This window comes from Peromyscus californicus, unplaced genomic scaffold (genome assembly GCF_007827085.1).
Source record: "Peromyscus californicus insignis strain IS unplaced genomic scaffold, ASM782708v3 Scaffold_46__1_contigs__length_323970, whole genome shotgun sequence".
In the NCBI taxonomy this organism is placed as follows: domain Eukaryota; kingdom Metazoa; phylum Chordata; class Mammalia; order Rodentia; family Cricetidae; genus Peromyscus; species Peromyscus californicus.
In genome coordinates this window covers 30,151-102,239 of record NW_026294558.1, presented here as the reverse complement: position 1 = coordinate 102,239, position 72,089 = coordinate 30,151, and the positions used below count along the sequence as shown (strand labels likewise).

The following is a 72,089-nucleotide window of genomic DNA, read 5'->3' as shown; positions in this document are numbered from 1 at the left end:
GAAATCAGATAAATAAAATAACAATTTTCATCATAGAAATGTCGAAAAATATACATATTGAACACAAGATATCACTAATCAATTAAAAATTCTCACCTGATAAAGGTGCAATATTCAAAATATACATATCGAACATAACTAGCTAAATAAAAAAATTTCTCACCTGATAAATGTCTTATATTGAAAATATACATTAAGTTCAATATAGATATTGAACTTAATTAGATAAATAACACCAAAAAATCACATCTGATAAAGGTCTACATCCAAAATATACATATGGAATGCAAGAAATAAAACAATAATTGTCACCTGATAAAGGTCTAATATCCAAAACATACATATTGAACTGAAGAAACCCCGATCAATAAAACAAAATCTTTCATCAGATAAAGGTCTAATATCCAAAATATACATGTTGAATACAAGATATCAGACTAATATAACAAAAATTAGCATCAGACAAATGTCTAATATCCAATGTATATATATATAGAATGCAGTATACCATATAAATAAAACAAAAATTCTCACCTGATAAAGTATTAATATCAAAAATATGCATGCTGAACACAAGAAATCAAATATATAAAACAAAAATTCTCATCTGATAAAGGTCTAATATCCAAAATATACATATTGAACTTAATTAGATAAATAAAACAAAAATTATCATCTGTTAAGCATTTAATGTCCAAAATATAGATACTTAACACAAGAAATAAAATAAAACAAAAATTCTGATCTGATAAAGGTCTAATATAAAAAATGTACATAGTGAACACAAGAAATCAGATGAATAAAGCAAAAACCTCATCTGTTAAAGGTCTAATATCCAAAATATACATATACAAAAAAATCCAACAAAACAAATGAAAATTCTAAATTCATAAAGGTCTAATATCAAAAAATGCATATTGCACACAAGAAATTAGATAAATAAAACAAAAATTCTCATCTGATAAGTGTCTAATATCCAAAATATATATACTGAACACAAGAAATTAAATAAAACAAAAAATTCTCGTCTGAAAAAGGTCTAATAACCAAAATATACATATTGAATATAATAAGAAAAATAAAATAAAAATTCTCATCTGCTAATGGTATAATGTCCAAAATATACATACTAAACACAAGAAATTAAATAAAACAAAATTTCTCATCTGATAAAGGCCTAATATCTAAAATATACATATTGAATAAAAGAAATCATACAAATAAAACAAAATACTCCTCTGAAATCGGTCTTATATCCAAAATATAATTAGATAAATAAAAAAAATTCACATCTGATAAAGGTCTAATATAAAAAATATACATAGTGAACAGAAGAAATCAGTAAATAAGAGGAAAGTTCTCATTTGATAGAGGTCTAATATCCAAAATACATATATTGAACACAGGAAATCAGATAAATAAAATGAAAATTATCCTGTGATAAAGGTCTAATATCAAAATATACATACTGAACACAAGAAATTAAATAAAAAAAATTCTCAACTGAAGAAAACTAATAACCAAATTTATATACTGAAACAGGATATCAAATATATAAAACAAAATAATCTCACTTTATAAAGGTCTAATATGCAAAATATACCTATTGAATATAATTAGAAAATTAAAACAAATTTTCATTTGAAGGAAGTCTAATATCCAAAATATACACACGAAACACAAGAAATTAAATAAAGCAAAATTATCACCTGATAATTGTCATTATCCAAAATATACAAAATTGAAAACTAGAAATCAGGTAAATAAAAGAAAATTCTCATTTGATAAAAGGCTAATATCAAAATTATACTTATTGAACACAAGAAATTAAACAAAGCAAATATTCTCACATGACAGAGAACTGTTATCTAAAATAAACATATTTAACACAAGAAATCACATAAATAAAATGAAAATTCTCATCTTATAAAAGTCTATTATACAAAATATACATATTGAACAGAAGACAACAGATAAACGAAACAAATACTCTCATCTGATAAAGGTCTAATGAAAAAATATACATACTGAACACAAGAAATCAGATAAATAAAGCAAAACTTCAAATCTTACAAAGATCTAATACCAGAAGTGTACATATTGAACATAATTAAATTAATAAAACAAAAATTTTCTCATGATAAAAGTCTAATATTCAAAACGTACATATTTAATACAAGAAATCAAATTAACAAAACAAAAATTCTCATCTCATAAAGGTCAAATACCCTAAATATACATATTGAACACAAGAAATCAGAAAAGCAAAACATAATTCCCATGTGATAAAGGTAAAATATCAAAAATATTCTTATTGAACACAAGAAATAAATAAAACAAAACTTCTCACCTGATAAAGGTCTAATATCAAAAATACACATATTGAACATAATTAGATAAATAAAACAAAAATTGTCATCTGATAAATGTCTAATATTCCACAATATATATTGAACACAAGAGATCAGATAAATAAAACAAAAATTGTCATCTGATAAATGTTTTATATACATAATATACATATTTAACCCAAGAAATCAAATAAATAAAACAAAAGTTGTCATCTGATGTTCATCTAACATCAAAAACGTACTTATTGTACTCAAGAAATTAAATAAAAGCAAAATTATCATCTGATAATGTCTAATATCCCAAACATACCTGTTGAATACAAAAAATGTCTAATATCAATAATACACATATTGAACACAAGAAATTAGATAATTAAAACGGAAATTCTCATCTGATTATGGTCTATTATCAAAAACACACATATTGAGCACAAGAATTCAGATAAATAAAAAAATTCTCATCTGATAAATATATAATATCCAAAATATAAATTGAACACAATAAATAAGAAAAAAATTATCAGCAGTAAGTCTAATATCCAAAATATACATATTGAACACAAGAAAACAGATAAATAAAACATCTCATCTGATAAAGGTCTAATATCCAAAACAGACATAATGAACATAATTGGATAAATAAAAGAAAAATTCTCATCTTATTAAGGTGTAATATCAAAAATATACGTACAGAACACAAGAAATCAGATAATTTAAATGAAAATTCTCCTCTAATAAAGGTGTAATATCCAAAATTATGCATACTGAACACAAGAATCAAATATGTAAAACAAAATTTCTCGTTTGAGAGATGTCTAATATCCAATATGTACATATTGAACATAATTAGATTAATAAAACAAAAATTCTGATCTGATAAAAGTCTAATATCCACAATATATATACTGAACACAATAAATTAAATAAAACAGTAGTTCTCATCTGAGAAAGAACTAATATCCAAAATATTCATACTGACCACAAGAAATCAAATATATTAAAGAAAAATTCTCATTTGATAGAGGTCTAATATCCAAATATACAGTTTGAACAAAGGAAATCACATAAATAAAAAAAATTCTCATGTGATAAAATTTTAATATCCAAAATACACATGTTGAACAAAATAAATGAGAAAAAACAATTATTAGAGGTAGGTCTAATATTCAAAATATACATATTGAAAATATTTAGATAAATGAAAACAAAAATTCTCATTGGATAAAAGTCTAATATCCAAAACATAGATATTGAAAACAGGATACCAGATAAATAAAACAAAATTTCTCATCTGATCAAGATCTAATGACAAGTATATATACTGAACACAAGAAATCAGATAAATAAAACAAAAATTCTCATCTGATAAAGGTCTAATATCAAAATATATATATTAAACACAAGAGATTAAATAAAACAAAAATTCTCACCTGAGAAAGAACTAATATCCAAAATATGCATACTGAACACATGGTATCAGATAAATAAATCAAGAAATCTAACCTGATAAAGGTCTAATATTCAAAATATACAAAAAACACAAGAAATCAGAAAAACAAAACAAAATCCTCATGTGATAAAGGTTTAACATGAAAAATGTATTTATTGAACACAAGAAATTAGACAAAAGAAGACTTCTGATCTGATACTGGTCTAATATAAAAAATATACCTACTGAACACAAGAAATCAGACAAAAGAAGAATTCGCATGTGAAAAAGGTATCTTTATAGGCATTTCCTTCTTTAGGTTAGGAAAGTTTTCTTCTATGATTTTGTTGAATATATTTTCTGTGCCTTTGAGTTGGTATTCTTTTCATTCTTCTATCCCTATTATTCTTAGGTTTGGTCTTTTCATGGTGTCCCAAATTTCTTGGACATTTTGGGTCATGACTTTGTTGGCTTTAGTGTTTTCTTTGACTGATGAATCTATTTCCTCTACCGTATCTTCAACACCAGAGATCCGCTCTCTTTCATCTCTTGCACTCTGTTGGTTATGATTGCATCTGTAATTCCTGTTCATTTATTCAGATTTACACTTCCAGCATTTCCTCACTTTGTGTCTTCTTTATTGTCTCCATTTCAGTCAGGCAGCAGACCTCCTGCAGACAGGTCTACCACCATCCCCCATGAGACCCTGTAACCAAGCCCCACCTCCCCCAAATCCCACCCATCCTTCGAGACTGCAACTGTTCCCTGACCAGGACCCGATTGGACTAAGAGGTGAGTCTTTATCCTCAATCCTGAATACCCTAGCCCCTAGGCTTTGGGTCCAGGGGCACAACCCTGCATCCCTACACCACTACCCATTGCAGTCCCAGTTTCGGGCCAGTTGGCAGGCAGACCTACTGCAGGCAGTTCAGGCTATCACCATCCCCCACCAGACCTTGGAACTCACAAGTCCCACCCCTCCCGACCCACCTGTGTGCCAAGATTACAACTACTCCCTGAGACAGAGCCCACAAGGGCCAATTGGACTAAGAGCTTCTCCCTGAGACAAACAGTCTATCAGAACCCATTAGATCAAGAGCTCCCACTGGACCAAGAGTATTGATCTGACTGAGAGAGCCTCCCTCAGACACAGACACCGCTTGCACCAAGTGGAAAAAGAGATGGGTAGACGCCAGTGCAAGACTACAGTCAACAACAAAAAACCCACAATGGCTCCATCAGAGCCTACATCAGCAAGACCTGAACATCCCAACACAAAGGAAACAAAAGAAATCGACCTTTAAAATGACCTTAAGATGATAAAGATCTTTAAAGAGGAAATGAAAAATTCCCTTAAAGAATTAGAGAAAAAGTCAAACAAAAAATGGGAAGCCATCAGGAAATTAAATAAATGAGGGAAACAGCTCAAGATTTAAAATCAGACTTCTCGTTTTCCATATGTATATTTTTGCATGTAGACATTTATTAGGTGAGAATTTTTGTTTTATTTAATTTCTTGCGTTCATTATGTATATTTTGGATATTAGACCTTTATCAGAAGAGAATTTTTGGGTTATGTATGTGATTTCTTGTGTTTAATATATATATATATATATATATATATATATATATATATATAGGATACAAGATCTTCATTAGATTAAAATTTTTGTTTTGTTTAATTTTTTGAGTACAATATGTAATTTTCGACATTAGAAGTTTATCAGATTAGAATTTTTGTGTAATTTATCTACTTATGTTCAATATGTGTACTTTGGATATTAGACATTTATCAGATGAGGATTTCTGTTTTATTTATCTGATTTCTAGTGTTCAGTATTTATATTTTGGATATTAGAACTTTATCAGATGTGAATTTTTGTTTTATTTATCTCACATCTTGTGTACATTATGTATATTTCTGATATTAGAACTTTATTAGATAAGAATTTTTTATTTATCTAATTATATTCAATGTGTATATTTGGGATATTAGATCTTTATCATATGAGAATTTTTGTTTCATTTATCTGATTTCTTATGTTCAATATGTATATTTTGGATATTAGACCCTTATTTAATGAGAATTTTTGTTTTATTTATCTGTTTTTTTGGGTTCAATATGTAATTTTGGATATTACACATTTATCAGATGAGAATATTTGTTTTATTTTTCTGATTCTTTTGATAAATGTGGATATTTGTGATATTCGACCTTTATCAGTTGAGAATTTTTGTTCATCTGAACAAAATTTTGAATATCTGTGTTCAAAATGTATATTATGGATAGTAGACATTTATCAGATGAGAATTTTCATTTTATTTATCTTATTTATTGTGTTCAATATGTATATTTTGGATATAGACCTTTATGACATGACAATTTTTTTTTTTTTTTTTTTTTTTTTTGGATTTTTCGAGACAGGGTTTCTCTGTGTAGCTTTGCGCCTTTCCTGGAACTCACTTGGTAGTCCAGGCTGGCCTCGAACTCATAGAGATCCTCCTGGCTCTGCCTCCCGAGTGCTGGGATTAAAGGCGTGCGCCACCACCGCCCGGCAACATGACAATTTTTTAAATTTAATTTCTTGTGTTCAATATGTGTATTTTTGATATTAGACCTTTATCAGATGAAATTTTTTGTTTTATTTTCTGAATTCCAGTCTAGTATTTTTGATACTAGACCTTCATCAGATGAGGATTTTTGTTTTGTTTAATTTCATGTGTTCTTTATGTATATTTTGGATACTAGATATTTATCATATGAGAATTTTTTGTTTTATTTATCTTATCATGTTCAATGTGTATACTTTGGATATTAGAACATTATCAAATGATAATTTTTTATTTATCTGATTTCTTAGGATCAATGTGTATATTTTTGATATTAGACCTTTAAAAGATGAGAATTTTTGTTTTATTTAATTTCTTGTGTTAAATGAAAATATTTTGGATATTAGACCTTTATCAGATGAGAATTTTGTTTTATTTCTCTGATTTCTTGTTTTCACTATGTATATTATGGTATTAGACCTTGATCTGATGATAATTTTTGTTTTATTTTTCTTATTTCTGGTGTTCAATATGTATTTTGGATATTAGACCTTTATGAGATGAGAATTTTTCTTTTATTTAATATCTTGTGTTCAATATGTATATTTTGGATATTAAAGTTTTATAAGATGAGAATTTTTGTTTTATTTACCTGATTTCTTGGATTCAACATGTATATTTTGGATATTAGTCCTTTTCAGATGAGAATTTTTGTTTATTTATCTGACTTCTTGTGTTCAATATGTGTAATTTGGATATTAGACCTTTATCCTATGACAATTTTTCTTTCTTTATTTGATTTCTTGTGTTCAATATGTAATTTTGGATATTAGACCTTGATCAGATGAGAATTTTTGTTTTATTTAATTTTTTGTGTTCAATAAGTATATTTGTGATATTAGACTTTTATCAAATGAGGATTTTTTGCTTTATTTATCCAAGTATTTTCAATATGTATATTTTGGGTACTCGACCTTTGTCAGATGATAATTATTGCTTTGTTTTTCTGATTTTTTTCAATATGTATATTTTGTATATTATACCTTTATCAGGTGACAATTTTTATTTTATTTATCTAATTTCTTGTGTTCAATATGTATAATTTGGATATTAAAACTCTACTGGTGAGAATTTTTGTTCTATCTAATTTCTTGTTTTCAATAAGTATATTTTGGATATTAGACCTTCATCTGGTGAGAACTTTGTTTTATTTTTCTGATTTATTCTGTTCAATATGTATATTTTGTATATTAGACCTACCAGTGAGAATTTTGTTGTTTCTAATTTCTTGATTTCAACATATATATTTTGGATATTAGAACTTTATCAGATGAGAATTTCTGTTTTATTTAATTTCTTGTGTTCAATATGTAATTTTTTGGTTTTAGACCTTTATCAAATGAGAATTTTTGTATTTTTATGTGATTTCTTGTGTTGAGTATGTATATTTTTCATATTAGATCTTTATCAGATGAGAATTTTTATTTCTTTGATTTCTTGAATTTGATTATGAATATTTTGGAAATTAGTACTTTATCAGATGAGAGTTTTTGTTTTCTTTACCTGATTTCTTGTGTTCAGTATGTATATTTTTGATATGAGACCTTTATCAGAAGAGAATTTTTGTTTTATTTTATTTCTTGTGTTCTTTAATTATGTTTTTGATATTTGAGCTTTATCACATGAAATTTTTTTTTCTTTTTCTGATTTCTTCTGTTTTATATGTATATTTTGGATATTAGACAATTATCAGATGATAATTTTTGTTTTACTTATCTAATTATATTTGGTATGTATATTTTGGAAATTAGACCCTAATCAGGTGAGAATTTTTTATTTATTTATCTGATTTCTTTGGTTCAATGTGTATATTTAGGATTTTAGACCTTTATCAGATATGAATTTTTGTTTGATTTTTCTGATTTCTTGTGTTCAACATGTATATTTTGGATATAAAACCTATATCAGATGAGAATTATATATATATATGTATTATATATATATATAATATATATATGATGTCTTGTGTTCAATATGTGTAGTTTAGGTATTAGACATTTATCACATAAGAATTTTTGTTTTATTTAACTAATTATGTTCAATATATATTTTAGATATTAGACTATTATCAGATGAGAAATTTTATTTTTCTGATTTCTTGTGTTCAATAAGTATATTTTTGATAGTAGAACTTTACCGGTGAGAATGTTTGTTTTATCTAATTTCTTGTGTTCCATATGTATATTTCTTTTCTTTATTAAGAAATTTTCTACTCACTCTATATACCACCCACAGTCCCATCTCCTCCCTCCTCCCATCTCCCAGACCTCCCTCCCAAGCCACTCCATATCCGCACATCCCTCAAATCAAGGTCTCCCATGGGGATTCAGCAGAGCCCTGCACACTGAGCCTAGACAGGTCCAAGCCCTTTCCCACTGTACCAAGGCTGCACAGGGCACCACACTACAGGCACCAGATACCTAAAGCCCTGCCCATGCAGCAGGAATGGATTCTGATCCCCCTGGCTGGGTGTTCCCCAAACAGTTTGAGCCAAACAACCGTCTTCCATATCCAGAGGGCCTAGTCCAGTCCCATTGGGGCTCCACAGCCACCACTCCACACAGTCCACATTTGAAGGGCTTCCACTATTGTGGCTGATCATCTCCCATCATGATCTCAATATCCCTCATCTGCAGTATCTCTCCTATCTCTCATTGATTGGATTCCCGGAGCTCAACCTGGTGCCTGGCCATGAATCTGTGTATCTGCCTCTATCAGTCACTGGACAAAGGCTCTATGATGACAGCTAGGTTATTCACTAGACTGGTCACCAGAGTAGACTGGTCCAGGCACCCTCTGGACCACTGCCAGCAGACCAAGGTGGGGTCAACCTTGTGGATTCCTGAAAGCCTCCCCAGCACCCTGCCTTTTCCTATTCCCATGATGTCCTCATCTATCATATCTTCCTCCCTGCACTCCCACTCTGTCCCTGTTCCAACTTGACCCTCCCTTTTCCCTATGTTCTCATCCCCCACTCCTCACCCTCTGCCACCCCCCAACAACCAGTCCACTCATGTAGATCTCAACCACTTCTCCTTCACAGGATCATCCATGTGTCCCTCCTAGGGTCTTTTCCTGTTAGCTAGCCTCTCTGGAGTTGTGGGTTGCAGTCTGGCCATCCTTTCTCTTACATTTGGTATCTACTTAGGAGTGAGTACATACTATGTTTGTCCTTCTGAGTCTGGGTTACTTCACTCAGGATGATATTTTCTAGTTCCATCCATTTGCCTGCAAATTTCATGATATCATTGTTTTTTACTGCTGTATATATTATTTACTGTGGTATATATTATTTACCATTATATTTACCATTGTATGTAGGTGCCACATTTTCTTCATCCATTCGTCAGTTGAGGGGCCTACCACTGATAATTTTTCTTATTTTCTAAAAATACTATTCAATATGTATATTTTAGATATTAGACTTTTTTCAGAAAGGAATTTTTTTATTTATCTGATTTCTTGTATTTAATATGTATATTTTTTATATTAGACATTTATCAAGTGAGAATTTTTGCTTATTTATCTAGTATCTTGTGTTTAAAATGCAGATTTTTGGTATGAGACCTTTATCAGATGAGAATTTTCATTTTATTTATCTGATTTCCAGTGTTCAATATGTATATTTTGGATATTAGATCTTTAACAGATGAGAATATTTGCTTTATTTATCAGATTTCTTGTTTCAATATGAATGTTTTGGATATTAGAACTTGATCAGATGAGAATTTTTGTTTTATGTATTTGATTTCTTGTATTCAGCATGCATATTTTCAATATTAGTTCACATGAGAATTTTTGTTTTATTTGTTTCTTGTGTTCATTATGTATATATCTGATATTGGACCTCTATCAGATGACAATCTTTATTTTATTTATCGAATTTCTTGTGTTGGATATACATATTTTTGATATTAGACCTCTATCAGATGAGAATTTTTGTTTTATTTATCTGGTATGCTGTGTTTACTATGTATATTTTGGATGTTAGACTTTAATCAGGTGAGAATTTTTGTTTTACTTATCTAACTATGTTCAATAAGTATATTTTGGATATTAGACACTTATCAGGTGAGAATTTTTGTTTTATATATATATATATATTGATTTCTTATGTTCAGTATGCATATTTTTTATATTAGTTCGTTATAAGATCAAAATTTTTGTTTTGTTTAATTTCTTGTGTTCAGTAAGTATATTTTGAATATTAAACTTTTATTAGATGAGATTTTTTGTTTTATATATTTGATTTCTTGTGTTCATATGTGTATTTTGGATATTACTTCTTTATCAGGTGAGAATTTTTTTAATTTCTTCTGTGCAATATGTATATTTTTGATATTAGACCTTTATGAGATGAGAATTTTCTTATTGTTTATCTGATTTCCTGTGTTCTGTATGTATATTTTGGTAATGGGACCTTTAAAAGATGAGAATTTTTCTTTTATTGAGTTATGTTCAATATGTTTTTTGGATATTAGACTTGTATCAGAAGAGAATTATGGTTTTATTTATCTGATTTCTTCTATTCAATATTCATATTTTGGATATTAGACCTGCCGCTGATAATTTTTTTAATTTCATCCAATATGTATATTTTGGATATTACACTTTTATCAGAGGAGAATTTTTTTGTTTATCTGATTTCTTGTGTTCAATATGTATATTTTGGTTATTAGACTTTTATCAGATGAGAATTTTTATTTTATTTATGTGATTTCTTATGTTCAATATGTATATTGTTGATATTAGACCTACTGCCAATATATTTTTTCTTATTTATTGTGTTCAATATATATATTGTGGATATTATACTTTTATCATATGACAATTTGTTTTATTTATTCGATTTCTTGTGTTCAATATGTATATTTTTGATATTAGATCTTTATCAGTTGAGAATTTTTGTTTTACTTATCTATTTTCTTGTGTTCAATGTGTATATTTTTGATATTAGTCCTTTATCAGATGTGAATTATTTTATTTATCTGGTATCCTGCATTTAATATATATATTTTTGATATTGAGCTTTATCAGAAGAGTATTTTAGTTTTATTTATCTGATTTCTTATGTTCAGTTATGTATATTTTGTTATTGGACATTTATCAGATGGAATTTCCCTTTTCTATATCTGGTGTCTTGAGTTGAATATCTATATTTTGGACATTAGACCTTCATTAAATATGAATTTTTGTATTTTAAAGCTATTATCTTGTGTTCCTTATGTCTATTTTGGATATTAGACCTTTATCAGATCAGAAATTTTGTTTTCTTTATCTGATTTCTGGTGTACAATAAGTATATTTTTGATATTAGATCTTTAGCAGATGAGAATTTTTTATTATTTGTCTGATTTCTTGTGTTCAGTATGTATACTTTGGATATTAAACTTTTATCAGATGAGAATTTTTGTTTTATTAATATAATTATGTGCAATATGTATATTTTGGATATTAGACCTTCATCAAATGAGAATTTTTTTTACATGTTTCATTTCTTGTGTTCAATATGCATATTTTTTATATCATTACTTTATAAGGTGAAAGTTTTTCTTTAATTTCTTGTGTTCAATATGCATACTGTGGTATTAGACATTCATGAGATGAAAATTTTTGTTTCATTTATTCAGTTATGTTCAATATGTATATACTTGATATTAGACATGCATCAGATCAGAATTTTTGTATTATTTATCTGATTTCTAGTTTCAATATGTATATTTTGGATAATGACTTTAATCAGTTGATAATTTTGTTTTATTTAATTTCCAGTGTTCAATATGAATATGTTTGATGTTAGACTTTTATCAGATGAGAATATTTATTGTATTTATCTGTTATCCTGTGTTCAATATTTATATTTTGAACATTAGATCTTTATCAGATGAGAATTTTTGTTTATTTATTTAAATCTTGTGTTTGATATGCATTTTTTTTATATTAAACCTTTATCAGATGAGAATTTTCATTTTATTTATCTGATTTCTTGTGTTCAATATGTATATTTTGGATATTACACCTTTAACGAGTGAGAACTTTTCTTTTATTTATCTGATTTCTAGTTTTCAATACATATATTTTGGATAGTTACTTTTATGAGATGAGAATTTTTGTTTTGTTTAATTTCTTGTGTTCAATATGTATGTATTGGATATTAGACATTCATCATATGAGAATTTTTGTTTTATTTAATTTCATTTATCTGATTTTTAGTCTTCAATATGTATATTTTGGATAATGACATTTATCTGGTTAGAATTTTTAATTTCTTTAATTTTTTGTGTTCAATATATACATTTTGGTATTAGAACTATATGGTCAGAATTTATGTTTTAATTATCTGATTTCTTGTGTTCAATTTGTATATTGTGGATATTAGATATACCACTGATAAATTCTGTTTTTTTCTATATTATTGTGTTCAATATGTATATTTTGGATCTTAGAGGTTTATCAGATGAGAATTTTCATTTTATACACCTGATTTCTTGTGTTCAAAATTTATATTTAGGAAAATAGATATTTATTTCAAATCAGAATTTTTGTTTAATTTCTTGTTTTCAATATGTATATTTTTATATTAGTACTTTATCACATGAAAATTTTATTTTGTTTTTCTGAATTCTTCTGTTCTATATGTATATTTTGAATATTAGACCTTTATCAGATGAGAGTCTTTGTTTATATATCTAATTTCTCGTGTTCAGTTTGTATATTTTGGATATTAGATCTTTATCAGATGAGAATTTTTGTTTTATTTATCAAATTATGTTCAATATGTCTGTTTTAGATATTAGACATTTATCAGATCACAATTTTGTTGTATTTATCTGATTTCTTGTGTTCAATATATATATTGTCGATTTTAGACCAATAGGTGAGATTTTTTTTTTCTTATTTATTGGGGTCAGTATGTATATTTGGATATTATACATTTATCAAATGACAGTTTTTTATCTGATTTCTCATTTTTAATATGTATACTATTGATATTAGATTTATATCAGATAAGAATTTTTATTTTATTTTCTAATTTCTTGTGTTCTACATGCATATTTTTGGTATTAGACCTGCATCAGATGAGATTTTTCATTTTATTTCACTGATATCCTGTTTTTAATATGTATATTTTGCATATTAGACATTTATGAGATGAGAATTTTTGCTTTACTTATCTAATTTTTTGTGTTTATATGTATATTTTGCATATTATATCTTTATCTGGAGCGAATTTTTGTTTTATGTATTTAATTATGTTCATTGTGTATATTTGGGGTATTAGATATTTATCAGAGAATTTTTCTTTTACTTAAATAATTATGTTCAATATGTCTGTTTTGAATATTAGACCTTTATCAGATCAGAATTTTTGTTTTATTTATCTGATTTCATGTGTTCAATATGTATATTTTGGATATTAGACCTACAGCTTATAATTTTTGTTTTTTTCTTATTTATTGTGTTCAACATGTATATTTTGGATATTATACATTTACCGGATGAGAATTTATTTTATTTATCTGATTTCTTGTGTTCAATATTTATATTTTGGATATTAGATCTTTATTAGATGAGAATTTTTTTTTATTTTTCTGATTTCTTGTGTTCAATATGTATATTTTGGACATTTTGATTTTTATCACCTGATAATTTCTGTTTTATTTATCAATATGAATATTTTTCTTATTAGTTCTTCAATGCATTAGAATTTTGTTTTGCTTTTTTTGATTTCTTGTGTTCTATCTGTATATTTTGAATGTTAGACCTTTCTCAGGTGAGAATTTTTGTTTTATTTATGTGAAGTCATGTGTTCAATATGCATATTTTTGATATTAAACCATTCTCTGATGTCAATTTTGTTTTATTTAATTTCTTGTGTTCAATATATATATATATATATATATATATATATATATATATTTGATATTAGACCTTCATCAGATGAGAATTTTTGCTTTATTTATCTCATATCCTGTCTTTAATATGTATATTTTGGATATTAGACCTTTATCAGATGAGAATTTTCATTTTATTTATCTAATTATGTTCAATATGTCCTTTTGCAATATTAGACCATTATCAGATCAGAATGTTTTCGTATTTATCTGATTTCTTATGGTCAATATACATATTTTGGGTATTATAGCTCAGTTAATAATTTTTGTTTTTTTCTAAATTATTGTGATCAATATGTATATTTTGGATATTAGACCTTAATCAGTGAGAATTTTTTGTTTATCTGATTTCTTGTGTTTTATATATACATTTTGAATATTAGACCTTTATAAGGTAAGAAATTTAGTTATATTTATCCGATTTCTTGTGTTCAACATGTATAGTTTTGATATTAGATCTTTATCAGATAAGAATATTTGTTTTATTTGTCTTAATTCTTGTGTTCAATATGTGTATTTTGGATATTAAACTTTTATCAGGTGAGAATTTTTGTTTTATTCATATAATTATGTTTATTATGTCTGTTTTGGATATTAGATCTTTATTAGGTGAGAATTTTTCTTTTATTTGATTTCTTGTGTACAATATGTATATTCTGGATATTAGACCTAGGGCTGACAATTTTGGTTTTTTTATATATTGTTTTCAATATGTATATTTTGTATATTAGGCATTTATCAGATAAGAATTTTTATTTATCTAATTTCTTGTGTTCAACATATATACTTTGGATATTATATCTTTATCAGATGACAATTTTTGTTTCATTTCTATGATTTTGTGTATTCAATATGTATATTTTGGTTATCAGATCTTTATTAGAGAATTTTCATTTTACTTATCTGATTTCCTGTGTTCAATATGTATATTTTTGAGATTAGACCTTTATCAGATGAGAATTTTTATTTTATTTATCTGATTTCTTGTGTTGTATATGTATATTTTAGATATTAGATATTTATCAGGTGAGAATTTTTGTTTTATTTATTTATTTTGAATATGTCTGTTTTGGATATTCAACGTTTTTCAGCTCAGAATTTTTGTTTTATTTATCTGATTTCTTGTGTTCAATATGTTTATTTTTGATATTAGATCTACCACTAACAATTTTTTTTAGTAATTGTATTCAATATTTATATTTTGGATATTAGACCATTATCAGATGAGAATTTTGTTTTCTTTTTCGAATTTCATGTGTTCCATATGTATATTTTTAACATTAGACCTTTATCTGGTGAGAACTTTGGTTTATTTATCTGATTTATTGTGTTCAATATGTATGTTTTGTATATTCGTCCTTGATCAGGTGAGAATTTTTGTTTTATATATTTGATTTCTTGTGTTCATATGTGTATTTTGGATATCAATTCTTTCTCAGGTGAGAATTTTTGTTTTATTTAATTTCTGTGTTCAATATGTATATTTTTGACAATACACCTTTATCAGATGAGAAACTCATTTTATTTATCTGATTTCTTGTGTCCTGTATGTTTATTTTGGATATTGAACCTTTATTAGATGAGAATTTTTCTTTAATTTAGCTACTTATGTTCAATACGTCTGTTTTGGATAATACACCTTTATCTGATGTGAATATTCATTTTCTTTATCAATTTCTTTTATTCAATATTTATATTTTCCATATTAGATCTACATCAGATGAGATTTTTTGTTTTATTTATCTGATTTCTTGTGTTCAATATGTATATTTTGGATACTAGATATTTATCAGGTGACAACTTTTTTTATTTATCTAATTATCTTCAGTATGTCTGATTTGGATATTTGACATTTATCAGATCAGAATTTATGTTTTATTTTTCTGATTTCTTGAGTTCAATATGTATGTTGTGGATATTAGAACTATCACTGATAATTTCTGTTTTTTTTAATTATTGTATTCAATATGTATATTTTAGATATTAGACTTTTATCAGATGGGAATTTTTCTATTTATCTGATTTCTTGTGTTCAATATATATATTTTTGATATTAGACTGTTATCAAATGAGAATTTTTTGTTTCTTTTTTAATATTGTATCCTGTGTTTAATATGTATATTTTGGATATTAGACATTTATCAGATGAGAATTTTTGTTTTTTTTATCCAGTTTCTTATATTCCGTATGCATATTTTTGATATTAGACCACTATTGGATGAGAATTTTCATTTTATTTTTCTGATTTCCTGTATTCAATATGTATATTTTGAATATTAGATCTTTATCAGATGGGAATTTTTGTTTTATTTGTCTAATTTCTTGTGTTCAATAGGTGTATTTTTTATATTAGAACATTATCAGATGAGAATTTTTGTTTAATTTAATTTCTGGTGTTTCATAGTAATGTTTTTGTAATTTGACCTTTGATACATGATGAGTTTTTGTTTTTTTTAAATCTTGTGTTCAATATGTATATTTTCGATATTAGACCTTTATCAGATGAGAATTTTTTATTTATCTGATTTCATGTGATCAATATGTATATTTTTGATATTAGATCTTTATCAGATGAGCATTTTTCTTTTATTTGTCTGATTTCTTGTGTTCAATATGTATATTTTGGATAATAGACCTTTATCAGGTGAGAATTTCTGTTTTATTTAATTTCTTGTGTTCAGTGTGAATAATTTAGATGTTACTTTTATCAGACAAATTATGTTTTATTTATCTAATTATGTTCAATATGTGCATATTTGATATAAGACCATTCTCAGTTCAGAATTTTAGTTGTATTCATCTGATTTCTTTTGTTCAATTTTTATATTTTTAATATTAAACTTACCACTAATAATTTTCTTTTCTAGTTTATTGCGTTCAATATGTAGATTTTGGATATTAGATGTTTACGAGATGAGAATTTTTGTTTTATTTATCTGACCTCTTGTGGTCAATATGAATATTTTTGGTATTAGACCTTTATCAGATCAGAATTTTTGTTTTATTTATCTAAATTCTTGTGTTCAATGTGTATATTTTGGGTATTAGACATTTATCAGATGAGAATTTCTGTTTTATTTAATTTCTTGTGTTCAGTACATATATTTTGGATATTAGACCTTTATCAGATGAGAATTTTTATTTTATTTATCTAATTATGTTAAATGCGTCCATTTTTTGATATTACACCTTTATAAGATGAGTATTTTTATTTTATATATTTGATTTCTTGTGTACAGTATGCATATTTTGGATATTAGTTCGTTATCAGGTGGATTTTTGTTTTATTTAATTTCTCATGTTCAGTGTGTATATTTTGGATATTAGACCTTCATGAGATGAAAATTTTTGTTTTATTTATCTAGTAATGTTCAGTATGTCTGTTTTGGATTTAGGACCTTTATCAAATCAGAATATTTGTTTTATTTATCTGATTTCTAATTTTCAATATATATATATATATATATATATATATATATATATATATATATATTTCTAAGTCATCAGAGCTACATTTCCCACATTCCATTTTCTACCTTCTCAGGACTACATTTCCCACAGAGACTTTACCTGTATGTTCACAAAATCATTGCCCACATTTCCTTTCTCTTTTTCATCAGAACTACATTTCCCTAAGTTCCATTCTCTATGTCATCAGAACTACATTTCCCAAGTTTTATTCTCTAACTTCACAGGACTACATTTCCCACCATGCCTTTCTCTGGGTAATCAGAGCTACATTTCCCAAAGTTCGTTTCTGTACATCATCAAAACTCCATTTCACACCATGCTTTTCTCTGTGTCTTCAGAGCTACATCTTCCACAGTTCCATTCTGTGTCATCAGAACTACATTTCCCACAGTGCCTTTCTCTATATCATCTGAACTTCATTTCCAACAGTTTCATTCTCTACATATCAAAACTACATTTCCAACAGGTCCATTTTCTATGTCATCAGGAATACATTTCCCACAATCTTTCTCTGTGACATCAGAACTATATTTGCCAAATTACCATTCTCTACATGAGAACTATATTTCCCACAGTGCCTTTTTCTGTGTCATCAGAACTACATTTCGAAAACATCCTTTCTCTACATTATTAGAACAAAATTTCCTTCAGCGCCTTTCTCTCTGTCATCAGAATTACATTTTTTGATAGTTCCATTCTCTATGTCATCAGAAGTACATTTCCCAAGTTCCATTCTCTAACTTCACAAGACTACATTTCCCACCGAGCCTTTATCTGGGTCATCAGAACTACATTTACCAAAGTTCCTTTCCCTACATCATCAAAACTCCATTTCCCACAATGCAATTCTCTACATCATCAGAACTACATTTCCCACAGTTACATTCTAAACATTGTCAAGACTACATTTCCCACAGTGCCATTCTCTCTGTCATCAGAACTACATTTTCCACAATTCCATTCTCTACACTGTCAAGACTACAATTCCCACAGTTCAATACTCTGTCATCAGAACTACATTTCCCACAGTTCCATTCACTACATTGTCAAGACTACATTTCATACAATTCCATTGTCTATGTCATCAGAACTACATTTCCCACAGTGCCATTTACTATGTCATCAGAACTACATTTCCCACAGTGCCATTCTCTATATCATGAGAAATACATTTTCTCACAACTGTGTTCTCTGTGTCATCAGAACTACATTTCCCACAGTACCATTCTCTACATGTCAGAACTACATTTCCCAGGGTTTCATTCTCTGAGTCATCAGAACTACATTTCCCACAATTCCATTCACTATGTCATCAAAACTACATTTCCCACAATTCCATGCTCTAACTTCTCATGACTCCATTTCCCACAGTGCCTATCCCTGTGTATTCAGAACTACATTTCTCATGGTCCCTTTCTCTCTTTCATCAGAACTACATCTCCCACTGTTCCATTGTCTATGTCATGAGAACTACATTTCCCAAAGGTCGTTTCCCTACATTTAAGAACTACATTTCCCACCATACTTTCCTGTGTGTCTTCAGAACTACATTTACTAGAGTTCCATTCTCTGTGTCATCAGAACTACATTTCCCAAAGTTCCATTCTCTACCTTGTCATGACTACATTTCCCAGGGTGCCTTTCTCTGGGCCATCAGAGCTGTATTTCCAAAAGTTCCTTTCCCTACCTCATCAAAACTCCATTTTCCACCGCGCTTTTATCTGTGTCTTCAGAACTACATTTCCCACAGTGCTTTCTCTATATCATCAAAACTTCATTTCCCACAGTGCCTATCTTCATGTTTTCAGAACTACATTTTCCACCGTGCCTTTCTCTGTATCATCAAAACTACATTTCCCATAGTGCATTTTGGAACATCATCTGAACTACATTTTCCCACAGTACCATTCTCTATATCATCAGAACTACATTTCCAAAAGTTCCATTCTCCACATAGTCAGGGCTACATTTCTCACAGTTCCATTCTCTCCTTTGTCAGGAATATATTTACTAGAGTTCCATTCTCTATGTCATCTGAACTACATTTCCCAAAGTTCCAGCCACTATGTCATCTAAACGTCATTTCACTCAGTTCCATTCACTATGTCATAAGAACTGCATTTCCCACAGTCCCTTTCTCTTTGACATGAAAACTGCATTTTCCATAGTTCCATTCTCTAGACTATCAGGACTACATTTCCCAGAGTGTCTTTCTCTAACTCATCACAACTACATTTCCTACAGTTCCATTCACTATGTTATCAAAACTACATTTCCCACAGTTCCATTCTCTACCTCCTCAGTACTACATTTCTCACAGTGCCTTACTCTACATCATCAGAACTACATTTCCCACAATTCCTTTCTATATTTCATCAGATCTATATTTCCCACATTTCCTTTCTCTTTCATCAGAACTACATTTTCAAGACTTCAATTCTCTATGTCATAAGAACTACATTTCCCACACTTGCATTTTCTACATTCTCAGGTCTACATTTCACAGTGCCATCAGAACTACATTTTCCACAGTACCTTTCTCTGGGTCATCCGAACTACATTTCTCAATTTCCATTTACTATGTCATCAGAACTACATTTCCCAGAGTGCCTTATTCTACATCATCATAACTACATACCCAAGAGTTTCATTCTCTCCTTTTTGATGAGTACATTTCCCAAAGTTCCATTCTCTTTTTTCTCGGGAATTCATTTCCCACGGTGCATTTCCCTGTGTCCTCAGAACTACAATTCCCCAAATTCCTATTCCTACCTCATCAAAACTACATTTTCCACCATGCCTTTCTCTGTGTCTTCAGAAATACATTTACCGCACTGCATTTGTCTCTGTAATCAGAACTACATTTCCCAGAGTTCCTTTCTGTCATTCATCAGAACTACATTTTCACAGTTCCATTCACTGTGTCATTAGAACTACATTTCCCACAGTTCCGTTCACTATGTCATCAGTACTGCAATTCCCATAAGACCATTCTCTAAATTTCCAGGACTACATATCCCTCAGTGCCTTTCTCTACGTATTCAGAACTACAATTTTTCACAGTTCAATTCTCTATGTCATCAGAACTACATTTCTGAAAGTTCCTTTCCCTACGTCATGAAAACTAATCTACCTCATGAAAACTAATCTACCCACTGTGCTTTTCTCTGTGTCCTCAGAACTACATTTACCACAGTTCCATTCTCTACATTGTCAAGACTACATTTCCCACACTTCCATTCACTGTGTCATCAAAACTACATTTCCCAAAGTTCCAATCTCTAAATTCTAGGGCTACATTTTCCACAGTGACTTATTGTGTGACATCAGAACTACATTTCTCACTCTGCCTTTCACCATCTCATAAGAACTACTTTTTCCTCAGTGCCTTTCTCTACGTCATCAGAACTAATTTTTCACTGTTCCATTCTATATTTCATCAGAACTACATTTACCACAATTCCATTCCTACATTGTCAAGACATCATTTCCCAGATTCCATTATCTATGTCATCAGAACTACATTTCCCAAAGTTCCTTTCCCTAACTCATCAAAACTCCATTTCCCAACCTGCTTTCCTCTGTGTCTTCAGAACTACATTTACCTCAGTGCCATTCTATGTGTCATCAGAACTTCATTTCCCACAGTGCCTTTCTTTGTGTCTTAAGAACTACATTTTCCTCTGCGCCTTTCTCCGTGTCCTCAGAACTACGTTTCCCAATCTTCCATTCTCTACCTCCTCAGGACTACATTTTCCACAATTCCTCTCTCTGTGTCATCAGAACTACATTTCTTACAGTTCCATTCTCGATATTGTCAACACTACATTTCGCACAGTTCCGTTTTCTATGTCATCAAAACTCTATTTCCCACCATGCTTTTCTCTGTGATTAAGAACTACATTTCCCACAGTTCCTTTCTCTACCTCATCAGAACTACATTTCCCAGAGTTCCATTCTCTACATATCACGACTACATTTCCCACAGTTCCAATCTCTGTGTCATCACAACTTCATTTCCCACGTGCCTTTCTTCATGTATTCAGAACTCCATTTCCCTCTGTGCCTTTCTCTCTGTCATCAGAACTACATTTCCCTCAGTGCCTTTCTGTATGTCATCAGAACTACATTTCCCACAATGCCTTTTTCCATCTCTTCAGAACTGCATTTCCCTCAGTGTCTTTCTCTATGTCATTAGAACTACATTTCTTCACAGTTCCATTCTATATGTTATCAGAACTTCATTTCCCAAGGTCCATTCTCTACATTGTCAAGACTTTATTTCCCATAGTTCCATTCTCTAGGTCATCAGAACTACATTTCCCACAATTCCATTCTCTACATTGTGAAGACATAATTTCCCATATTTCCACCCTGTATGTTATCAGAATTACATTTCCAACAGTTCCTTTCTCTCTTTCCTCAGAACTAAATTTCCCAGAGTTCCATGCTTTATGTCATCTTAACTACATTTCCCACCATTCCATTCTCTACAGTGTGAGGATTACATTTCCTACAGTTCATGATCAACACTATATTTTTTCACAGTTAAATTTTTTATGTCATCAGAACTATATTTCCCACAGTTCTGTTCACTACATTGTCAAGACTACATATCCCACAGTTCCTTGCTCTATGTCATCAGAACTATATTTCCCACAGTTCCATTCTCTCTGTCTTCAGAATTACATTTTCCCAAAGTATCATTCTCTATGTCATCAGAACTATATTTCCCACAGTTTCATTCTCTGTGTTTTCTGAACTACATTTCCCATAGTTGCATTTGATATGTCACCAGAACTACATTTCAAACAGTTCCATTCACTACGTTGTCATGACTACATTTCCCAGAGGGTCTATCCAAGGTCACAGAACTACATTTTCCCACATTTTTATTCTCTATGTCATCAGAACTACATTTCCCACAGTTCCATTCACTATATCATCCAATAACATTTCCCACAGTTCCATTATCTACCTTCTCAGGACTACATTTCCCACAGTGCCTTTCCGTGTAAAATCAGAACTATATTTTCTATATTTCCATTCTCTCTTTCATCAGAACGACATTTCCCACAGTTCCATTCTCTATATCATCATAACTACATTCCCCACAGTTCCATTCTCTACCTTGTAATGACTAGATTTCTCAGAGTGTCTTTCCCTAGTTCATCAAAACTACATTTCCCAACTTCCATTCACTATGTCATAAGAACTACATTTCCTAAAGTTCCATTATCTAATTTCACAGGACTACATTTTCCACAGTGCCTTTCTCTGGGTCATCACAGCTACATTTCCCAAAGTTCCTTTCCCTACCTCATCAAAACTCATTTTCCCACCGTGTGTCTTCAGAAATACATCTACACATTTCCATTCTCTGTGTCATCAGAACTACCTTTCCCACTGTTCTATTCATTGTGTCATCAAACTACATTTCGCAATGTTCCAATCTCAAACTTCTCAGAACTACGTTTCCCACAGTGCCTTTCTTGTGTCATCAGAACTGCATTTCCCTAAATGACTTTCTCTACATCATCAGAACTACAGTTTTTCACATTTCCATTCTCTGTGTCATCAGAACTATATTTCCCACAGTTCAATTCTCTGCATTGTCAGGACTATAATTTCCCACAATTCCACTCACTGCATCATTAAAACTACATTTCCCAAAGTTCCAATCTCTAACTTGTCAGAACTATGTGTCACACAGTGCCTTTCTCTATGTCATCAGAAATAAATTCTCACAGTGCCTTTCTCTGTGTCATCAGAAATACATTTCCCAAATATACTTTCTCTACATTATCAGAACATTTCCCACAGTTCCTTTCTCTACAATTCAGAACTACATTTCCCACAGCTCCATTCTCTATGTCATAAGAATTACTATTCCCAAAGTTTCATTCCCTATGACATCAGAACTACATTTCTCACAGTGCCTTGCTCTACATCATCAGAATTGCATTTCTCACAGTACCATTCTCTCTTTCATCAGAACAACATTTCCCACAGTTTCATTCTCTATGTCATCAGAACTATATTTCAAAGAGTTCCATTCACTACATTGTCATGACTACATTTCCCACATGTCTTTGTCTAGGTCATCAGAAGTACATTTCAAAGAGTTCCATTAACTACAGTGTCCTGACTACATTTCCCAGAGTGTCTTTCTGTATGTCATCACAAGTTCATTTTCCTCAATTCCATTCACTATGTTATCAGAACTGCAATTCCCAAAGTTCCATTCTCTACCTCCTAAGGACTACATATCCCACAGTGCCTTTTTCTGTGTCATCAAAACTAGATTTTCCTCATTGCCTTTCTCTACATAATCAGACCTACATTTTTTTACAGTTCCATTCTATATACCATCAGAACTACATTTACCACAGTTCCATCCTCTACATTATCAATACTACATTTCCTACAGTTCCATTTTCTATGTCATCAGAACTACATTTCACAAAGTTACATTCTCTAAATTCTCAGGACAACATTTTCCACAGTGCCTTTCTCTGGGTCATCAGAATGACATTTCCCAAAGTTCCTACCCCTACCTCATCAAAACTCCATTTCCCATTGTGCTTTTCTCCGTGTTTTCAGAACTACATTTCCCTATAATTCCATTATCTACATTGTCAAGATGACAATTCCAACAGTTCCATTCTCTATGTTATCAGAACTACATTTCCCACAGTTTCGTTCACTAAATCATCAGAACTTCATTTCCCACAGTTCCTTTCTCTACAATGTCAGGAAACCATTTCCCAGTGTGTCTTTCTCTAAGTCATCAAACTACATTTCCCACAGTTCCATTCTCTACAATGTCAAGACTTCATTTCCTAGGGTGTCTTTCTATAACTCATGCGAACTACATTTAGCACATTTCCATTCACTGTGTCATTAAAACCACATTTCCCAAAGTTCCATTCTCAGGACTATATTTCACACAGTGTTGCCCTGTGTAATTCGAACTACATTTCCCACAGTTCCTTTCTTTCTTTCATCAGAACTACTTTTTCTACCATGGTTTCCTGTGTGTTTTCAGAACTATATTTAACAGAGTTCTTTTCTCTTTTTCATCAGAACTACATTTCCCACAGTGCCATTCACTATGTCATCAGAATTACATTTCCCAGAGCACCTTTCTCCATGATATCCGATATATATCCCAGAGTACCTTTCTCTCCATCATCAGATCTGCATTTCCTCCAGTGACTTTTGATGTGTAATCAGAAATAAATTTCCCACAGTGGCTTTCTCTACATCATCAGAACTACATTTCCCACTATTCCATCTCTACCTTCTCAGGACTACATTGCCAACAGTGCCTCTCTGGGTCTCATCAGAACTATATTTCCCACATTTGCTTTCTCTCTTTCATCAGAACTACATTTCCCACTGTTCCATTCTCTATGTCATCAGAACTTCATTTCCTAAATTTCCATTCTCTACAATGTCAGGACTACATTTCCCAAGGTGCCTTTCTTTGGGTCATCAGAGCTATATTTCCCAAAGATCCTTTTCCTATCTCATCATAATTCCATTTCACACTGTGCTTTTCTCTGTGTCTTCAGAACTACATTTCCCTCTGTGCCTCTCTCCATGTCATCAGAACTTCATTTCCCAAAATTCCATTCATTTTGTCATCAGATCTACATTTCCCACAGTACCTTTCTGTGTCTCATCAGAACTACATTTCCCTGAGTGTCTTTCTTTACAATCAAAAGAACTACATTTTTGACAGTTCAGTTCTATACGTTATCAGAACTACATTTCCCACAGTTCCATTCCCTATATCATCAGCATTACATTTGCCACAGTTCCATTCTCTCTTTCACCAGAACTACATTTTCCATAGTTCCATTCTCTCTATGTCATCAGAATTGTATTTCCCACAGATCCATTCTCTAATATGTAAGGACAACATTATCCACAGTGTCTTTATCTAAGACATCACAATTACATTTCCCACAGTTCCATTCTCTATGTCCTCAAAATTACACTTTCCACAGTTCCATTCTCTACCTCTTCAGGACTTCATCTCCCACAGTTCCATTCTCAAAGTCATCACAACTACATTTCGCACAGTTCTTTTCTCTTTGTCATCAAAAATACATCTCACACTGTTCCATTCTCTACCTCCAAAGGACTACATTTCACACAAGGCTTTCCTCTACATCATCAGAACTACATTTCCCAGAGTTTCTTTCTCTATGTCATCAGAACTACATTTCCCAGAGTTCCAATCACTACACTGTCATAACTTCATTTTCCAGAGTGTCTTTCGCTATGTCATCAGAAATGCATTTCCCACACTTCCATTTACTGTGTCATCAGAACTACATTTTAAAAAGGTCCATTCTCTACCTCCACATAATGTTTTTTCCCACAGAGCCTTTCTCTGTGTCATCAGAACTACGTTTCCCACAGTTCCTGTCCCTACATTGTCAAGACTACATTTCCCACAGTTCCATTCACTATGTCTTCAGAACTACATTTCCCACAGTGTCTTGCTCTACCTCAAATAAATTCCATTTCTCACCTTACCTTTCTCTCATTCATCAGAACTACATTTCCCAGAGTGTCCTTCTCTAAGTCATCACAACTACATTTCCCACAGTTCCATTCTATACATCATCAGACTTACGTTTCCCACAGTTCCATTTTCTACATTCTCAGGACTACATATCCCACAGTGCCTTGCTCTACATCATCAGAATTACATTTCCCACTGTACCTTTCTACCCTTCATCAGATCTAAATTTCCCAGAGTATCTTTCTCTAAGTCATCAGAACTACCTTTCTCACAGTCCATTCACTATATCATCAAAACTACATTTCCCAAAGTTCCAATCTCTCACTTCTCAGGACTACATTTCCCACAGTGCCATTCTGTGTGTCCCTAGAACTACATTTCCCAAACTACCATTCTCTAAATTTTCAGGACTACATTTGCACAGTGCCTTTCTCTGTCTCTTCAGAAGTACATTTCCCTCAGGATCTTTCTGAACGTCATCAGAACTACATTTTTTTTCACAGTTCCATTCTCTATGTCATCCAAACTACATTTCCCACAGTTCCATTCTCTACAATGTCAGGGATACATTGCTCAGGTTGTCTTTTTCTATGTCATCAGAACTACATTTCACACTATTCCATTCACAATGTCATCGAGACTACATTTCCCACATTCCATTTTCTACAATCTCAGGACTACATTTCCCACAGAGACTTTACCAGTGTGTTCACAAAATCACTGCCCACAATTCCTTTCTCTCTTTCATCAGAACTACATTTCCCACAGTTACATTCTCTATCTCATCAGAACTACATTTCCCACAGTTACATTCTCTATGTCATCAGAACTACATTTCCCAAGTTCTATTCTCTAACTTCATAAGACTACATTTCCCACCATTCCTTTCCTGGGACATCAGAGCTCCATTTCCCAAAGTTCCTTTCCCTACATCATCAAAACTCTATATCCCACCGTGCTTTTCTCTGTGTCTTCAGAACTACATCTACCACAGTTCCATTCTCTGTGTCATCAGAACTACATTTCCCTCAGTGCCTTTCTCCATGTCATCAAACCTACATTTCCCACAGTTCCATTCTCTACATATCAAAACTACGTTTCCCACATGTCCATTTTCTATGTCATCAGATCTACATATCTACAGTTCCATTCACTATGTCATCAGAACTACATTTCCCACAATGTCTTTCTCTGTGACATCAGAAATATATTTGCCAAAGTACCATTCTCTACATGAGAACTACATTTCCCACAGTGCCTTTTTCTGTGTCATCAGAACTACATTTTTGACAGTTTCATTCTATATGTCATCAGAAGTTCATTTCCCACAGTTCCATTCTCTAATATCTCAGGACTACATTTCCCACAGTGCCTTTCTATGGATCATCAGAAATACATTTCACAAAGTTCCTTTCCCTACCTCATCAAAACTCCATTTCCCACAGTGCCTTTCTTTGTGTTTCAGACTTACATTCCCCTTGTGCCTTTCTTCATGTCATCAGAACTACATTTCCCACAGTATCATTCACTATGTCATTAAAACTACATTTCCCTAAGTTCCATTCTATAACTTCTCAGAACATGATTTCCCTGAGTGCCATTCTGTACAGTTTCCGAACTACATTTTCCAAAGTTCCTTTCTCCATGTCATCAGAACTTCATTTCCCACAGTGCCTTTCTCTAAATCATCACAACTACATTTTCCTCAGTACCTTTCACTATGTCATCAGAACTATACCTTTTGACAGTTCCATCCTATATGTCATCAGAACTACATTTCCCACAGTTACATTCTAAACATTGTCAAGACTACATTTCCCACAGTGCCATTATCTCTGTCATCAGAACTACATTTCCCACAGTTCCATTCTCTACATTGTCAAGACTTTATTTCCCACAGTTCCTTTCTGTAAGTCATCAGAACTACATTTCCCACAGTTCCATTCACTATGTCATCAGAACATTTGCTACAGTGCCTTTCTCTACATCATCAGAAATACATTTTCCCACAACTGTATTCTTTGTGTCATCAAAACTACATTTCCCATACTACCATTCTCTAGATGTCAGGACTACATTTCCCAGGGTATCTTTCTCTGAGTCATCAGAATTACATTTCCCACCATTCCATTCACTATGTCATCAAAACTACATTTCCCACAGATCCAATCACTACCTCACTACCTTTCAGGACTACGTTTCCCCCAGTGCCTTTCTCTCTGTCATCAGAAATACATTTCCCTCAGTGCCTTTCTCTACGTCTTCAGAACTACATTTTTGACAGTTCCAGTTCATATGTCATCACAACTACATTTCCCACAGTTCCATTCTCTATGTCATCAGAAGACATTTTCCCACAATTCCATTCTCTATGTCATCAGACCTACATTTACCAACTTTCCATTCTCTGTGTCATCAGAACTTCTTTTCCCACAGTGCTTTCTCTATAGCATCAGAACTCCATTTCCCACAGTGCCTGTCTTTGTGTCTTCAGAACTACATTTCCCTCTGTGCATTTCTCTACATCATCTGAACTACATTTTTTCAAAATTCCATTTTCTATGTCCTCAGAACTCTATTTCCCACAGTTTCATCCTCTACATTGTCAAGACTATATTACCCACAGTTCCATTCTCTATGTCTTCAGAAATACATAACGCTAAGGTCCATTTACTATGTCATCAGAACTACATTTCCCACAGTGCCTTCCTCTATATCATCAGATCTATATTTCCCAAGTTCCTTTCTCTTTTTCATCAAGACTGCATTTCCCACTGTTCCATTCTCTATGTCATCAAAGTTACATTTCCCACAGTTCCATTCTCTACCTGCTCAGAGCTACATTTCCCATAGTGCCTTTCTCTGTGTCATCAGAACTATGATTCCCAGAGTTAACTTCCCTATGTCTTTAAAACTACATTTCCCACAGTGCCTTTCTCTTTCTCATCACAACTATATATTCCTCATTGTCTTTCTCTACATCATCAGAACTACATTTTTGACAGTTCCTTTCTATACGCCATCAGAACTTCATTTCCAACAGCACCATTCTCTATATTATTAAGACTCATTTCCCAGAGTTCCATTCCTATTTCAACAGAACTACATTTCCTAAAGTTCCATTCTCTAACTTCTCAGGATTACATTTCTCACAGTGCCTTTCTCTGTGTCATCAGAGCGACATTTCCCATAGTTCCTCTCCTTACCTCATTAAAACTCCATTTCCCACCCTGCTTTCCTCTGTGTTATCAGAACTACATTTCCCACAGTTCTTTCTCTATGTCATCAGAACTTCATTTCCCAGGGTGCCTTTCTTCACGTCTTCAGAACTACATTTCCCAATGCACCTTTATCCAAGCCATCAGAACTACATTTCCCACTGTTCCACTCTCTAACTTCTCAGGACTACATTTTCCACAGTGCCTTTCTGTGTGTCATCAGAACTACATTTCCTACAGTGCCTTTCTCTGTCTCATAAGAACTGCATTTTCCTCAGTGTTTCTGCATGCCCTCAGAACTACATTTATCACAGTTCCATTCTACATGTCAACAGAACTACATTTCCCATAGTTCCATTCCCTATGTCGTGAGAACTACATTTCCCAAAGTTCCAATCTCTACCTTATGAAAAGGACATTTCCCACAATGCCTTTTTGTGTCTCATCAAAACTGCATTTCCCTTAGTGCCCTTCTCTACTTCATCAGAACTACATTTTTTCACAGTTGCATTCTCTATGTCATCAGAACTACATTTCCCACAGTTCCATTCTCTTCATTGTCAAGACTACATTTCCCACTCTTCCATTCTCTATGTCATCAGAACTACATTTCCCAATGTTCCATTCTCTAACTTCTCAGGACAACATTTCCCACAGTGCCTTTCTCTGTGTCATCAGAACTACATTTCCCAAATTCCTTTCCCTACGTCATCAAGACTACATTTCTCACTGTCCTTTTCTCTGTGTCTTAAGAACTTCATTTTCGTCTTTGCCTTTCTCCAAGTCATCAGAAGGACATTTCTCACAGTTGCATTCATTATGTCATCAGAACTACATTTCCCAAAGTTCTGTTCTCTGCCTCCTCAGGACTACATTTCCCACAGTGCCTTTCTATGTCACCACAACTACATTTCCTAAGGTACCTATATCTACATCATCAGAACTTCATTTCCCACATTGCCTTTCTCTACATCATCAGACCTTCATTTCCCTCAGTTCCTTTCTGTGTGTCATCAGAAATGATTTTTCACAGTGCCTTTCTCTGTGTCATCACAGCTACATTTCCCACAGTGCCTTTCTATACATCATTAGAACTACATTTCCCCCAGGGCCTTTTTCTACATCATATACACTATATTTCCAAAAGAGCCTTTCTCTGTTTCATTAGAACTACATTACCCAAAGAGCCTTTCTCTACACCATCATAGTGACATTTCCCACTGTGCCTTTCTCGACATCATCAGAACTGCATTTCCCACAGTTCCATTCACTACATAGTCATGACTACATTTCCCAGAGTGCCTTTCTCTATGTCATCAGAACTACATTTCCCACAGTGCCTTTCTCTACCTCATCATAACTATATTTTCCCACACTTTTATTCTGTTTATTAGAACTACTTTTAAATCTCTGCCATATTCTGTGTCATCAGAACTTTATTTCTGACAGTTCCATTCTCTATATCATCAGAACTATATTTCCCAAATTTCCATTCTTTGCTTCCTCATATACATTTCCCACATTGCCTTTCTTTGTGTCATCAGAACGGCATTACCCAAAGAACCTTTCTGTGTGCCATTAGAAATAAATTTCCCACAGTGTCTTTCTCCATGAAATCAGAACTAAATTTCACATTGTACCTTTCTCTTCACCATCAGTACTGCATTTCCCACAGTGCCTTTCTCTGGGTCATTAGAAATAAATTTTCCACAGTACCTTTCTCTGTGTCATCATAACTGTATTTCCCAAAGAGCCTTTCTCTCTGTCACCAGAACAACATTTTTCCAATTCCTTTATCTACATCATCACAACTACATTTCCCACAGTGCCTTTCTCTCTTTCTCATAAGTATATGTCCCACAGTTCCCTTCTCTATGTCATTAGAACTACATTTCCCACAGTTTTATTCTCTATATTGTCATGACTACAGTTTTCAGGTTGTCTTTCCCTAAGTCATCAAAACTACATTTCCCAAGTTCCATTCACAATGTCATCAGAACTACATTTTCCAAAGTTCATTCTCCAACTTCAAAGAACTACATTTCCCAAAGTTCCTTTCTATGGGTCAACAGAACTGCAGATCCCAAAATTCCATTCCCTATGTCATCAAAACTCCATTTCCCACCGGACTTTTCTCTGTCTCTTTAGAATTAGATTTAGCACAGTACCATTCTCTGTGTCCTGAGAACTCCATTTCACACAGTGCATTCCCTATATCATCAGAACTTCATTTTCCACAGTTTCTTTCTTTGTTTTGAGAACTACATTTCCCTAGATGCCTTTCTCCATGTCATCAGAATGACATTTCCCCCGTGCCTTTCTCTAAAACATCAGAAGTACATTTCCCACAGTTTCATTCTCTACATTGTCAAGACTACATTCCCACAGTCCCATTTGCTATGTCATCAGAACTACATTTCCCACAGTTCCATATCCTATGTCATGAGAACTACATTTCCCAAAGTTACAGTCTCTACTACTTCTGCTCTACATATCCCACAGTGCCTTTCTCTGTGTCATCAGACTTACATTTTCCACAGTGCCTTTCTCTGTGTCATCAGACCTACATTTCCCACAGTGCTTTTATCTATCTCATTAGAACTACATTTCCCTCAGTGCCTTTCTCTCCATTGTCAAGTCTACATTTCCCACAGTTCCATTCTGTATGTCATCAGAACTATATTTCCCAAGGTTCCATTCTCTACTTTCTCAGGACTACATTTACTACAGTGCCTATCTCTGGGTCATAAAAACTACATTTCCCAAAGTTCCTTTCACTACCATATCAAAACTCCATTTCCCACTGTGCTATTTTCTGTGTCTTCAGAACTCCATTTCCCACAGTGCCATTCTCTGTGTCATGAAGACTACATTTCCCATATTGCGTTCTCTATATCATCAGAACTTCATTTCACACAGTGCCTTTATTCATTTCTTAAAAGCTCCATTTTACTCTGTGCCTTTCTCCATGTCATCAGAATGACATATCCCACAGTTCCCTTCACTGGGTCATTGGAAATACATTTCCCAAAAATCCATTCTCTGCAGCCTCAGGACTATATTTCCCTCAGTGCTTTTCTCAACATCCTCAGAACTACATTTTCCACAATGCATTTTCTGTGTTATCAGAACTATCTTTCCCAAGGTACCTTTCTCTACATCATCAGAACTTCATTTCCCACAGTGCCTTTTTTTGTGTCATCAGAAATAAATTCCCCACACTTCCTTTCTCTGTGACATCAGAACAACTTTTACCAAACAGCCTTTCTCAACATCATCAGAAGTACATTTTCCACAGTGCCTTTCTCTGTGTCATCAGATACACATTTCCCACAGTGCCTTGCTCTATATCATCAGATCTATATTCCCCAAGTTCCTTTCTCTTTTTCACCAGGACTGCATTTCCCACTGTTCCATTCTCTATGTCATCAAAATTACATTTCCCACAGTTCTATTCTCTACCTGCTCAGAGCTACATTTACCACAATTCCATTCTCTACTTGCTCAGAGCTACATTTCCCATAGTGCCTTTCTCTTTGTCATCAGAACTACAATTCCCAGAGTTAACTTCCATATGTTATCAAAACTACATTTCCCACATTGCCTTTCTCTTTCTCATTACCACTATATTTTCCTCAGTTCCTTTCTCTACGTCATCAGAACTAGATTTTTTAACAGTTCCATTCTGTCTGCCATTAAAACTTCATTTCCCAAATCTCCATTCTCTATATTGTCAATACTCATTTCCCAGAGTTCCATTCCTATTTCAACAGAACTACATTTCCCAAAGATCCATTCTCTAACTTTTCAGGACTACATGTCTCACAGTGCCTTTCTCTGGGTCATCAGAGCTACATTTCCCAAAGTTCCTCTCCTTACCTCATTAAAACTCCATTTCCCAACGTGTTCTCCTCTGTGTTCAGAACTACATTTACCTCAATGCCATTCCCTGTTTCATCCGAACTTCTTTTCCCACAGTGTTTTCTCTATATCATCAAAATTTCATTTCCCACAGTGCCTTTCTTCGTGTCTTCAGAACTACACTTTCCAATGTGCCTTTATCCATGTCATCAGAAACATATTTTCAAACAGTTCCATTGTCTATGTCATCAGAACTACATTTCCCAAAGTTTTGTACACTAAGTCATCAAAACGCCATTTCCCACCCTACTTTCCTCTGAGTTATCAGAACTACATTTCCCTCAGTTCTTTCTCTATATCGTCAGAACTTCATTTCCCAGTGTGCCATTCTTCGTGTCTTCAGAACTACATTTCGGCCGGGCGGTGGTGGCGCACGCCTTTAATCCCAGCACTCGGGAGGCAGAGCCAGGTGGATCTCTGTGAGTTCGAGGCCAACCTGGGCTACCAAGGGAGTCCCAGGAAAGGCGCAAAGCTACACAGAGAAACCCTGTCTCGAAAAATGAAAAAAAAAAAAAAACAGAACTACATTTCCAAAAGATCCATCACTATGTCATTAAAACTATATTTCCCAAAGTCCCCCTCTCTACCTTCTCAGGACTACATTTTCCACACTGCCTTTCTGTGTGTCATCAGAAGTACATTTCCCACAGTGTCTTTCTCTGTCTCATAAGAACTACATTTCCCTCAGTGTGTTTCTGTATGTCATAAAAACTACATTTTATCACAGTTCCATACTCTATGTCATCAGAACTACATTTCCCACAGTTCCATTTTCTATGTCAACAGAACTACATTTCCCATAGTTCCATTCCCTATGTCGTGAGAACTACATTTCCCAAAGTTCCAATCTCTACCTCATCAAACGTACATTTCCCACAGTGCCTTTTTGTGTCTCATCAGAACTGCATTTCCCTTAGTGCCCTTCTCTACGTCATCAGAACTCCATTTTTTCACAGTTGCATTCTATATGTCATCAGAGCTACCCTTCCCACACTTCCATTCTCTTCGTTGTCAAAACTACATTCCCACAGTTCCATTCTCTATGTCATCAGAACTACATTTCCCAATGTTCCATTCTCTAACTTCTCAGGACAACATTTCCCACAGTGCCTTTCTCTGCTTCATCAAAACTACATTTCTCAAATTCCTTTATCTATGTCATCAAGACTATATTTCTCACTGTGCTTTTCTCTGTGTCTTTAGAACTACATTTTCGTCTGTGCCTTTCTCCAAGTCATCAGAAGGACATTTCTCACAGTTGCATTCATTATGTCATCAGAACTACATTTCCCAAAGTTCTGTTCTCTGCCCCCTCAGGACTACATTTCCCATAGTGCCTTTCTATGTCACCACAACTACATTTCCTAAGGTACCTTTATCTACATCATCAGAACTTCATTTGCCACAGTGCCATTTTGTGTGTCATCAGAAATGATTTTCCACAGTGCCTTTCTACATCATCAGAACTACATTTCCCCCAGGGCCTTTCTCTACATCATAGAAACTATATTTGCAAAAGTGCCTTTCTCTGTGTCATTAGAACTGCATTACCCAAAGAGCCTTTCTCTATGTCATCATAGTGACATTTCCCTCAGTGCCTTTCTCTACATCATCAGAACTACATTTCCCACAGTGCTTTTCTTGACATCATCAGAATTGCATTTTCCACAGTTCCATTCTCTACATTGTCATGACTTCATTTCTCAGAGTGTCTTTCTCTAGGTCATCAGAACTACATTTCCCACAGCTTCATACACTATGTCACCAGAATTACTTTTCCTAATGTTCCATTCCCTATCTCCTCAAGACTACATTTCCCAAAGTGTCTTTCTCTGTGTCATCAGAAGGAAATTTCCACAGTGCCTTTCTCAGTGTCATCAGAACTACATTTCCCACAGTTCCATTCTCTATGTCATCAGAACTACATTTCCTATAGTGACATTCACTACATCATCACAACTACATTTCCCACAGTGCCTTACTCTACATCATAAGAACTACATTTCCCTCAGTACCTTTCTGTGTGTCATCAGAACTACCTTTCCCACAGTGCCTTTCAATACATCATCAGAACTACACTTCCCACTGTGACTTTCTCTGTGTCATCAGAACTACTAGTCCCACAGTGCCTTTCTGTGTGTCATTAGAACTACATTTTCTACATTGCTTTTCTCTATTATATAAGAATTCCATTTTGCAAAGTACCTTTTTGTGTGTCATCAAAACTACATTTCCCAGAGGGCCTTTTTCTCTGTAATCAGCACTACATTTTCCACAGTTCTGTTCGCTGTGTCATCAGAACTACATTTCCCACAGTTCCATTCTCTACATCACCAGAACTTCATTTCCCACAGTTTCATTCTCTACATTGTCAGAACTACATATCCCAGAGTGCCTTTCTCTACATCATCAGTACTACATTTCCCACAGTGCCTTTCTCTATGTCATCAAAACTACATTTCACACAGTTCCATTCTCTACATCATCAGTACTTCATTTCCCACAGTTTGTTTCTCTACATTGTCAGTACTACATTTCCCAGAGTGCCTGTCTCTACGTCATCAGAACTACATTTCCCAGAGTTCCTTTCCCTATGTCATCAGAATGACATTTCCCACAGAATTTTATTTTATTTGTCTGGATTCTTGGGTTCAATAAGGATATTTTGCTTAGTAGACCTTTGTCAGGGGAGAATTTTGTTTTATTTGTCCTGTTTCTTGGGTTTGATAAGGACATTTTGGATAGTAGACCTTAGTCAGAGGAGAATTTTCTTTTATTTTTCTGGATTCTTGGGTTCAATAAGGACATTGTGGATAGTAGACCTTTGTAGGGGGAGAATTTTGTTTTTTTGTCTGTATTTGTGATTTCAATAAGGACAATTGGGTAGTAGACCTTTGTCAGGGGATAATTTTATTTTCTTTGTCTGGAATCTTTGGTTCGATAATGACATTTTGAGTATTAGACTTTTGTCAGGGGAGAATTTTGTTTTATTTGTCCTGATTCTTGCGTTCAATATTGATATTTTGGATAGTAGTCCTTTGTCAGGGGAGAATTCTGTTTTATTTATCTGGATTCTTGGGTTCAATGTGTACATTCTTGATAGTAGATCTTTGTTAGGGGATAATTTTCTTTTATTTTTTTGGATTCTTGAGTTCAATAAAGACATTTTGAATAGTAGACCTTTGTCAGAGGGGAATTTTGTTTTTCTTTGTCTCCATTCTTGGGTTCAGTGTGTACATTTTGGATAATAGACCTTTGTCAGGGGAGAATTTTTTTAATAGTCTGCATTCCTGGGTTCAATGTGTACATTTTGATAGCAGACATTTTCACGGAAGAATTTTGTTTTATTTGTTTGTTGTCATAGGTTCAGTATGTACACTGTTATAGTAGACCTTTGCCAGGGGAGAAGTTGGTTTTATTAGTCCGGATTCTTGGGTTCAATAAGAACATTTAGGAAGAAGACTTTTGTCAGGGGAGATTTTGTTTTATTTGTCTGGATTCTGGGGTTCAATAAGGACATTTTGGATATTAGACAGTTGTCACGGGAGAATTTTATTTGTTTGGATTCTTAGGTTCAGTAACATTTTTGATAGTAGTCATTTGTAAGTGCAAAATTTTGTTTTATTTGACTAGATTCATGGATTCAGTGTGTACATTTTGATAGTAGACCTTTCTCAGGAGAGAATTTTGTTTATTTGTCTGGATTTGTGGGTTCAATAAGGACATTTTGAATAGCAAAACTTTGTCAGAGTATAATTTTTTTATTGGTCTAGATTCTTGAGTACAAAAAGGAAATTGTAGATCTTTGATGGGGGCAGAATTTTGTTTTATTTTTCTGGATTCCTGGTTACAATAAGGACAATTTGGATAGTAAACCTTTGTCATGGGAGAATTTTGTTTTATTTATCTGGATTGTTGGGTTCAATAAGGATATTTTGGATAGTAGATTTTTTTCAGGTGAGAATTTTATTATATTTTCTGTATTCTTGGTTTCAGTGTGTACATTTTGGATAGTAGATCTTTTCACGAAAGAAATTTGTTTTCTTTGTCTGGATTCTAGTGTTAAGTGTGTACATTATGGATGGTAAACCTTTGTCAGAGGAGAATTTTGTTTTATTTTCTGGTATGGTGATATTTTCTTTGTATTAAAAATTTGTATTAAAATGTTATTTGTATGTTAATAAATAAAGTTGCCTGGGGGTCAGAGCTATTAGCAAGCCATAAGAAAGCAGGGCAGTGGTGGCATATGCTTGTAATCCCAGCACTTGGTAGGCAGAACTGGGTAAGTCTCTGTGTGTTCAGGGATACAGCCATTATTGGATACACATGCCTTTAATCTCAATACCAATCATGGAAAACCTGGAGGCCTATACAGACAGGCTGTGAGGTGGTCATATGGTTGGGTTTACAACCAATGAGAAGGCAGAACAGAAACTCTATATAAAGAATTTAACACAAGGTTGGTAGCTCTGATTTGGAGAGGTATGACCACTGCAGGAGGAAGGGTAAGGTTTTAGCTCTTAGCTCTGACCTCTTGGCTTTCTTCTTTGCATTGGTTCTGTGTTTCTTATTTAATAAGAAGGTTGGTTACATCTATATTTGGTGCCCAACGTGACAATTATCCATTAAAAACTGCTTGGCTTGGCTTGGCGGCAGGTGCGGTTTCAGGCCTGGGTGGCCCGGCTCTCTAGCTCGGTCCCAGAACGGATTGACCCTCAGCTGGAGCTACTTGCAACTGCTACAAACAACTCAGCCCTGCCCTGCTGAACAGGGCCCCTGTAAAGCCAAGGTTTGACTCGGTTCAAGCGGCTACACTTTCTCTCTCTCTCTCTCTCTCTCCCCTCTCTCTCTCTCTCTCTCTCTCTCTCTCTCTCTCTCTCTCTCTCTCTCTGGATTCACACCTTGAACAACAGGTGGCTGTTTTGAAATTCCCTCGGATTCTGCTGTTCTACCCAGAATTGGTAAGTCAATTAACATATCTATTTAAAAGAGAATTTTTTTCTACATTAAAAAAAAATGGGCTTTATGTGTACATTGGAAGAAATTTGGGCTTTGTTTGAAATTTTAGGCACTCTGACAATGGAACAACTATATGAGAAGGTTAATATTGATCGAATTATTCAGTTTATTACTTTTCTTATACTCATTTTACTATTTAAAAAGATAGTCAATTTACGTACCAGGATAACAGTCTTAGAAAAACTTGTTAAACCGGTAAAAATGAATTATAGAGAAATTCAAATTCAGACAGAAGAAATAAACAGTGAAGTTGTTTCAAAATTGGATCATAAGGTTACAAAAAGAAAGCCAGTTTTTACACAATCACCCTTAATTTATCCGGTAGCCATACAGCAGCTACCTGATGAAGAGAATGAACAAAATACTTGGATTCCAGTTAAAATGTTAGACTTACGAAGATTTAAGGAGGCAATAGCATCTTATGGCATGCACTCCCCATATGTAAAGCAAATGTTAAACACCTGGTCAACTTGTAATAGGATTCTACCAAAGGACTGGCGGGAATTGGCACAGGCTGTTCTTGAACCCAGACAAAATCTACAGTGGAAAATGTGGTTCAATAATGAGGCTAAAAATATAGAAAAACAATGGATGGATAACGGAATACAAGTCTGCCAGGATCAGCTTATTGGAGAAGGCCAATATGCTTCAGTACAAACACAATGTTCATATGATGTCCAAACCCTAGTTCTATGTCGAAAAGCAGCTTTGAATGCATGGGACAGAGTTGAAGAACCAGGAAAAAAACCTGAGTCATTTACAATGGTTATACAGGGCCCAAAAGAATCTTTCACAGATTTCTTACAAAGATTGACTTCAGCAGTACAGAAAATGGTCCCGAATTCAGAGGCTAGTCAGATAATAATTGAATCTTTGGCCTTTGAGAATGCAAATGCAGCATGCAAAAGAATAATCAGGCCGTTAAAGGCGAGATCTGCACCTTTGGAAGATTGGATTAGAGATACAGTTAACGTTGAGGCTCATGACCATGATGATATGTGGGTAGGAGAAGCAATTTCAAAAAGGTTTGAGAAATGTTAGATGTTTTGGATGTGGAAAACAAGGACATTTGAAGAGGGACTGTAGACAGGTCATTCCTAGAAACAATGTTGCTTCAAGGAACAATGGCAACAGAATGCCACTTCCTTCTGGAGTTTGCAGAAGGTGTGGTAAGGGAAAACACTGGACCAATGAATGTAAATCAACAAGGGACAGGCAAGGTAATCCTTTCTTCAGGCTTTGGGAAACTCCCAGAGGGGCCTCAGGCAGGTCCCCATAGAAAATACACTTCAAACCTCTCCTGCAGTTGTAGAGGAAACACCTACTCAGAGCAATTAAATAACCAAATGTCTATTGGAATAAATCATGCTGGTAGGGATGATGAAACAGAGAGAATAGAAAATTCTGGAAATAACATAAAGAAAAATTTTTGGCAAACTTCTATTAATGAACAAAGACCAAAACTAACAATAAAAATAAATGGTGTTTTGTTGTCTGGTCTAGTTGACACAGGTGAGAACATTACCATAATTGCACCAGAATTTTGGCATCCAACTTGGACTCTTCAGGAGGTAAATGATCAAATGTTAGGAATTGGGACATTATCTCAGGTGAAACAGAGTGCAAGATGGCTTGAATGCATAGGTCCAGAAGGACAGAGAGCAAAATTAAAACCATATGTGGCTAACATAGCTATGAACCTGTGGGGTCGAGACTTGTTACAGCAATGGAATACTCAGATTAACATCCCTCCAATCTCAGAAACAAATCATAAACTAGCACATGTTTCTGAAAGAAATATTAGAAGGCATTATTCTGAGTGGTCACCAGCCATCCATATTATACAAGAACAGGGCACAACAACTGATGATCTTCCAAAGACATCAACAGCTCTACCTTTAAAATGGTTAACAGACAAGCCTGTATGGGTCCAGCAATGGCCTTTAACAACAGAGAAACTCCAGGCTTTAGAAGAGCTGGTAGAAGAACAGTTAAATGCTCAGCATATTGAAGAATCAACCAGCCCTTGGAATTCTCCTGTATTTGTTATTAAGAAGAAATCTGGTAAATGGAGAATGGTAACAGACCTTAGAGCAATTAACAAAGTAATTCAGCCAATGGGCTCTCTACAATCTGGAATTCCTTTGCCTACTCTGTTACCAAAAGGATGGCCTCTCATAGTTATTGATTTAAAAGACTGTTTCTTTTCAATACCCTTACAAGAAAAAGACAGAGAAAGATTTGCTTTCACAGTACCTACTTACAATAATTCTCAACCGGTTAAAAGATTTCAATGGAGAGTCCTCCCACAAGGAATGTTGAATAGCCCAACTCTGTGCCAATATTTTGTACAACAGCCATTGGAAGTGATACGTAAAAAATTTCCTAAATCTAAAATTTATCATTATATGGATGATATTTTACTAGCTGACTCAAATGCAGATACTTTAGAAAGAAGGTTTGAAGAAGTAAAGAAAATTTTGCCTTGCTGGGGATTACAAATTGCTCCTGAAAAGATACAAAGAGGAGATTCTATTAATTACTTAGGATATAAAATAGAGCTACAATAAATTAGACCCCAAAAGGTGCAAATTAGGAGAGATCGACTACAGACTCTTAATGACTTTCAAAGATTATTTGGAGACATTTCTCATCTAAGAACTATTGTTGGGGTAAAAAAATGATGAACTGCATAATTTGTTCAAAACCTTAGAAGGTGACAAGGACTTAAATAGTCCAAGAGAATTATCACCTGAAGCTGAGAAAGAATTGGCCTTGGTAGAAAAGAAAGTACATGAAGGACACGTGGATCGTATTGATCCAAAGCTGGATTGCATTTTGGTTATTTTACCTTCTAGACATTCTCCTACAGGAATATTAATGCAGAGGGAAGATATTATATTAGAATGGATATTTTTACCAAATAAGCCAAATAAAAAATTAAAATCTTATGTGGAAAAAAATCTCTGACTTGATTTGGCAAGGAAAATTGAGACTTCGTCAATTAGCAGGAATAGACCCAGCAGAAATTGTCGTACCTTTAACTAAGGAGGATATTGAAAAATTATGGACAGAAAGTGAACCTTGGCAAAGAGCTTGCAGTAATTTTTTGGGAGAAATTAACAGCAAATATCCCAAAAGCAATAGAATTGATCTTATAAAGAGAGCTGATTGGATCTTGCCTCGAATTGTACGGGAAAAACCCATATCTGGAGTTCGTACATTTTATACAGATGCCAACAAACAAGGAAAGGCAGGTTACAAATCAGAAAATTTAAGTAAAGTGGTTCAAAGTCCTTATAATTCAGTTCAAAAATCAGAATTATATGCTATTCTGTTGGTATTAATGGATTTTTCAGAACCTCTCAACATAGTAACTGACTCTCAGTATGCTGAAAGAGTAGTATTACATATTGAAACTGCAGAATTTATCCTTGATGCTTCAGAATTAACTTCACTATTTATTCAATTACAAGATACAATCAGGAAAAGGAGTCATCCTTTATATATAACTCACATCCGATCCCATACTGGTCTGCCAGGCCCTCTAGCACAAGGCAATGATGAGATTGATAAATTATTGATAGGAAATGTGCTGGAGGCCTCAGAATTTCATAAAAAACATCCTGTCAATAGTAAAGGTTTAAAAAAGGATTTTTCCATAACCTGGCAACAAGCCAAAGAAATAGTAAAGAAATGTCCTACTTGTTCCTTCTACAATCAAACGCCATTACCAGCTGGATGTAACCCAAAAGGTACTCAAAGGAATGAAATCTGGCAGATGGACGTGTTTCACTTTGGAGAATTTGGAAAACTGAAATATGTACATCACACTATCGATACTTGTTCAGGATTTCAGTGGGCAACTGCTTTAAGTTCTGAAAAAGCTGATTCTGTAATCACTCATTTGCTAGAAGTTATGGCCATCATGGGTATACCTGCACAAATCAAAACTGATAATGCTCCATCATATGTCTCTATTAAAATGAAACAGTTTTTTGCTTATTACAATATAAAGCATATTACAGGCATACCACATAATCCTACAGGTCAAGCAATTGTAGAAAGATCAAACAGAACTCTAAAGGATATGCTAAATAAACAGATAGGGGTAACAAAAACCCCCAGAAACAGACTGCATAATGCTCTATTAACTTTGAATTTTCTTAATGCCAATGAGAAAGGAACACCAGCTGCAGAAAGACATTGGATAATAGAAAAAACTACAGAATTAAATCAGCCTATATACTTTAAGGATGTGCTGACCTCAGAATGGAAACCAGGGTATGTGTTACGTTGGGGACGAGGTTTTGCTTTTGTTTCTACAGGAGAAGACAAGTTGTGGGTACCATCAAAATTGATAAAGGTTCGATTTGAACAAGAGAAACCTCTTAATTAGAGGAGGTGATAGTTCTTCAACAAGCATGAACATCCAATTTAAACTAACTTATACCAGTAACACATGTCTTTTTATTTAATCAGATAATAACTTGCCAAAAAGGAACATCCCCAAAATTAGTCTTGGGGAAAGGTTTTTGTTTTTGTCTTTTAGGAGAATGAAGGTTAAGGAATCTGAAGAACACTGGACAAATGAGACAACTGAGAAAAGGGACAAATCATCTATCCCAGGAAACAGAGTGAAACGGCGCATGGGTATATATTATCTAAAAAATTTTATGTCTTCCTAAATGTTTGTTTCTGCCTTTCTCTAAAAATTTAACACTATTGGTCTTCTAATAGTCCCAGTTCAATTAAAATTTAAAGCTGACTTTGGAGTTGGAGAATGGCTCTCTCCTTCTTTAAACTCAAGCATGTTGTTAAAAGGAAAATGCAAACCCCCTGTATCATGCCAGAATAAAAGAGCCATCTTCTGTTATGGGACAGGAGAAAAGCCAAATTAACTAAGGGACTATTCTATTACTGATCTCAACTCTTTGATTCTATTCTGATTCTTTAAAACTTTTCTTAAAGTATAAATTTTATATCAAAATTTACAAGATTAATATATAGATATATAGATATATATACATTTTAACCTTTGTTAAGATATGAATGGTCATATAGAGTATTAATTAATTCTAGAAAAAAGGCTTCAATTAGCTGCATATATATGTCTTTGTGTTCGAGTCTCTTATCAGTTTTCTGCAGGAAATCACGGCCAGGTCTAATATCAACTGAAGTCTCCAGGAAGAAGTTGGGGCCCCACAACAACAACAATTCCACGTGGACAATAATAACATCATTAAGCTGACAAACATCATCTACAGATCAGCTTTGAACTACAAGGTGCTCATAGCAATTTTGAGATGACTAGCTGAGATGATCCAGTCTCAAAGACTACTTGAATAAAGACTTGAGATAAACCCTGAACTTTGGCATTATACACAGACTGGATAATGAAGGATATGTTTACCTTTCCTAGAATTTGACAATTAACCTAAAATTTTTCTTTCAGGATAAAGATAACTTCGCCCATACCCAGCAGGAAGCAATTTTAAGAATACGACGCCCACATTCCCAAAGAGGTGGTGTGGGGTGGGTGGTTTTTTGGTCTTTTTAATGGGTTTTGGGTCTGGGATAATTTTCATTGTTTAGGGGAGTTGGTTACAAGTTGTTGTCAAGGGTTAGGAAAAAGGCTAAGCAACAGAGATTAGATTTAAGGTTCTTGTTTAAAAAAAAAAGAGAAAGAAAGAAGAAGAAAAAGACAATTACTAGTTTTAAATACTTTACATTGGATTGGATTGTTTTATATTGTATACAAATTATATATATTGAAATTGATATTGTTAGAAAATGCTATATGTATATCTCTAATTGTACTTATACCATTCATTTAACAATGCAATTTTCTGATCCTTGAATGTTATTATTACCAACTATTAGGATATATAGAAATGAAAGTTAGTAGTTAGACATTACAATAGAACTTGTAGTCATATTAGATATGTTTTAAAAATTGAGCAGATATATTTTAGACAGGTCATCTTCAAACCCTTCAGAGATCTACAGAATATGGCATTTAAAATGTTTTAATAACTTAGAAAATTTTTCTTTTTTGTTATGATTATGAGACATGTCGGCTCCTGGCAGTACCAATCTACTTCAGGGAAAATATGGGCATTGAAGAAACTGTGTATGGAGTTAACTTTCATTGTGGCAAAAGTTAGCCACTGGACAACAAAGTATCCTTGAATCAACTGCTGACAAAATGGACAGACAGGACATGAAACAAAGGACTACTGATTCTTGCCAAAACAAGTGTGGTTATGGCTTTATCAAAAGGCATCATCTGAGGCCAGGACAATATGGCACCATCCCTGAAGTGGCCTTCGCAATTCGGAAAAGGTACAGTGCCCTTTTCTTCGAAGGCAGCTGAACAGGCAGTGGGCCGATGACTTCTGATGTGCAATGGAACAGCAGCTGAAACAGTTATTCTTGAAGAATAACTAAGCTCACGCCTCGCAATAGTAAACTGGCATTTGACAGAGGGATGTGGAGAAGAACGGGATGCTAAGATGAAGCCATATATACACAGCCAAAAAGAATGGACAGTTGAATTAAAAAACCATCAACAATTTCCAGAATTTAAAATCCTGAATCATGACATGACACTAGTGGAATTCAGGTGTTTCTGGTACATGGACTGCTCTCACCCAATGTGAGGTTGAACTGTTGACCTTGTGTACATCCTACTTCACAAATGAGTCTGTCAGATATGCTAAGCCTATAGGCTGAAGATGATGCCCCAACACTGTGGAGAAACCTCAGGTGACTGTCCAGGCAGCTGGCTGTTTCTGTCAACTCACAAATTTTTTGGAAGTTGCTTGCATGCACTTTCTGTTTTTATTTTTGCTAGCTAATATTATTTCCTTCTTGGGTCTCTGAGGGAGTTGAAGATTAGGTAGCTATAGTTGAAGATTAGGTAGCTATAGTTGAAGGCTAGTTAGTTATAGTTGAAGATTAATTAGGATAGAAAGTGAATTAGATACATTTTGGACTTAACAAAATAGGATAGATAATGAAATTATTTTCTCTGAATTTGTCAAATACAAATGGACTAGACATTGTTTAGATATTTATTACTTGTATATATTGTATATAGTCATTGTACTTTTGTATATAGTTTTTCTTTTGTTAGTTATAACCTTTTTCTTTTTTTTCCTTTTTATTAAAATAGAAAAGGGGAAATGTGGTGGTATTTTACTTGTACTGAAATGTGATTTTAATTGTATGTTAATAAATAAAGTTGTCTGGGGGTCAGAGCTATTAGAGTCATAGCAAGTGCATGGTGTCGGTGGCGCACGCCTTTAAGGACCTGGAGGGCGGTACATTCAGGCAGTGACGAGGCAGTCACATGTTTGGGTTTACAACCAATGACAAGGCAGAACAGGAAGACTTTAAAGACAGACACACAGGAAGTAGGTCCTTTTCGGAGAGCTCTCTTGACTGGAGAGGATCCCTGAATCAGGAAGGGTGAAGCTCTTAGCTCTGACCTCTTGGCTTTCTTCTCTGAATTGGCTCTGTGTTTCTTATTTTATAAGACCGTTGGTTACATCTACAGATAGGGCCATCTGAGCCTGATGATATTGAATCCTCATGCATCTGAGACAGAGATAGAGAATTTGATGTCTGTTCTGCTCTACTTCAGTCTTGCCTTTGCCTAATCTTCCCTTGCTATCTCTCCATTTCTCTATTTCAGAATTTGAATGGTATTCTTTGCCACTGTATGTTGGAAAGTTATAATTCATTTTCGGATTTTACAAATGTCACCATCAAGAGACCGTCTTGAGTGTTAGAAGAGACTTGAACATGTGAAACAGTGTAGGGGCTGTCGCAGACTATGAGCATCATTGAAGTGACTAAGTTCATTTTCTTCATAGATGATCATGAGCCTATGGGTACCTAGTTTAGAACAGAGTTGATTGAATGAAAAACCTCTCAGACACAATGATATATGGGAACATGTGTCTCTCCTTGGTGACTTTCTTTTGATTGCTTCTTCAGTATGAGGAACGTTTTGGGAGCAAACTCCTCACTAGGTGTGTGATATGCATCTCAATAGCCTCAACTGATTTCCTGTTCTTTGTATGTACTGAGTTGTGGTTGAAACTAATCAGCCAGCTTCTTGGTATTGTCATGTCTTCACCACCATTAGAGACTCTACCTCTAAATCCCATAAGACAGAGTAGAAGCAATTGCTATTCAGTGCTGTGGCTCCTATCTGTCCAAGCTATCTGCCATTTTTCTGCAGGATGGGGGAAAGTGTGCTCAGTCGCTAGGCAATGTGTGTACAGCTAGATGCCTCTGGTGATAGTTAAAGGGAGATCTGGAACCAGATTCATAGATGATCATGAGCTTATTGGTACCTGGTTTAGAACATAGTTTATTGAATGAAAAACCTCTTAACAGTGACTAAAGGGGTCCACCCCCTCGATAGTTCCCTCCCAGGGTCTGGGAAGAATCTACAACCAGCTGATAAATAATATTTGATGAGAAGAAATGAATCTATGTACACGAAACTCCTTAGTCCACATACTTTATTATTCTGTGTCAGTTACAAGCTTATATTCTGCTCTCATATTTAGCTCATTTCTAGCCTGATATCTCTCTACACTTGTCTGCGGTACCCTCTAGGTTCTATCTTAATTCCTTCATCTAGTTCTGCCCCTTCTAGGTTCTCATCCATCTTGTTCCTTCCCATATCATCTCCTCTGCCATCTCCTTCTCTCTCCTCATCTTGTTCTTCCCCATCTTGTTCTTCATCATCTGGCTCTTCCTCATCTTCCATCTGATTCCTCTAGTACTCTCTTCTAGCCCTTCAATTTACTTCTTCCCCATCTCAGTTTGTTCCTCTCAAGTTCTTACCCATCTAGTTCTTCCATTCTCTCTTCTCTTCTCTCTCCTCTTTGCCCTGGAAGTCCTGGTCTATAAAGCCAGTCTTCCAGGGTCAAATGGAGGGGTGATAAGAATCACATTGAGAGGCAATAACTGTTAATTATCATTTGCAACCCCAAAGGGAAGTGACCAATGGGGAAATAGATTAACTAAAGGCTGAATTCAGGTAAAATCTAAGAAGACGGATCTTATGTGCTCAACTATAATCTTAAATGTGATTGGTAGAAAATATTAAAAATCAATAAGTTGCTAGGTCAATGGGAGAAAATAAAACTCTCTTCTTTTTTCCTTTGGCTCCTATCTGTCCAAGCTATCTGCCATTTTTTCTGCAGGGTAGGGGAAGTGGGCTCAGTCGCTAGGCAACCTGTGTACAGCTGGATGCCTCTGGTGATAAAGGGAGATCTAGAACCAGAGGTAAGATTTGGGAAAGGAGGAAGTAAAGCTTAATTGGCACATCCACCAGGCCTTCTCAAACAGGTAGTCTGAATGCTTAAGTCTGTTTTTAGAGAGTACAGAGGTATCTCTGATAAGTACTTTCTTCCATCTGGTGATGGACCTGGCTGGATGCTGCCAATGATGATAATTACAGGGAGGTTTGAAGTGAGGTTCTGGCTGAGCATAGCTCTCAGTGCAGAGGGTTATCTAAATATTCCTAGAAGTGGTTAGGTAAGGAGTTAAAGGTCTATAAAGTTAGTAAGGTCATAAGAAACGTGGGTCCAAGCTGAATTGTGTAAAGCTATTACTTAACGTCCACCTGACCTTAGTGGTGTCTCCTTGTGGAATTTACCTTAAATCAGGAGACTTTCATGTGGATTGTAATTACTGCTAGTTCTTGAAAGGGGCCAAGGGTGATATCTGACTCCAGAGAAAGCCTTTCCTGAGGTTGTTCTCCAAATACCTGCAATGTGTATGTACAGAGAGTGATCACTCCATACTGTTAGCCCTTCTTAGGGAAAAGTCAATTGGGAAAACTATGAAGGCATGTTGTGGGATGGTCTGTATGTCAAATGTGTTGCTGATTGGTCAATAAATAAATCACTGATTGGCCCGTGGCCAGCCAGGAAGTATAGGCGGGACAAGGAGGAGAATAGAGCTGGGAAGGAAGGCTGAGTCAGAGAGACACTGCCAGCCGCCATGATGAGAAACAGCATGTGAATGAAGATGCCAGTAAGCCACGAGCCATGTGGCAAGATATAGATTAATAGAAATGGGCTAATTTAAGCTATAAGAACAGTTAGCAAGAAGCCTGCCACGGCCATACAGTTTGAAACCAATATAAGTCTCTGTGTTTACTTGGTCGGGTCTGAGCGGTTGTGGGACTGGCGGGTGTCAGAGATTTGTCCTGACTATGGGCCAGGCAGGAAAACTCTAGCTACAAATGGTGCCCAACGTGGTGGCTAGAGTTTCCACCTAAAACCTGAAAAAAGATTCTAAAATGGAGCTAAAAACAGCTTCCTAATTGTCTCTCTCAAATGAGTGGCAGCTAGCGGTTTGAGCTACTGGTGGGTTCCTAGCGTGTACGCTCAACCTGCAGTATGGCGGGAATGAGGCCTCTGCAAGTGGCACATTAAGCTACATGGTGGATTTAGCCTTTGCTAGTACAAAACAAAACAAAAAAAGAGGTTTCTGGGCTACACGCTGCTTTGATAGAAGCATAGACCCACTATTTCTGAGAGTTGATGGCTCCCAGAGCTGGCAGAAAATGTATCACCGCCATGTTGGGAAGCTGAAGTGGGCGGAGCCAGCAGCCACAGCGCCAACGCCATTTCAGGCTTAGAAGGCTGCAGTTTAAAGCAATAGGCTCAAGCTAATATAAAAAAATAAGCCACGTAAAGATGGCTACCACACAGAGAATCTGGATTATGTTCTCTTTGATATTCGTAACTGAAGAAAAACATTTGATTGCAAAAGCTGTTGAGTTATGCCAAAATGTATATTTTAAAGGTACCTTGACTTCAAAATTTGGATGTAAGGATATGTTGCTTTGGAAAGGAGGCTCTGCTTTTGTTTCCACAGAAAGCCAGAGGCGATGGATTTGTTCCAGATTAAGATACATCAGGTTTGACCAGCCAAGACCACCTGAAAGGTCTCTGATGACACCATGGCCCAGATGATCCAACATCCAGAACCGTTTCAAGGCAACTGGCTCAGACAATACACCCTCATGGACTACTCCATAATCCTAAAATATTCTTTGTGTCCCCATAAGATACAGCGCCCCCCTCCAGCAGGAAGTAGTAAGAGAAGCTACGCCCAAATTCCCAAATATACCAAGATGACTTTGGAGATGTGTAAAGGTTAAAACCTTCCTTTTTAAGAAAAGAAAAGGGGAAGTGCTGTGGGATGGTCTGTATGTCAAATGTGTTGCTGATTGGTCAATAAATAAATCACTGATTGGCCTGTGGCCAGGCAGGAAGTATAGGCGGGACAAGGAGGAGAATAGAGCTGGGAAGGAAGGCTGAGTCAGAGAGACACTGCCAGCCGCCATGATGAGAAACAGCATGTGAATGAAGATGACAGTAAGCCACGAGCCATGTGGCAAAGTATAGATTAATAGAAATGGGCTAATTTAAGCTATAAGAACAGTTAGCAAGAAGCCTGCCACGGCCATACAGTTTGAAACCAATATAAGTCTCTGTGTTTACTTGATCGGGTCTGAGCGGTTGTGGGACTGGCGGGTGTCAGAGATTTGTCCTGACTGTGGGCCAGGCAGGAAAACTCTAGCTACAAAGGCACACATGATTTTCATAACAGAATACAGCTGATATATAACAATCCAAGTAACACCAAAAACTCCTTGGGATTTGGCTTCCTCTGGAGAAATTCTCTGATTCCTCCAGGTAGTGACTGCTTTAACCAGCTGAGTTCTTATGATATATTCCTGCAGCCTTCAGCAACCTCTCAGACACAATTATATATGGGAACATGTGTCTCTCCTTGATGACTTTCTTTTGATTGCTTCTTTAGTAGGAGGAGCCTTTTGGGAGCAAACTCCTCACTAGGTGTGTGATATGCATCTCTATAGCCTCAACAGATTTCCTGTTCTTTGTCTATACTGAGTTGTGGTTGAAACTAAACAGCCAGCTTTCTGGTATTGTCATGCCTTCACCATTAGAGAATCTATCTCTAAATCACAGAAGATAGAGTAGAAGCAATTGCTGTTCAGTGCTAAGGGAGTTTGTTAACCTGGTCTTTTAATTATGTTGGTTATTTTTGAATACAAAGTTTGTCAGTGTAGTGCTTCGTGGCCTGAAAGGAGGTCTATATACCAGGCTGGCCTGGAACTCAGAAATCCCCCTGATTCTGGCTCCCAATTCCATGGATTAAAGTGGGTGAACATTCTTGGCTGTTTTGTTCTTATATTATTGGGTTATGGTCCTGGGATGTAGGTTTTTGTACATGTCAAGCATATGCTGTTATACTGAGCTTCACACATATCTTGAATTTCAAAATTTGGCACAGGTTGTCATTCTATTTCTCATTTGGCATGTATTTATGATATTAATATTGATTGAGCCATCTGAATCATTGCATTGCAGGTACATGAACTTCCTCCTGCCTGTTACATTTATTTTGAATTCTTAAATGAATATGAGTATTTTATCTGAATGCATGGATTTGCATCATGTGGGTACCGGGTCCTCATAGTGATCAAAACATAGTCTCAGTAACCCTGAACTTGGAATAATGGATAGTTGTGTTCCCTCATAAAAGTACTGGAAATTGAGCCCACCTCTATCCAAGACAAGCAAGAGCTTTTTACTACTTTTTACTTTCCATCTCTCTTGCCATGTGTTGATTATTTATGATCAACATTTATATGGCTAATGCTTTCATCTTTCCATTTATAACTATTTAAACATGCAGTACCTTTTAGTAAATTCATATTTATGCTTTGTTTGAATTGGGACACTTCAGGATTCTTGACGACTACAGAACTAAAATAAATACATAACACTTTGTAGGAACTTCAGTAAAAACTTCTTAGTTCTTTCTTTTTCTACTGATTTTGCTTGGTAGACAGAGTCTTAACATGTTCAATTGACTTTCCTAGACTTAATTGCATACACTAGGCTGGGATTCAACTCAGAGGCAGATATATATATACCTGCCTTTCTCTTCTGAGTCCTACAGTTAAAGGCATGACCCAATACACCCAGTTTATCCATCTTACTTTTCTTCTCTATAGTTAGTAATTGTTCATACAATTTCTCTCACGTGTACTCTGTACTGTTAATCTGTTTATTTGTCTCTATATGTTTGTCAATAAGCATTTCTTTTGCAAGGTGATATTCCATTCAAAGGGTACAGAAATGACAGAAGTGATCCTCCTATTCAGTTTCCTTCTAAAGTGACTTGTTGATTACATTATAATTTGTATGTCATGAAAGAAGTGTGAGGAGCATCAGAATTATTTGTCTCAACTCTCAAAGAAGTATACATTTACAATGTTGTCAGTATTATGTTTTCTCTTGTACACATGCATGGGATATTTTAGAATGCAGTGACCTATGATGATGTGCATGTCAACTTCACTTGGGAAGAGTGGACTGGATCCTTCCCAGAAGAATCTCTACAAAGATGTGATGATTGAGACCTACAGGAACCTCACTATTATAGGTAAGACAGTGTATTTTCCTTCACATTTTAAAATAAGAGGACAACTGTCCTTATGTTTGAATGCTGCTCTGTCATTTGATTGAGAAATAATATTAGGGGAATAAATTAGTCATATTCTAAGATTCACTGAAGATAGTAACATAAATTTTGGACAGTTTTAAGGAAAATAACACACTTTCTGGTACTATGTTTTAGGATACAATTGGGAAAACCATAATACTGAAGAGCATCCTCAAAGTTCTAGAGGAGATGAAAGGTAATTTTTTTGTGCTAGTTGATACAAATGTGCCTCTGAAGAAGTTAAAATGTGTCCTGGAGGTTTTAAACAAAAGCAACAGTGTAAATAACACAGATTAAAGTATATCAATGATTATTAAATTTGCAAAGCATTCTTTTAAAAAAAGACAAGGGAACAGTGACTTAGCAGCTATTACCATTTGAATCATAGCACCATGGGAAATATATTATAGAACTGCCAAATAATTCATTTTATCCTACTCATATTACAAAAGAATACATAGTGAAGAGGTGATAATTATATTTTTAATCTTTCTGATAAGCAAATAGTGAATAGTAATGGCAGTCTACTTTGTATACTTGTTGTGACTGTGCTGCTAACAGAGGAGGCAGTTAGAGTCAAGAGTCAAAAGGCAGTTATTGTGAAGAAACCTTAATCCATATACCAAAAGTCCATGAGTACAGAAAGTCAAACTGTGAATTGAATGGTAAAAAAAAACTTTTATTGGTTAAGCTTCCTTTACTAGATATGTCATGTCTCTCTGGATACAAGTCATATGAGAATAGGGATATGGAAAGACATAACATACTTGTTTCTTAGAAGCATTAGAAGATATATAGTAGTCCTCATATTTAATATGCTTGTTGAATTTGATTCAAGTATACAAATAATTAGTTTTCCAGGTATATTTTTGATTCATCAACAAAATCACTGTGCAGAAAAGTTCTATCAGTATTAGGACTCGAAAAATTTTCTTGTTGTCCTAGTTCATTTAGTAAATGTACGATGACTTACTGTATAGGAAAATTTATTAATGCAATGCAGACATTAAAGCTCTGACATTTTCCAGTTCTCTTCAAATATATGAATAATCTCATATAAAAATATTCTGTATATGTGAACCATGTAATAAAATATCTTACCATCACAAGTATCTTCACAGATGCAAACCAACTCTTAATACAGTGGAATAACATGAGGGTAAACAAAGATAAAACCTTAAGATCTGGTTCTTCTTTACAATTGAGCCAAATTGTAAAATTAATTCATACACATATAAAGATTAAACAATGTGTTAAGTGTGATAATGCTTTTACATGCCCCATTATTTTTGCAGTCATGAACAAAATCAAACTGGAAGGAAACATATTATATACACGCAATGTGTTAAAGATCTTACATATCCCAGTAATCTTCAAATGTATGAAAAAGCACATACTGGAGAGAAACCCTATGAATATAATCAATGTGGTAAAACCTTTGAATTTCAAAGCTGTCTTCAAGAAACTAAAACAAAGCATACCAGAGAGAAACCCTGCAAAGGTAATCAGTGTGGTAAAGCCTTTTCATGTCCATGTAGTCTTCAAATGTATAAAAGAACACATACTGGAGAGAAACCCTATGAATGTAATCTGTGTGGTAAAGCCTTTATACAATACAGTAGTCTTCAAAGGCCTAAAAGAACCCATTCTGGAGAGAAACCCAATGAATGTAACCACTGTGGTAGAGCCTTTACATGGCACAGTAGTCTTCAAATGCATAAAAGAACACATACTGGAAAGAAACCCTATCAATGTAATTTGTGTGGTAAAGTTTGTGCAAAATTCAGTTATCTTCAAAGGCATACAAGAACCCACTCTGGAGAGAAACCCTATGAATGTAAAGAATGTGGTAAAGCCTTTTCATGTCAAAACAGTCTTCGAATGCATAAAAGAACACATACTGGAGAGAAACCCTATGAATGTAGTCAGTGTGCTAAAGCCTTTGCAAGTTATAACAATCTTAATAGACATAAAAGATCACATACTGGAGAGAAACCCTATGAATGTAATCAGCGTGATAAAGCCTTTGTATGTCATAGTAATCTTCACAGGCATAAAAGAACACACACTGGAGAGAAACCCTATGAATGTAATCAGTGTGGTAAAGCCTTTGAAAGTCATAGTCGTCTTCAAATACATACAAGAACACATACTGGACAGAAACCCTATGAATGTAATCAGTGTTGTAAAGCCTTTGCATATCATGGTACTCTTCAAAGGCATAAAAGAACACATACTGGAGAGAAACCCTATGAATGTAATCAGTGTGGTAAAGCCTTTGTATGTCATAGTAATCTTCAAAGGCATAAAAGAACACCTACTGGAGAGAAACCCTATGAATGTAATCAGTGTGGTAAAGCGTTTGTATGTAATAGTACTCTTCAAATGCATAAAAGAACACATACTGGAGAGAAACCCTATGAATATAATCAGTGTGGTAAAGCCTTTGCACATAATAGTACTCTTCAAAGGCATAAAAGAACACATACTGGAGACAAACCCTATTAATGCAATTAGTGTGGTAAAGCCTTGGCATGCCAGTACATCTTCAAAATCATAAAAGAACACATACTGTAGAGAAACCATATGAATGTAAAAAGTGTGGTAGAGCCTCTGCACAACTCAATTGTCTTCAATATGAAACTTCAATATGTAACTATATGAAAAAGTTAGGATGGCCATCTGATTATAAAGTGTTTGGTAAGATCTTTAGGCAACACGCACATAATCAGTTACAGAAGAGTATGTCTTCAATAGAAAAGTATTTTACAGTGTCAAAATTGGTGAAGCATTATTGTGTCTGCTTTTATATTGTTTACAGCAACACATTCATGGAAAAAATTATGCATTTATGAACCTTTTGTATAGGGTAAATGAGGGAGCCACATAAATAAACACTGACCCTGAGCATAGGGTCAGTGAAAGACATACCCTTTGGCCCTGAAATCAGAGTGAAAAACATCCTGACACTGAAACCAGAGTCAAAGAAACACACTTTGTTCCTGAATCCAGAACCAGTTATAGAAACACCCTGATCCTGACACCAGAATCAAAATTTTAAAAGGAGGCATTAAAACAAACACACTTTGGACCTGAAACCAGAGACAAAGAAACACACTCTAACTTTGACCAACTAAGCAGAAATCCAAAAATTCCCTGAGCCTGAAATCAACCAATTCTTGAGCATGAAATCCACCCAATATTTCAGGGTTTTCAAGCCCTGTGCCTGTTCCTTTGGCAGCTGCCTTTTTCCTCCCTGGGAGATTCTGTAACTCTCCTAGATTCCTTCCTACCAAATAAATATCTTGAATGCATTTTAGGTAAAGACTTTTCACTGGAGTAGATGAGAATCCGACTATAGCATTGGATTATAGAAGCAACAGACCCTTTTGCTGGCAAACGTCCTGAAAAGGTCAGAGCAGAAGTAACAACTTTTCACCAGAGACTGCTACATTTCTGCAGCATTTCACCCCTTTCTTGAATGAAGCATAGAAGTAAGAATTTGAGCTCTAGATGAGAAGAAATGGACATCTACAAACTCTAATAGAGCAGAACAGAAAATGAATTGACAGCTATGCTGAGAAACATCCTCAGGGGAGTAGAAGACAGCAGCAATGGACATCTCTCTTGGGAAACTCTCTTAGCAGTGTGGAGCAGAGTCCAACTGTAAGGGCTCTCTTTTGGAGAGGAGCAGGATTAATACCTTTGGCAGGGAGAATGTTTCCCACTGAAGCACAGCATCAGGTGTAGCCTGACTTCTCAATATTCAGGTTACTTTTTCCCTCACAGCAGTAGTGATCCAGGATCTCTTCCCTTCATAGCTCTAGGTAAAAGCTGACTTCTGACAGTTGGGGTATCTTTCCCTCCAGAACTGTAAAAACTTGCACTATGTTTTATTTTTTTTGATTTGTCGTGACAAGGTTTCTTTGTGTAATTTTGGAACTTGCACTACTGATTTAAATGGTAATGTAACTGTACTAGATTTTGTACTTCTCTTAAATTGCATGAAATATCTAATTTAGGTATAAAATTTTATGTGTTTGTATTATTTTCATTTCTGTTGAGATATAATGTCCAGATCAACTTATAAGTGAGTATAATTTGGCCATTGGATCCAGAGGGATCCAATGATTTCTTTGCATATTAAACATTTTTACAAACATATTTTTCAAAATTGATTATTGGGGCTAAGCATTTGTTTATCACATTGTCTCAGAACCACAATTGAATGCCAGAGAATTGCCTCGTTCTCTAAAATTGTTTTCGCTAAGCCTGTGGACCTGAATTCTATCTTTGGGTGATCCATACTATTCTTATAATTTTTTTTATTTCTACACTTGGGCATTGACATATGCACACTCCTACATCAGGACATACATAAATTATTTTTAGACCTGAATAAGTGTTATTGATGTCATTTGAAACTAAATGACTCCATAGGTTTCATCACTAGAACTCACATAGGGGAAATAGATAACAGACAAATGTAAGTTGTCCTCTCAGTGCTACATACACATCCTGGCACAGGTGTAGACACACAAATACAGTTCAAACATTTTTAAGTGGATCAAAGTACCAGCAAAGAATATAACCCAATTATTGAGAGTACACACAATGATTTGCCCAGTTAAATTATAGAATTTCAAGAAATAATTCTGTTCTTTAAAACACAGTTTCTTTTTAAATATTGTTTCATCCTTTCATTTTCTGATTCCATTGTAGGTCACTTGGAAACCCATATTTCTGAACTTAGAGGTACCTGAATGTAGTTCCAGAACTCTGTGAGTTTGAGGCCATCTTGGTCCCCATAGTTAATTCCAAGGCAGCCTATTTGGACACATCCTGTCTCAAAAAATTCCAAAAGAAGAAGCATATCTCAAATTATGGAATTTTTCATAAGATAATCTGACTGGACTGTGACTGGTTTCAACAAAAGCTTTTGTTACCTTTATTCACTTCACAAGAAATGTGTTAAAAATGAAAATAAAAAACAATATAGAGTTCATTCACAGAGGTATAGAAATCGATTGAATCCTTTGACAACCATCTAGAGGGGACTTTCTTCACCTTCAAGTCAAAGGAGATAGAAGAGCAGTAGGACATCTTCATCATCAAAATTATATTGACATATTTGGGACCTGAAGAGTTGACTCAGTAGCACTGGTCTTCTTGGGTACCCAAGTTGGATTCCTATCACCTACATCAAATTTGTCACATCTACCTGTATTTCCATGTCCTTGAGTGCATTTGCCTTGCTTCTAGGAAACCAGATATGCAAATGGTAAAAAGACAGATATGTATGTGATTCCATATTGTAAGAAAGTCATTATTCATGTGTCTGTTATCTTAGAAATGAATGAAATTTAATTTAAGTGCATAAGTTTTGCAAGTTAGTTAGGATATTCAGCAATCCACTATGTGCCTCATACCATAGCTTTCTATGTTATAAATGTATATTTATGTAATTTGATGTTCTGTTCTTGTCCCATCCAAATGAGTTAACCATTTGGATTTCATCTTCAAGAACTTCCTTCCAAGAGAATTATCCAGAGATGCCAGGTAATGGAATATCACTAAGATTTCTCTTGTAAGAAAGATTTATGTGGTGTGTGATGTGATTATGGGTTGTAGGCTCATGGCAGATATGTGAAGACCAGAAGACAGATTTGTGGTCCTCCAGCTTTGCACACCAAAGACTTTACCAATAAGCTGTTTCACTGGTGTTCAAATAAGATTTGTAGAAATACTACAACATTAAATTATTGTCTTATTTTCAGATTGTAAACTTAATTTCATAGGATACAAGAACAAAGGACAAATTGAATAATAAATTTTCTTTTCATATTAAAATATTTATATAACCACATATTTTTCAAAATTGATTATGAGGGCTAAGCATTTGTTTATAAGATTGTCTCAGAATCACAATCAAATGCCAGAGAATTGCCTCATTCTCTAAAGTTGTTTCTGCTAAGCCCGAGGACCTGCATTCTATCTCTGGGTGATCCATACTATTCCTATAATTTTTTTTAATTTCTACACGTGGGCATTAACATATGCACACTCCTACATCAGCACATATAAAAATTATTTTTAGACCTGTATAAGTGCCCTTGAGGTCATTTACAACTAAATGACTCCATAAGGTTCACCACTAGATCTCACATAGAGGAAGTAGATAAAAGACAAATGTAAGCTGTCCTCTCAGTGTTATATACACTTCCTGGCACTGGTGTAGACACACAAATGCAGTTCCCTCTTTTTAAGTGGATGAAAATACCAGCAAAGCAAATAGCCCAATTATTGAGAATATATAAAATGATTTGCCCAGTTAAATTATAGAATTTGAAGAAATAATTCTGTTCTTTAAAACATGGTTTCTTTTAAAATATTGTATTATCCTTTCATTTTCTGATTCCATTGTAGGTCACTTAGAAACCTATATTTCTGAACTTAGAGGTGCACGAATGTAATTCCAGCTCTTGGCAGAATATGCTGGGCCAATCTCTGAGAGTATGAGGCCACTTTGGTCCCCTATTTGGACACATCCTGTCTCAAAAAAATTCCCAAAGAAAAAGCATATCTCAAATTATGGAATTTTTCATAATATAATCTGGCTGGACTGTGACAGGTTTCAACAAAAGCTTTTGTTATCTTTACTCACATCAAAAGAAATGTGTTAACAATGAAAATAAAAAAAAATTTATAAAGAGTCCATTCATGGAGGTATAGAAATCCATTGAATCCTTTGACAACCATCTAGAGGGGACTTACTTCACCTTCAAGTCACTGGAGACAGAAAGAACAGTAGGACATCTTCATCATCAAAATTATAATGACATATTTTGGACCTGAAGAGTTGACTCAGTAGTACTGGTCCTCTTGGTTACCCAAGTTTGATTCCCAGCACCTACATCAAATTTGTCACATCTACCTGTATTTCCATGTCCTTGAGTGCATTCACCTTGCCTGTTAGAAAACCAGAAATACAAATGGTAAAAAGACAGATATGTATGTGATTCCATATTGTAAAAAAGGCTTTATTCATGTATCTGTTATCTTAGAAAAGAATGGAATTTAATTTAAGTGCATAAGTTTTGCAAATTATTATACCATGTTCATGCTAGGTAACAATGGTGACCAGAATATGATGTCTGATCCCCTGTGACTGGAGGCACTGTCAGTTGTGAGCTGTCTTGTGAGTGCAGGGAATGAGAATCAGGTCCTGTATATAAAAAGGTAGTGTTCTCAGTGCTGAGACTTATATTCAAGCCTATGAACATGTCATTAATAGTAGTAAGGTGTGGGTGGCTGATTTAAGTTCATCCTTACCTCAGTCCAGGTTACCCAGAAGAAATATAAGATTGATAGAACCTGAAACTATTTCACACTTGGTGCTCTAAGAATTTGTTTTTACTCTTCCCCAAATGAGAAATTATTGGTTGAGGAGGAGAGTATACAGTCATTTCGATTTTTGAAACATGTACCCAAACTCTAAGAATCATACATTGTTTTCATGTATCCAAAAAAAAAAATGTGTTGTTTCTCTTTGAACTTATTCCAGTGATGGTCCATCCTAAACTTGGCAAGTTTTCGCTAAGACCTCATATAACAAGCAAATGCTTGCAATTATCAATTCCATTTACTCACAGTTTTATGTCACATACAGTTCATCTTCAAAATTTCCATTTTTTTACACACATTATCACAAATGTTAGGAAAATAGACTGCATAACCAGAGAGAGTTCTGAAAAGGCAAAGCCCAAGGAGTTGTTTTATAGGAAACATTTCTACTAGAAATATGAGACCAGATATAACTAAGAATATTCTGGATAAAAATGGATGACCAAGAGACTTCAAATTACCATTTAGAATGCTTTGTGTTGAAGGATATAAAACTAGCCCCCTGTACTGAATGTTATGGTGACCCCTGAGACACTCACACCTTCTCCTCATTAAGTATCCTGCTATTTTCTGTTTGTATTAAAAAAACAAAAATTCTCAAGTGATTTAACCTCTTAAAAAATCATTTACACTTAAAATATAGAATGAAATAGGATTTTTACCCACCATTTAAAAATGTTTATAGAGCTACTAAAAAACTCACATTTGCAAATAGTTGGTTAAAATATTCCTCTGGATTGTACAAGTAGCAAGGCAGGGATAGTGAAAGACATAATGGATGGTTAGTCAGACTTGGCTTCTTTCTCTTCTACTTCAGAGACTGGACTCTGTTTTTCAGTGTCTCCATTTTCTGCTGGCAGATCTGTAGTTGTTGGTCAGCCACTTTAGCCTGTTGCCTTTTGATTTCCCCTTTCCTTTTGTTTGCACTCTTCTGTGTGATCCTTTATCCTTTCCTGTGGCCTTTTCCAGTGTTGCATCCACCTTGGCAGAGGCAGGCTTGGATAACAGTCTCACTGAGCATCACTTGGGCTCTGACTTCACCACTCCTTCTCTTGGGAAATGATTGTGGTGTCACTGGGTAGAAGTAATGTGTGATGCTGGAACTGTCATGGTGCTGCACTGCCTTAGCTGCCACCACATGAACTGCAGGGCCAGTGGGAGAACTGATCCAAGAGCTCTCTCAACCCAAATCTCCACAAAATGAGGGGAAAACACAAAGAATACAAAGAGAAGAACTGACATTAAAAGTCTTTAAAAGATGGTTGACCAATTAATCCATGCCGCAAGAGTGAGTTTATCTCCAATGTGGTAAATAGGCAGCAACTGGAGCACAGAAACTCACATGTCAGGTGTTCCCCTTCTTGAGTTTACACCACCTGTAAGGAGGGAAAAGGAACTTGCATGAGTAAAGTCTGACTTGTCTGAATGGGATCACTATCTGCTTCCCTGATGCCTGCAAGACATTCAGTTTGGAGCTCTGAATGGTAGTGACTCTAGAAGACATGCCTGTTATGGGGAGATCCTGAGACTAGAACTGAAGTCTGTCTAAGGCTAAGGCAATCAGGCATTTACAAAGAGCTGTGGAGTTTTGAAGAATTTTTAGGGATGGACCTTTGGGTGTGAAAGCCCAAGGTTCAAATGCCAGAGCAATGCTTGAGGTGTACCTGAGGACAAGCTGGCATGGACTGTACTCAATAATCACTCAGCTGTGAGAGTGAGATACCTCCATATGCTGGAAACCATGGTTGCTTATAACTCCAGTTGCAAGGGCTCTGATTCCATCTTCTGGTCTCTGCAGTTACTGCACACAGACACAAGCAGGTAAATACTCATATACATAAAACAAAGCTTAAAAAATGAAATTCTTGCTGAAAAGTGGTGATGCACACCTTTAATCCCAGTACTTGGGAGGCAGAGGAAGGCATATCCTTGTGAGTTCAAGGCCAGCATGGTCTACAGAGAGTTCTAGGACAGCCAGGGCTACACAGAGAAACATGTCTTGAAAAACTAAAAAAAAAATCAAATTAAAAGCCAGGTTCTGGTAGTGCAGGCCTTTAATCCCAGCACCTAAGAGGCAAAGGCAGGTGAATCTCTACGTTCAAGGCAAGCCTGGTATACAGAGTGAGTTACAGGAGGGCCACTGGAGCTACAGAAAAAACAAAAAAAATGAAATTCTGCACAGTAATGTCTTAGCCTTGAGATAGTCAGCAGTCATGGCTTAGTTAAAATGAACTTGTTCTGGTCCTTCATAGAAGCATTTGTGGTCTTCTGAGCCAGCTTACTTGTAGGCAAAAGAAGCCTTATTCTCAGGTTAGAATAGCTTAGAATAGCTGTTCATTTGAGACCACCATTCACAGTATGAACAGGTGACTTTCCCATGCCTGTTTTTGTATTTCTGCTCTATGTCCTTTCTGTGAGAATTGTGGCATTGATTACTTCTTTAAATGTATCTTTTAGGTTATACATTATGATCTATTTCTCTTTTAAATCATGCATCATGATATATTTATGTTTAGATAATACTGTATGATCTAAAAGATAATTATACTCTGTAAATCTCCATCTGCCTAAGTGACTAAACTTGCATTCTCCTGTCCCTATTTAAATTGTTCAATGTGCTACCTCACGTAAGACTTAAGAGAAACTTAACGATGACTGTAGATTGAGTTTTCCTGCCTGGCCCAGTCAGGACAAATCTTTGTCACCCGCCAGTCCCACAGCCACTCAGACCCAACCAAGTAAACACAGAGGCTTATATTGTTTATGTACTCTATGGCCGTGGCAGGCTTCTTGCTAGCTGTTCTTATAGCTTAAATTAATCAATTTCCATAAGTCTATACCTTGCCACATGGCTCTTGGCTTACCGGCATCTTCACATGCTGCTTGTCCTGGTGGCGGCTGGCAGTGTCTCTGACTCAGCCTTCCACTTCCCAGCTTTATTCTCCTCCTTGTTCTGCCTACACTTCCTCCTGCCTGACTACTGGCCAATCAGTGTTTTATTTACCAGCCAATCAGAGCAACACATTTGCCATACAGAACATTCCACAGCAGGATGACAGCACACGTAGCATGCAAAATCTGTGCCAGACTAGCTTCTCTTTTGACATTAATCACCACTTGATGCCTGTTGTTATTTAAGGTATTTTTGTTCATTAAACTTTTAGGTGTGTGGAATAATTTCTCCCTGGGGAAGCATATTCTCTAAGAACAGTACCTCCAGCCTTGTAAATAAAATTTCTGAGACAAACTTTCTTATGTTGGATCAGGTAGCCATGAGCAAAATCTGTATCATTGTGTTGTCCTTGTGATTAAACCATCTACAATTGTAGATTGAAGAACTCATCTAGCAATGAGATTTTAAATTAAAAATTTGGGTTATGTAGTCAACTGTCCATTTGAGTAACAGGAAAGAGATTATTGTTTGCCTGAATACTAGAATAGAAAGAAAAATTTATTGTGTACACTGCTGTGGAAACAGGGTAGGCAAACAGCTGCAGAAGTGACCATTCTGAAATGGGACCTGATTGGGGAAGGATCAGTGATTTTGTAATTTACTGGCATGCATTGATCCATGTCATGTGAGTGAAGGCAGGCTAGATTTTGGGTGTACAATTTGGGAAGGTTAGCTTGAGCCCATGAATATTGAATCTTGAACAAAGAACTCTCCTTTGCATATGCAGATATTTTCAATACTGCTTGTCATGATTATTTCCTTTAGCTGTAGCTGTGTGTGCCAGGTCACAGGTCTCAGCAGCTAACTTTGCACATAGGGGCATGGTGATATGATATCTTATTAATACCATTCCCTCTACCAGAGAATGGTGTTCTCTTTTGAAAGTCAGTAGAGCCATGTGTTTTGTCAATTCTGTTAATTTTTTTAAAAAGGCAATTATTTGTTTCACTGTTAAAATTTGATTTTGTTTAAATGCATCTCTGCTCTAATCTCTTATTTTCTTCTATTCCTCATTTTTTTAACGTCATTAAGAATTTCTTTCCACTTTTCTCAAGTGAGTTAATTATTTATTTCTTTTTAGAGCAATGTCTCCTGTTACTTAGGCTTGCCTCATACTATGCAGTTGAGAATTGCTTTGAACACCTAATTCTGCTTTGCTGCCCAGTGTGGGAAACAAAGTTCTGCAAAGTGGTTCAAGACTGGACCTAAACTGGTCATTTTGAAGTGAAAATAAACCAGTAAATGAGTGATCTTCAACTTCTCTTGATTGTATTCCAAACTTCCATATGGAGAGGGACCTGGGTAAGAATTGAGTTCACTGACCAACTTTAAAGCAGGTGTACTGTCCTTACAGAAAGGGATGGGAAAGAAGGAACATGAAAGCTCTCTTCCTTTGACTGTAGCTCACATTAGAAATAAGTAGTGAGGTAATCAATTTTAAGTATTTTTAGATGATCATTAATTGTTCTGACTGGCCTTTTGCATCCACAGAATAGGAAATAAAGAATCTGGATAAAGAACTGAACTTACCACAAAACCAAACTACAGTAGTTACACTAGTTTCACCAAAATAGAACTGGATAATATGGTGTAGCCCTGCCTAAAAACAATTATTTTACAGGTCTAAGATGAACAACCTGAGAGAAAATGTGTGACTAATACGTGTTACTTTACGTTGCAGTTTTGATGGGATTTTTGTCAAATTTTATAGACTATCTCTGGCATTGGGGCATTCTGTGGTTAATTGTTAACTGTTAGTCCTACAAATATTTAACATCTTTAACAGTGAGGAAGGACCCATGTTCCATGATGCTTTCTACCGGGGATCAATTGCCCATTATGTAAAATCAAAGAAAGGAGCACAAAGAAACAGGGTGGAATTTCTGCCCTGCCAAAAGTAATGTTTAAAGTAGAATTTCTATGAAAGACATACTGTGAGATATACTAAGATGAAATATTTAAATGTGATGCAACCTTCCAAATGGAATTTGTTAGTCATAAGGCGGTGTGAAATTATCCTAACAGGAGTGTTATGGTGATATTTTATTTGTATTAAAACGTTATTTGTATGTTAATAAATAAAGTTGCCCGGGGGTCAGAACTATTAGCAAGCCATAGGAAAGCAGGGCAGTGGTGGCATATGCTTGTAATTCCAGCACTTGGTAGGCAGAGCTGGGTAAGTCTCTGTGTGTTCAGGGATACAGCCATTATTGGATACACATGCCTTTAATCTTAATACCAATCATGGAAAACCTGGAGGCCTATACAGACAGGCCGTGAGGAGGCGGTCATGTGGTTGGGTTTACAACCAATGAGAAGGCAGGACAGGAACTCTATATAAAGACTTTAACACAGGGGTAGCTCTGGTTCGGAGAGGTAGGACCACCGCAGGAGGAAGGGTAAGGTTTTAGCTCTTAGCTCTGACCTCTTGGCTTTCTTCTTTGCATTGGTTCTGTGTTTCTTATTTAATAAGAAGGTTGGTTACATCTACATTTGGCACCCAACATGACAAGAATTCATTAAAAACCGCTTGGCTTGGCTTGGCGGCAGGTCTGGTTTCCGGCCTGGGCGGCCCGGCTGCCTAGCTCGGGCCCAGGCCAGACTGACCCGCAGCTGGAGCTACTTGCAACTGCTACAAACAACTCAGGCCTGCCCTGCCGAACAAGGCCCTTGCCTGTAAAGCCAAGGCTTGACTCGGCTCAAGTGGCTACACTTTCTCTCTCTCTCTCTCTCTCTCTCTCTCTCTCTCTCTCTCTCTCTCTCTCTGTCTCCCTGGATTCACACCTCGAACACCAGGTGGCTGTGAAATTCCCTGGGATTCTACTGTTCTACCCAGACTTGGTAAGTCAATTAACATATCTATTTAAAAGAGAATTTTTTTCTACATTAAAAAAAATGGGCTTTATGTGTACATTGGAAGAAAATTGGGCTATGTTTGAAATTTTAGGCACTCTGACAATGGAACAACTATATGAAAGATTAATATTGATCGAATTATTCAGTTTATTACTTTTCTTATCCTCATTTTACTATTTAAAAAGATAGTCAACTTAAGTGCCAGGATAACAGTCTTAGAAAAACCTGTTAAACTGGTAAAAATGAATTATAGAGAAATTCAAATTCAGACAGAAGAAATAAATAGTGAAATTGTTTTAAAATTGGATCATAAGGTTACAGAAAGAAAGCCAGTTTTCACACAATCACCCTTAATTTATCCAGTAGCCATACAGCAGCTACCTGATGAAGAGAATGAACAAAATACTTGGGTTCCAGTTGAAATGTTACACTTACGAAGATTTAAGGAGGCAATAGCATCTTATGGCATGCACTCCCCATATGTAAAGCAAATGTTAAACACCTGGTCAACTTGTAATAGGATTCTACCAAAGGACTGGCTGGAATTGGCACAGGCTGTTCTTGAACCTGGACAAAATCTCCAGTGGAAAATGTGGTTCAATAATGAGGCTAAAAATATAGAAAGACAATGAAGGGATAGCAGAATACAAGTCTGCCAGGATCAGCTTATTGGAGAAAGCCAATATGCTTCAGTACAAACACAATGTTCATATGATGTCCAAATCCTAGTTCTATGTCGAACGGCAGCTTTGAATGCATGGGACAGAGTTGAAGAACCAGGAAAAAAAACTGAGTCATTTACAAAGGTTATACAGGGCCCCAAAGAATCTGTCACAGATTTCTTACAAAGATTGACTTCAGCAGTACAAAAAATGGTCCCGAATTCAAAGGCTAGTCAGATAATAATTGAATCTTTAGCCTTTGAGAATGCAAATGCAGCGTGCAAAAGAATAATCAGGCCATTAAAGGCAAGATCTGCACCTTTGGAAGATTGGATTAGAGATACAGTTAATGTAGAGGCTTATGACCATGATGATATGTGGGTAGGAAAAGCAATTTCAAAAGGTTTGAGCAATGTTAGATGTTTTGGATGTGGAAAGCAAGGACATTTGAAAAGGGATTGTAAACAGGTCATTCCTAGAAATAATGTTTCTTCAAAGAACACTGGCAACAGAATGCCCCTTCCTTCTGGAGTATGCAGAAGGTGTGGTTAGGGAAAACACTGGACCAATGAATGTAGATCAACAAGGGACAGACAGGGTAACCCTCTGCATCGAGCTTCGGGAAACTCCCAGAGGGGCCTCAGGCAGGCCCCCACAGTAAATCCAGTTCAAACCTTTCCTGCAGTTGTAGAGGAAACCCCTACTCAAAGCAACTAAATAACCAAATGTCTATTGGAATAAATCATGTTAGTCGAGATGATGAAACAGAGAAAATAGGAAATACAGGAGAAAACATAAAGAAAATTTTTTGGCAAACTTCTATTAATGAACAAAGACCAAAATTAACAATAAAAATAAATGGTGTTTTGTTGTCTGGTATGGTAGACACAGGTGCTGACATTACCATAATTGCACCAGAATTTTGGCATGCAACTTGGCCTCTTCAGGAGGTAAACATTCAACTCTTAGGAATTGGGACATTATCTCGAGTGAAACAAAGTGTAAGATGGCTTGAATGTATAGGTCCAGAAGGACAGAAAGGAAAATTAAAACCATATATGGCTAACATAGCTATGAACCTGTGGGGTCGAGACTTGTTACAACAATGGAATACTCAGATTAATATCCCTCCAATCTCAGAAACAAATCATAAATTAGTACATGTTTCTGAGAGAAATATTAAAAGATATTATTCTAATGAGTGCTCACCAGCCATCCATGTCATACAAGAACAGGGCACAACAACTGATAATCTTCCAAAAACACTAACAGCTCTACCTTTAAAATGGTCAAAAGACAAGCCTGTATGGGTTCAGCAATGGCCTTTAACAACAGAGAAACTCCAGGCTTTACAAGAGCTGGTGGAAGAACAGTTAAGTGCTCATCATATTGAAGAATCAACCAGCCCTTGGAATTCTCCTGTATTTGTTATAAAAAAAAAAATCTGGTAAATGGAGAATGGTAACAGACCTTAGAGCAATTAACAAAGTAATGCAGCCAATGGGCTCTTTACAATCTGGAATTCCTTTGCCTACTCTGTTACCAAAAGAATGGCCTCTCATAGTTATTGATTTAAAAGACTGTTTCTTTTCAATACCCTTACAAGAAAAAGACAGAGAAAGATTTGCTTTCACAGTGCCTACTTTTAATAATTCTCAACCGGTTAAAAGATTTCAAAGGAGGGTTCTCCCACAGGGAATGTTGAATAGCCCAACTCTGTGCCAATATTTTGTAAAACAGCCATTAGAAGTGGTACATAAAAAATTTCCTAAATCTATAATTTATCATTATATGGATAACATTTTATTAGCTGATTCAAATGCAGATACTTTAGAAAGAATGTTTGAAAAAGTAAAGAAAATTTTGCCTTGCTGGGGATTACAAATTGCTTCAGAAAAGGTACAAAGAGGAGATTCTATTAATTATTTAGGATATAAAATAGAACTTCAAAAAATTAGACCTCAAAAGGTGCAAATTAGGAGAGATCGACTACAGACTCTTAATGACTTTCCAAGATTATTTGGAGACATTTCTCATCTAAGAACTATTGTTGGGGTAAAAAATGATGAACTGAATAATTTGTTTAAAACCTTAGAAGGTGATAAGGACTTAAATAGTCCAAGAGAATTATCACCTGAAGCTGAGAAAGAATTGGCCTTGGTAGAAAAGAAAGTACATGAAGGGCACGTAGATCATATTGATCCAAAGCTGGATTGTATTTTGGTTATTTTACCTTCTAGGCATTCCCCAACAGGAATATTAATGCAAAGGGAAGATATTATATTGGAATGGATATTTTTACCAAATAAACCAAATAAAAAATTAAAAACTTATGGGGAAAAAATCTCTGACTTGATTTGGAAAGGAAAATTGAGACTTCGTCAATTAACAGGAATAGACCCAGCAGAAATTGTCGTACCTTTAACTAAGGAGGACATTGAAAAATTATGGATAGAAAATGAAGCTTGGCAAAAAGCTTGTAGTAATTTTTTGGGAGAAATTAACAGCAAATATCCCAAAAGCAATAGAATTGATCTTATAAAGAGAGCTGATTGGATCTTGCCTCGAATTGTGAGGAAAAAACCCATATCTGGAGTTCGTACATTTTATACAGATGCCAACAAACAAGGAAAGGCAGGTTACAAATCAGAAAATTTAAGTAAAGTGGTTGAAAGTCCTTATAATTCAGTTCAAAAATCAGAATTGTATGCTATTCTGTTGGTATTAATGGATTTTTCAGAACCTCTCAATATAGTAACTGACTCTCAGTATGCTGAAAGAGTAGTATTACATATTGAGACTGCAGAATTTATCCACGATTGTGGTGGTATGTTAATAAATAAAGTTGCCTGGGGTCAGAGCTATTAGAGCCATAGCAAGTACGTGGCAGTGGTGGTGTACGCCTTTAAGGACCTGGAGGGCGGTACATACAGGCAGTGACGAGGCAGTCACATGATTGGGTTTACAACCAATCAGAAGCCAGAACAAGGAGACGATAGAGACAGACACACAGAAAGTGAGGCTCTTTTTTGGAGAATTCTCTTGGCTGAGGAGGATCCCTGAATCAAGAAGGGTGAGGCTCTTGGCTCTGACCTCTTGGCTTTCTTCTCTGAATCGGCTTTGTGTTTCTTTTTAAAAAGACCACTGAATTACATCTACATACGATGCTTCAGAATTAACTTCATTATTTATTCAATTACAAGATACAATCAGAAAAAGGAGTCATCCTTTATATATAACTCACATCCGATCCCATACTGGTCTGCCAGGCCCTCTAGCACAAGGCAATGATGAGATTGATAAATTATTGATAGGAAATGTGCTGGAGGCCTCAGAATTTCATAAAAAACATCATGTCAATAGTCAAGGTTTAAAAAAGGATTTTTCCATAACCTGGCAACAAGCCAAAGAAATAGTAAAGAAATGTCCTACTTGTTCCTTCTACAATCAAACGCCATTACCAGCAGGATGTAACCCAAAGGGTACTCAGAGGAATGAAATCTGGCAGATGGACGTGTTTCACTTTGCAGAATTTGGAAAACTGAAATATGTACACCACACTATCGATACTTATTCAGGATTTCAATGGGCAACTGCTTTGAGTTCTGAAAGCTGATTCTGTAATCACTCATTTGCTAGAAGTTATGGCCATTATGGGTATACCTGCACAAATCAAAACTGATAATGCTCCATCATATGTCTCTGTTAAAATGAAACAGTTTTTTGCTTATTATAATATAAACCATGTTGCAGGTATACCACATAATCCTACAGGTCAAGCAGTTATAGAAAGATCAAACAGAACTCTAAAGGATATGCTAAATAAACAAAAAGGAGTAACAAAAACCCCCAGAAATAGACTACATAATGCTCTATTAACTTTGAATTTTCTCAATGCCAATGAGAAAGGAACAACAGCTGCAGAGAGACATTGAATAATAGAAAAAAACTACAGAATTAAATCAACCTATATACTTTAAGGATGTGCTGACCTCAGAATGGAAACCAGGGTATGTGTTATGTTGGGGACGAGGTTTTGCTTTTATTTCTACAGGAGAAGATAAGCTGTGGGTAACGTCAAAATTGATAAAGGTTCGATTTGAACAAGAGAGACCTCTTAATTAGAGGAGGTGATAGTTCATCAACTATTGTAAACATCCAATTTAAACTAACTTACACCAGTAACACATGCCTTTTCATTTAATCAGATAACTTGTCAAAAAGGAACATCCCCAAAAAACCTTGGGGAAAGGTTTTTGTTTTTGTCTTTTAGGAGAATGACAGTTAACGAATTTGAAGAACACTGGACAAATGAGACAACTGAAGAAAAGGAACAAATCATCTATCCTAAGAAACAGAGTGAAATGGCGTATGGGTATGTTATCTAAAAAAATTTTATGTCTTCCTAAATGTTTGTTTCTGCTTTTCTTTAAAGATTTAACACTATTTAACTTCTAATAGTCCCAGTTCAATTAAAATTTAAAGCTGACTTAGGAGTTTGAGAATGGCTCTCTCCTTCTTTAAACTCAAGCATGTTGTTAAAAGGAAAATGCAAACTCCCAGAATCATGCCAGAAGAAAAGAGCCATCTTCTGCTGTGGCACAGGAGAAAAGCCAAATTAATTAAGGGACTATTCTACTACTAATCTCAACTCTTTGATTCTATTCTGATTCTTTAAACTTTTCTTAAAGTATGAATTTATATACAGAGTACTAACTAATTCTAAAAAGTCGCATATATAGTCTTTGTGTTCGAGTTTCTTATCAGTTTTTTGCAGGAAATCACGGTCAGGCCTAACATCAACTGAAGTCTCCAGGAAGAAGATGGGGCCCCACAACAACAACAATTCCACGTGGACAATAATAACATCACTAAGCTGACAAACATCATCTACAGATCAGCTTTGAACTTCAAATTGCTCAGAGCAATTTTGAGAGAGCTAGCTGAGATGATCCAGTCTCAAAGACTACTTGAATAAGGATTTGAGATAAACCCTGAATTTTGGCATTATACACAGACTGGATAACGAAGGATATATTTACCTTTCCTAGAATTTGACAATTAACCTAAAATTTTTCTTTCAGGATAAAGATACCTTCGCCCATACCAAGCAGGAAGCAATTTCAAGAATACGACGCCAACATTTGTAGATGTATCCAACCTTCTTATTAAATAAGAAACACAGAACCAATGCAAAGAAGAAAGCCAAGAGGTCAGAGCTAAGAGCTAAAACCTTACCCTTCCTCCTGCGGTGGTCCTACCTCTCCGAACCAGAGCTACCCCTGTGTTAAAGTCTTTATATAGAGTTCCTGTCCTGCCTTCTCATTGGTTGTAAACCCAACCACATGAACGCCTCCTCACAGCCTGTCTGTATAGGCCTCCAGGTTTTCCATGATTGGTATTAAGATTAAAAGCATGTGTATCCAATAATGGCTGTATCCCTGAACACACAGAGACTTACCCAGCTCTGCCTACCAAGTGCTGGAATTACAAGCGTACGCTACCACTGCCCTGCTTTCCTATAGCTTGCTAATAGCTCTGACCCCCGGGCAACTTTATTTATTAACATACAAATAATATTTTAATACAAATAAAATATCACCATATTTCCCCTTTTCTATTTTAATAAAAAGGAAAAAAAAGAAAAAGCTTATAACTAATATAAGAAAAACTATATACAAAAGTACAATAACTATATACAATATATACAAGTAATAAATACCTAAACAATGTCTAGTCCATTTGTATTTGACAAATTCAGAGAAAATAATTTCATTATCTATCCTATTTTGGTAAAACCAAAATGTATCCTAATTAATCTTGAACTATAACTAACTAAACTTCACCTATAACTAACTAATCTTCAACTCCCTCAGAGACCCAAGAAGGAAATAATATTAGCTAACAAAAATAAAAACAGGAAGTGCACATAAGCAACTTCCAAAAAATTTGTGAGTTGACAGAAACAGACAGCTGTCTGGACAGTCATCTGAGGTTTCTCCGAAGTGCTGGGGCATCATCTTCAGCCTATAGGCTTAGCATATCTGACAGACTCATTTGTGAAGTAGGATGTACACAAGGTCAACAGTTCAACCTCACATTGAGTGAGAGTAGTCCATGTACCAGAAACACCTGAATTCCACTAGTGTCATGTCATGATTCAGGATTTTAAATTCTGGAAATTGT

At 35.0% G+C, this 72,089-nt stretch overlaps 1 pseudogene; it reads left to right on the top strand.

The window, feature by feature from the left end:
- The first annotated feature begins 39,577 nt into the window (after nt 1–39,577).
- Nucleotides 39,578–54,303, top strand: LOC128123715 (zinc finger protein 844-like; annotated as a pseudogene).
- The last annotated feature ends 17,786 nt before the right edge of the window (nt 54,304–72,089 follow it).